Genomic DNA, 52,720 nt, shown 5'->3' with positions numbered 1-52,720 from the left:
AGAAAGGGTGGATTGGAGACCCTGGATGGTGACAGCTTAGCCTCTCGTTGCCTGGGTTTAAAAAAAAAAAAGCTTCGGTGCATGCCTTTGATCCCAGTACTTGAGAGGCAGAGGCAGGTGGTTCTCTGTGAGTTCAAGGCTAGCCTGGTCTACAAAGTGAGTCCAGGACAATCAGGATTGTTACACAAAGAAACCCTGTCTCAAAAAAAAAGTCTCTAGCAGGAGATAATGGTTTATGCCTATAACCTCAACAGGTGGGAAGTAGAAACAGTTGGCTCAAGAGTTCAAGGTCGTCCTCAGCTTCATAGAGAATTCCAGATGAAAACCAGTTTTCCATGTAGAAAGTGGAGTCAATACAGCCAGCTCTTTGAGTTTGCTGCAAAGATTAAACGTGAGAATATGAACAAACTCTACAATCTCAACACTCAGGAGGCCAGAGGCAGGAGGATGGAGAGGTAGAGGCCAGGCTAGAAAAAAAAAAAGTCCACAAAGCCGGGCACAGGTACCGGCAAAGGACACGCCCTGGAATGCCACCTTGTAAGTAATGACTGATGGATCTGTAAGTGGCTGAACGGGGAGGAGAGGAGTAGACTAACTAGGTCACTTCCCCTGCCCGTTCTGGGGTGGGAGCACAGCTAAGACAGCATCCTCTGTACAAGGGTAGACATGGCTCAGCATCCACACTTCTGCCCCACTTGATGTCCTGTACTGGTCCCGTGGGACAGGGGCAGCCCTCCATACTGAATGAGCCCCAGTTCCTGAATGACTCTCAGTGACAGGCAATTCTCCAGCTGTTCAGCCCCATATTCTAGCTGTTGAAACCTCTCCCTGCCTGGCATGTGTATAATCCAGCATCCAGAGGCCAAGGCAGGAGCATTGAGGGTCTGGGATGAGCCTGTGCTACGTGAAAAGACCCTGTCTCCAAAAAACCAGACAACCAAACAAACCAACAAGAAAACACACACACACACACACACACACACACACACACACACACACACACACACAAAACCCACAACCCTCCAGTGGGCTCATCTCTTCAAAGGAAATTTTTCTTATTTTCTCTGCTGCTTATTCCCAGACCAACAGTGATTCTCCTTGGCTGATTTCCTGTAGCATTTCTCATCTTGTATTGTGTCCTGCTCCTCCAGTTCCTATTACAACCAACTTCATTTATTCATTCAACAAATATGTATTGAGTGTCTGCTCCGTGCCAGCTACTATTGCAGATACTGGCCAGTGAGCCAGATCCAGTCACAGGGCTGAGCCATTCTGGTGTGGGAGGTACCCACTAAGCAAATACACAAAGAAGCACATGTGACGTCATGAGTGAGAAGTGCCTTGAGCAAAACACAGACCGGGGGAGCAGAGTATGGGGTGGCTCTGTGGCCAGTTTGGCTTAGGGAGCAACGGAAAAGGCAAAAACCTGTAAGCCAACAATAATTGTGACAAGGAAAATTCTCAGAAGAGCCAGAGAGGAGTGATACGGAGACATTCATTTAGAGACAAGGTCTCACTATGCAGCTTTGGCTAGCCTTGGAACTTTCTGGGTAGAGCAGGATGGCTTTGATCCGCCTGCCTCTGCCTCCTGAGTGCTGGGATTAAAAGCGTGCACCGCCACGCCCGGCCTGTACCACTTCTCTTAAATGGAATCATACAGTGTGTGGTGTTATGTAGCTGACTTTTATTATGCAATACCAAGTTTGAGGTTCTCATCCATGCATCTAGAGGCTATTTTTACTGTCATGTACTATTTTGTTATATGAATATATCAAAACTTACTTGTCCACTGACCTGTTGAAGAACACTTCTTTTGTTTTTGTTTTTTTGTTTTTCGAGATAGGGTTTCTCTATGTTATCTTGGCCATCCTGGATTTTGTAGACCAAGCTGGCCTCAAACTCACAGCGATCCACCTGCCCCTGCCTCCCTAATGCTAGGATTAAAGGCGTGCACCACCACGCCTGGCTTGAAGAACACTTCTTTTTTTGTGGATTTGTACACTCATGGTGTGTGCCTCTGTGTGTGTATGTGTGTGGTTATTATTGTTTTTGTTCTGGGATGAGTTCTTGCTCCATTGTTCAGGCTCCTATGAATTAATGATCTTCCTGCCTCAACTCTCTAGAGTGCTGGGATTATGCAGGTCTGTCCCCGTGGCCAGCTTTTTCTGTGGTATATGTGCAGATGTATGTCGGGGTGTATTAGTGCATGCACACAAATACAGAGACGAGAGGAGACTGTCAGGTGTCTTCTATCACTCTCCATCTTATTCCCTTGAGACAGGGTCTCTCACTAAACCTGAAGTTCACTGTTTCAGGTAGGCTGGCTGGCCAGCCCCTGAGAGCTGTCTGTCTCTGCTCTCCAACTCTGTGGGGCCATGTGCAGCTTTTATGTGGATCTTGGGCCTTCAAACTTAATTTTTTTTTTTTTTTTTAAGGTTTTTCAAGACAGGGCTTCTCTGTGTAACAGTCCTGGCTATCCTGGACTCACTTTTGTAAGCCAGCTGTCCTCAAACTCACAGCCATCCTCCTGCCTCTGCCTCCCAAGTGCTGGGATTAAAGGCATGCGCCACCACACCCTGCCAAGCTTAAATTCTTGTGCTTGCATAACAAGTGGTTCTAAGCACTGAGCTGTCTCCTCAGCCCCATACTCAGCTTGTTTGCTTTTCTATCTTTGTTGTTTGTTGTTGTTTTGAGATAGTTTCAGTCTCTGGCCTACACTAAAACAGCACTTCCTATGAGGCTCAGGATGGCCTCACCTTTTTGGCAAATCCTCCTATCACAATCTCCTAAATGCTCTGATAACAGGAATGTGCTACCAAACCAGGCTGTTCTTTTCCATAAGATTTCTTTATTTTTTATTTTTTGGTTTTTCGAGACAAGGTTTCTCTGTGTAGCCTTGGCTGTTCTAGACTTGATTTGTAAACCAGGCTGGCCTTGAACTCACAGCAATCCATCTGCCTCTGCCTCCCCAGTGCTAGGATTAAAGGCATGTGCCACCACCACACCTGGCTTTTTTGAAAAAATATTTTTTAAAGATTTATTTATTTATGGTGGGCTGGAGAGATGGCTCAGTGGTAGGAGCGCCACCTGCTCTTCCAGAGGTCCTGAGTTCAATTCCCAGCAACCACATGGTGGCTCACAACCACCTATAATGTAATCTGATACCCTCTTCTGCAGATAAAGCACTCATATGCAATAAATAAATCTTTTAAAAAAATATTTATTTATTATGTATACACTGCTGTGCCTTCACGTACTCCTGCATGCCAGACAAGGGCATCAGATCACATTATAGATGGTTGTGAGCCACCATGTAGTTGCTTGGAATTGAACTCAGGACCTCTGGAAGAATAGTCAGTATTCTTAACCTCTGGCCATCTCTCCAGCCCCTTCCTTACGATTTCCAATTGTAGCCTGCCTCGGTGGGGCATGCCTGTAATCCCAGAACTCAGGGAGGCAGAGAGGCAGGCTGATCGCTGTGAGTTCGAGGACAGCCTGGTCTACAAAGCGACTCCAAGACAGCCGTGGCTAACACAGAGAGACCCTGTCTCGAAAACCCAAAGAAGAAGGAGAAGGAAGGAGAAGGAGAGAGAAGGAGAAGAAGGAAAAGAAGAGGAGGAGGAGGAAGAGAAGAAGAAGAAGAAGAAGAAGAAGAAGAAGAAGAAGAAGAAGAAGAAGAAGAAGAAGAAAGAAGAAGAAACAACCACAAAACAGATTCCTGTTATATAAGTAGTCTTGGACTAATTTCTCTTGGTGTATTCTCATGAATGGAACTGTGAGGTCATGTGCTACATTATTAGTTATGTAACCTACTTTTAGTAGATATTGCCATCTTTCCAAAGTGGTAGCACCAGTTTACACTCCCATCAGCAGCATATAAGAGTTGCAGTTGTACCTAGGCATTGTGGTGCATGCCTGTAATCCCAGCACTTGGGAGGCTGAAGGATTAGCACTGAAAACTGTAGGTCTGCTGAGCTACATAGTGAGACCTTGTCTCAGGAAAAAAGTCCCACACCCTCACTGGGACTGGTGCTTCCAGTCTTCTTTATTTTAGCTATATGCCATGAAGGTTTTAGAAGCAATGTGTGGGTTGCAGTGCAGTCTTGGCTGGAAGCAAGTTAAGAGTGGGCTGGACCCAAGATGCTGTTGGACCAGCAAGAGGTTAGCCTTGTCATCCTGCAGGTAACACGGGTTCGGGCAGTCCCAGGCAATCAAGGAAAGTAACAACCCAGATATGCTGGAACTGTACCCAATGGGACTGACTAATAAAATGAATGAGGCTGGCCATGATAGTGCTCCATTTTAATCTCAGCCCTTGGGTGGCAGAGGCAGGTGGATTGCTGTGAGTGCATAATGAGCTCCTGACCATCCAGAGCTACGCAATGAGGCCCTTTCTCAAAAACAAAAAAACAAAACAAAAACAAAAAAATAGGCTGGGCATGGTAACACAGGCCTTTAATCCCAGCACTGAGGAGGCAGAGGCAGGTAGATCGCTGTGAGTTCGAATCCAGCATGGTCTAAAAACTAAAACAAACAAAACAAATAATCAAGCAAAAAGATGAGTTGAAGAGTCAAAGTAAGGGTGAGTTCTGGATATTTATTTCAGCCAAGGTCCAGCTATTTGGTTCATAGACCTCTCTCTCCTCCTGCCACCATCTCCCAAGTGCTGGGATTACAGGCAAGCACTACCACACCCAGCTAAATACTAGAGAGAGAGTGTGTGTGTGTGTGTGCTGTCTTTGCATACACATGCCATGGCAGGCATAGAGGGGCCAGAGAATAATTTGTGATGTCCTTTCTCTCCAACTTTTACACAGGCTCCAAGTGTCACACACAGATTTGCAGACACGTACTTAGCCACCTCATACATTCCTACAGTCTAGATTTCTGCCTTGAAAAGCTGGGTGGAGCAGCATGGAGAGATGGCTCAGAGGTTAAGAGCACTGGCTGCTCTTCCAGAGGTCCTAAGTTCAATTCCCAGCAACCACATGGTGGCTCACACTCACAACCATCTATAATGAGATCTGGTGCTCTCTTCTGGTGTGCAAGTATATATGTAGTCAGAACACTGTATACATGTACAGTAAATAAATAAATCTTTAAAAAAGAAAAGAAAAGCTGGGTGAAGGAAAGGATCATTTTCTGGTATCAAGATTGAGGGAAGCTCAGACAAGAATTCACATGAGGCTATTTTTGCTGTTGTTGTTTTGTTTTTTTGAGACAGGGTTTCTGTGTTAGTCTTGGTTATCCTAGAGTCACTTTGTAGACCAGGCTGGCCTCGAACTCACAGCAATCCGCCTGCCTCTGCCTTCAAGTGCTGAGACTAAAGGTATGTGCCACCAACACACGGCTCACATGAGGCTATTTAAGTGTATAGTGTTTCCTGGAGTTCAGGCTACCATGAGCCTTAACACAGGCTCAGTGTTAAACTGGTAACTGTTGCCTGCAGCAGACGGACCAGGGTTAGAGTAGCGGGCCTGCCCCATCGAGCCCTGGAATTTTGGCTTTATGCTGGGCCTGCTCAGCCTCCGCTTCATACCTTGCAGGGTTAGAAGTGTGATCACACATCAACGTGACCTAGAACAAGCAAGAACAGAAACATCTCCTGCGTTCCAGACACCAGACCCAGATCTTGTGAGGTTGGCACCTTTTCCTCCCACCCACATTTTCCAGGTCATTCTAGATAGGTCTGCTAAAGACCTTTGAATGCTGGGAGCATGTCCCTCGTTCCTTCTCTCAACCCCCAGCCCTTTGCCAGCTTCAGAGAAATGATGGAAAGAGAACATCAGGAGGTTGATTCATAGACTTCAGTGTATTTTTTTCTTTCTTTCTATCGAGCGGTTTCTGTAATGACACCTGGGCCTGTACAATACACATGGTTCACTCTGTTAAAGCTATGGGGCTGGGGTTGGGGGATGGGGGCCCCTGAGAAGCAGCAGGGCAAGCATCATGACCAGAGGGGCAAGCAGCAGCCAAGGGGTCGGGGAGGCGGTGTTTCTGGAGGACTGGGGAGCTAGAGAAACCGGATGAGGGGCTACTGAAGAGGGGGAGAAGCCTGGGCTAAAGTGGGAGCAGCCAGAAGTTACTGGGAGGCGGCAGGGTATGGGGGGGTCATGGCCACCATCACCATTATGGGCTAGGGAGAGGCATGGTCACTATTACCATTACGGGCAGGGGCGTGGCATGGTCACCATCACCATTATGGGCTGGGGAAGTGGTGTGGCTTGTCTGTGGCTATTTCGACAGGAACTGCTGTATAAAAGGGACTGTACAACATAACCTATAATACAATGTTTACATATGATACACGGTTCTTTCCCTCTTTGGGTTTTCAAAAAATAAATGTACAATTCCAGAACTTTGGGTAAAAAATATATACAGTCCCAGAGCAGGAGCTGCAGCTGATTTCACGGCTGCCTCAGCCACTGCTGCCTCTTCAGAAGGGCCAGGAAGGAGGATGAGGCTATGCCAGAAAGCCCCACCCAGTAGCTGCCAGGAGCCCCTTGCAACCCCTCACATCCCTGCAAGCCCTGGAGGCCATGATCGGAGAGGGAAGGGTAACGAGAGGGAATCAAGGCCTTGCCAGCGCTCAACTTCCTCTCTCTAGCTTCTACCATCTCTCTTCTCCCCACTCAGGGAGGGGCTGTCTGCCCTAGGTACCAAGATCCACCCTTGGCTCTATGGAAAGACAAAGGGGGATAAGACAGACAAACGGACCGACTGTGTGGTTAGTGGTAGACACAGAGGCAGAAGAAGATGACAGCTCCCTCCTTAGGAGTGAGAGACCTCCCCGCCACCTCGAAGCAGGGAGCTATGGGGAACAGCACCCCTAGCTCCTGATACCACTGCATCCCACCCACTGAGAGGCAGAGGCAGGGCTGGTTGGGGGGCGCAGGCGCATCTTAGGCTTGTGTTTCCCTGAGCATCTCTTAGCCTCTCACTGGCACATATCCCAGAGACCTTGGGGAAGCTTGGGTGGAGGATTTGCAGGGGCTGATGGGTAACTCCTGCCTACTGATATCCCCTGTTGTCTTCAGGCCCACAGTCTTCATGTGTAGGATGGTAGGTGGAGCTGGGCAGGCAGTGGTGGAGACATAGCCAACAAGGGTAGCACCAAACGAAAGGCATCCTTAAAACACTTGTGACGCTCTCCCTTACGTTATCAGATGCACTCCTGCTCCCTAAGAGGGGACACGTACAACACACACACATACACACACACACACACACACACACACACACACACACACACACACACACACTATCCTAAGGGGTGTATATCCAGGGAAACAGGTAGCAGAGAAGGCGGCTTCCAGTGCCTCCCACACCACAGTTGTGATATGGGATGCTTCCTTCCTGCTTGGGAAGTGGAGGCTAGAAACTCCATCTCTGGAACAGGCCTCCGAGGGAGGTGCTCTGTCGTCCCTTGCCCAGAGAGGCCAGGTATCAGGAGAGTAGTATGAGTGTGAAGAAACTAACGAGGCAAGAAGACCTCAGCAGGATGAACAAGCTTATGCGTTCTGGTAGGTCAACCCAATTCCTCCTTGTAGGATCAGGAATCCGGGCCCAGGGAAAAGCTGTCCGATGTGGGCTGTCGAGGGCATCATGCAAAGTGCTTGAGAGCCAGATGCCGAGGGCTGAGGTGGGGGCAGCTGGGCCCCCTCACCCTCACTGACTATTAGCCTCCAACTTGTAGGAGAGCTCAAAGAGGTGGTTTTGGTTGTCGATGACCTGGAACTGGCGCACGTAGGCCTTGGTCTGCAGGTGATGTGGGGATGCCTCCATGTCCAGGCCTGGGGTGCAGGGAGGGAGGGGTGGTCAGAGCCCCCCAGTCCTCCCCTTATCCCTTACAGGCATGCCAGACAGAGCAGGGCAAAAGAGGTATGAAAGAGGGCAGGTGTTGACAGCAGAGAATAGAGATCTGACCAAGCTAATGGTCACGTGTACGTGGGAACAGAGGCCTCCCAATCCCTTCTCTGCCACGGTTCTACGGAGCAGTGTACTAACTCCTGGGTACTCACAGAGGGGCCGGCTCCGGTATTTTCGAATTGTTCTCACTTTCTCCGCCACTGAATGCTGGGAAATGACAAGAAATTAGCCCCGAGAAGGGCACAGACACGTGCGTCCCTCTCAGCTTCATTCTCAACTGACTTAGTCCTACTACCTCCAGTCTCCAGTGATGGGGCCTCTGAATGGCCAAAAGATGGGTAACAGCAAGGTGCCAAGAGAGGGAGGTTGAACTACCCCCCCAAGCTGCCTGTCAGATTTGTCTCTTGTGGGTGGGTTGCCACAGTGATGCCAACCAGGGAGACAGTCTGGAGTCTGTGTTAGGCAAGCTGGGCACCAGGAGAAGAAGGCTGCTATTTAGGGCCAGTGACAGGAGAGAGGGGGAGGGGGACAGCCCCTGACTCAGAGGACAGGGGTTGGCAGCGCCACTCACCAACTTCTCAATGTTCACCAAACCATCCACGAGGGTCTTGCTCCCCTCATGCAGGAAGGTCAGGTCTAGGGAACAGGAAGACAGTTACATGTGAGGACAGAGCAGGAGAGGGAACCCACTCCACCCTCCATGACACATGCAGTCTCAGGGGGTGGGGGGGTGCTTCGCTGCCAGTGAGCATTCGCAGCTGAGTTGAGAGGGGACTAAGGCAGGACTAGGGGGTGGGAGGAGGGAATGTGGCTAGGGGGGGAGCACAGCCTGGGAGGGACTGACCTTTGAGGATCAGGGGCACAAATGGAATCAGAGGGGGCTTCATTTTGGAGATGACTTCTCTGTAGCTTTTATGGTTCCGGCAGGGGTCCTAGCATTCCACAGAAGGATCAGAGACCGATGGGCCCAGTGTACCCCCAAACGTGTCTCCCATTCTGGAGGGGCTAAAGGAAGCCAACTCCACTCACCGTCAAGGTCTCAAATTTGCGGAACAGGTTCTTGAATTTCCCCGGCAGCTTCTGCAGAGAGTTTGAAGAAAGAAAAGAGAAACGTCAGAGTTCCTGCTCCTTAAATTTCACAGGAGAACATGACTGGTCTTCCTCAGAGGGTTATGGGCTTGCATGGCTTGCAAGGCAGAGAAGCCAGCAGGTGAGGACATAGAATCAGCCTTCAGGGTAAATCAGGGAGCTTGAAATTGCCTTAGAAACACATTATTCTGCACAAAGTGAGACCTCTGCCTATGCAGGGGCCACGCATAACAGTGCTCCCACCTCATGCTGGCTGGGACTCAGCTGACTCTGATAGCAAGACCACTCGAGTGGAATTCTGGCTTTTTTTACTAACTTGCAAACCTCTATGTCCTGAGTTACAGAGGCCAGGAGAGGGCACCTGCTTCCCACTGCCACAAAGATGTCCGACAGAGGGGCCGGGCGTGGTGGCGCACGCCTTTAATCCCAGCACTCGGGAGGCAGAGGCAGGCGTATTGCTGTGAGTTCGAGGCCAGCCTGGTCTACAAAGTGAGTCTAGGATGGCCAAGGCTACACAGAGAAACCCTGTCTCGAAAAACCAAAAAAAAAAAAAAAAAAAGAGTAGCAGTAGCGCCAGGAGGCTGCGCTGGGGAGAGCCCCCGAGATGCACAGATCCTGAGGTGGGAACTGTGGGTAGAAAAGGCAGAGGTCGCCTCACCTCCCAGGTGAGCCGCAGGCGGCTGACAGCAGCATTGTCCAGCCCCATGACCACTGCGTAGAAGGACAGTAGATCCTGGTTCTGCTTGCAGCTGTGTGAGAGGGAGGCCGGGTGAGGGGGTATGGGGCACAGGGGGCGGTAACCGTGCCCTTCCCAGCCTCCACCAGCAGCACTTACATGGCTGCGATCTTAATGAACTTTTTAAGCAGCTGCACACGCTTGCCGGGGGCCTCGCAGAGCAGCACCTCGGTGGCCACCCAGTGGGTGACCTCGCTGCAGCGTTGCAGCAGCAGCTCCAGGTTCGCCGTCTCCCGGCGGCCACGCTCCCCATGGAACACGTAGTCCACGAACTCCAGCTGCATCCATGGGAGCAGAAGGGGAAGCCAAGGCAATAGGATGTGTGGGTGGAAAGATGGCAGCACAGAGCACATGGAGAGGGAAAGATAGCAGTAGGCAGGCAGGGAAATAGAAAAATGGAGATAGGACAAAATACAACAGAGGCAGCCAATGTTAACACTGTTCCCCGCCTAGTGGGCACCAGGCATTTGCTAAAGTCTGAGCTATTCTCCATCTGGAAGACATTTACCACTATCATCCTCACATTCTCTCTCTCTCTCTCTCCCTCTCTCTCTCTCTCCCTCTCTCTCTCTCTCTCTCTCTCTCTCTCTCTGTCCCTCCCTCTCTCTTTCTCTCTCTCTCTCCCTCACTCTGTCTCCCCTCTCTCTCCGTCTCCCTCCCCTCTCTCTGTCTCCCCCCTCTCTCTGTCTCTCCCTCTCTTCTCTTTCTCTCTCTCTTAAAGGATTTTATTTTGGCTGAGTGGTGGTGGCACATGCCTTTAATCCCACCTGCCTCTCCCTCCCAAGTGCTGGGATTAAAGGTGTGTGCCACCACACCTGGCAGATCTCCCTAGCCTCAAACTACATAGTGAGTTCCAGGTCAGGCTACATACTGAAACCCTGTTTCAAAAGCAACACCAATGACAACAAATTAAGTCCTTTACATTTGTGTGTGTGTGTGTGTGTGTGTGTGTGTGTGTGTGTGTGTGTGTGTGTATGTCTGTGTGTCTGTGTGTGTGTAGGTGCACATTCGGGCAGAGGCCAGAAGAGGGCATCAGATCCCCTGAAGCTGGAGGTACAAGTTGTTGCCAACCACTGGATATGGAGCTTGGAATCATCTGGCCCTCTGAAAGAGCAGTAGCCCTTTTAACCTCTAAGCCAACCCTCCAGCCTTCCTATTTTTTGTCTGTTTTGAGACAGGGTTTTCTGTATCCCAGGCTGGCCTCCAGCTCATCATGTAGCCCAGGATAACCTGGACCCTTCTGCCTCCACTTCCCAGGTGCTGAGACTACAGGCAGGTACCACCTGGTTCACTCAGCGACGAGGTTCCACCCAGGGTTTTTTGGATGCTATAGGCAAGCACTCACCAATTGAGCCACACCCTCGGCTTAATAGGAAACAGCCCTAGGAATCCTGACATGAATTCTTTTTCTTTGTTTGTTTTTTTGAGACAGGGTTTCTCTGTGTAGCCCTGGTCATCCTGGAACTCTCTTTGTAGACCAGGCTGGCCTCAAACTCACAGAGATCCTCTTGCCTCTGCCTCCCGAGTGCTGGGATTAAAGGAGTGCGCCACCACTCCCTGCAGACAGAGGCCTGCAGAAGTTACGGCTGGCATTGCCCACTTGTTTCCTGCAGGTGAGTCTTCTAACTAGGGCTGTCTGCCGCAAAAGCTGACTCCCACTAGCACGTTCCCTGCCACACCCCCTGGCCAGCAGGAGCACCAGCCCCACCTCATGCACACATCGGAACAGCTCCCAGTGGAAGGCAGTGAGATGGTTGGCAACATCTTCAGGCTCTACCCGGTGAATCTCTGTGTCTCCAGGGGAGACCTGGATCTCCTCAGGAAGGGGTACCTGGTAGCAGGTGGGATCAGAGGAGCTTAGCACCCTATGGTAGGGTGAGAGACTCAGCATGCCCCCCACCCCCCAGCTCCCATTACCAGCCAAGACAGGTGAAGGAGTTCTTACTAGGGCCTCATAGCTGTCCCGGGTACAGGCAAATAGGTGGCTGTTGATGCCCAGCGTGGTGAAAACACAGTCCTCTGTTGGCTGGAGGAGGACCTTCTCTGCAGAGGAACAGGATGTTCAGCTTCGGCCACCCATACCCATCACATACCTGAGCCACTCACTGTCACCGGTCCCATCCGGAAACCCACATACAACACAGTGCTGACACATCCTAGACTGGTGGGACTCACACAGTCACCAGCTTATACCATATTTATCTGAAATTTCTCAAATGACTTCTTTTGCATGTATAGACTCTACCCCATCTGTAGCTCATCTCCCATCCACTCGTTCCTATGGCATCGGACAGCCTGGGTTACTTTTTCTTTATGGAAAATAAGGCTAAGGTGAGTGTGCCGCCTGCATGCCTGAAACCCTAGCACCATGGAGGCTGAGTCAGAGGAGACTGCAAATTCTAGACCAGCCTGGGCTCTGCACTTACACATAAGATGTTACACACACACACACACACACACACACACACACACAAATGGAGCATATTAAGATGCTGGGGAGAGGTGTGTGAGGAACCAGAACACAATCTCTATGTGGGTATTAGGCAACACCCAGGCCAGAACCCAGTGGTTCTAAACCACTGTGTCCCAAATTTAATGTACACAGGAATCCCCTGGGGTGGGCAGGGAGTCTGGTCCAAATGCAGATTCTAATCCTGTAGCTTTGGGGTAGGGTCTCTCGGGCCGATGTACTCACCAAGGCTGGACCCAGGATGACACTTTTGAGTATCAGGAACCTAGAATTCAGCCTTTACCCCTGCTCACCTCCAGAGGAAGCAACAGCTACCAGGATGAGAGCATCCTCACGCTCTGCGGGCTCCTCCGAATACTGCAGCTTCTCCGTCACAGAGCCCAGAATGTCCTGCACTGAAGCTGAGAGGCGGCTGCGTATGGTCACGTAAGAGTGGTCAGGCATGTAGACGCGGCAGAAGACTGTACAGAGATAGGGAAAGACACTATGAAAGGGGCCGGGAAGACTCCACTGCGGGTGCAGAAGGCCCAGGGACCCGATCCACCTCCCTGAGACACCCCCAGAAGCTTTGCTCTTCCTAATGGCCACACTCACTCTCATCGGAGCCCCGGAATGCCACTCGGGTCTGCAGACAGGAATCTATCCGGCGGAAGTGGCGGAAGAGAGGCTTAACCTGCTTGCTGGGTGGCTGGCTCTCTTCCGGAATCCTGGCATGAACACAGCCAGGTATCAGCAAGCCCTGCCAGGCCTATGGAGGCACCAGGCAGGAACACTAAGCAGAGATGGGACAGGGACTAGCATAGGACAATTGTCCAAGTGACCCAAATCAAATGCCACCTCTTTCAGAGGCTCTTCTCTGGTCTACCCACCCATGAAAAAAGATCCCTCTCCCATCTTAAAAGATGTAAAACAACAGCCAGGCGTGGTGGCGCATGCCTTTAATCCCAGCACTCGGGAGGCAGAGGCAGGTGGATCACTGTGAGTTCGAGGCCAGCCTGGTCTACAAAGCGAGTCCAGGACAGCCAAAAGCTACACAGAGAAACCCTGTCTCGAAAAAGCTAAAAAAAAAAAAAAAAAAAAAAAGATGTAAAACAATAGAACGGGGGCTGGAGAGATGGCTCAGTGGTTAAGAGCACTGCCTGGTCTTCCAGAGGTCATGAGTTCAATTCCCAGCAACCACATCGTGGCTCACAACCATCTATAATGTGATCTGATGTCCTCCTCTGCCTGCAGATGTACATGCAGGCAGAGCACTGTATACATAATAATAAATAAATAAATCTTTAAAAAAAATAATGGGACGATACTGTTTATGTTCACGTCATCTTTTCTACCAGATTGACAGCTTTTGAGGAACGAGACTAATTTTTTTTCCCTGAGTATTTTTCATCCTTCAGGTTCTAGCACACACTTCTTCACACAGTAGCTAGTAGGACATGAGATGCCTGTCTGGATTTTGCCAACAAGGATTTCACAGTCTGGGAAGGAGACAGGCATGCATGCCGTTGCTTCTAACACCAACCAGGGAGTGTTGGTGAGATGACGAAGGTACAGGAGGGTGATGTTATGTGGTGTGGGGAGGAAGAAACTCTCTTTCTGAAAGGGGGACATCTGAGATGTTTCCATGGAAGAGATGGCATTTGACCCGGGGTCTTGGAGGATCATGGGAAGAAAAAGCAGGAATGCACAGAAGTTGCCAGGGTGATAGGTGAAGGGGGAATGTATATGAGAGGAGATGAGAAAGATCAGCAGCCGGCAGAAAGGGGAGGGTGCTGGTGCTGTGCTGTGGTATTTAGCTTGGAGACATCAGGGAACTCGGATGCTTTGGGAACAGGATGGGGAAGGCATCAAAAGTCTGGACATTTTCTTGGGTGTCAGGAGAGAGAAGGGAGAAAGAGGCAAGGTCAGAGGCTCAAGTCCTGAACTGGCTGTGGCAACGGTCCTGGTGAGAGTCAGTGAATCCTGCAGCAGCAGGAACAGAGGAGAAAACTAAGAGATGAGTAAATGTACTCCTGTTCTCACCTCAGTGAATGCGATTTGGGGGGAATTTTGCCAACTGTTTGTTTGTTTTGGCACTCCTGAGGGATTAGACCCAGGACCTCACACTAATTATTAGACAAGCAATCCACCACCGAGCTGTATTCCAAGCCCTTACTTTATTTTTATTTATTTATTATTTTTTAATCTTGAGACATGGCATCACTAAGTGGTCCAAGCTGGCCTTGAACTGTTGCGTCTTCTGCTCTAGCCCCCTGAATATCTCGGATCACGTGCTCCCATGCCCAGCTACTCACTGATACATATATTTTTTAATAATTTATTTTTATTTTATGTGCATTGGTGTTTTACCTGCATGTGTGTCTGTGTGAGGGTGTCAGATCTTGGGAGTTACAGACAGTTGTGAGCTGCCATGTGGGTGCTGGGGAATTGAACCCGGGTCCTTTAGAAAAGAAATCAGTGCTCTTAACCGCTCAGCCAGCTCTCTAGGCCCTGATACATATTTGTAAGATTTGTTTGTATTTTTTTGGTTTTTTTTGTTTTTGTTTTTGTTTTTTTTTTTTTTTTTTTTTTTGTTTTTTGGTTTTTCGAGACAGGGTTTCTCTGTGTAGCCTTGGCCATCCTGGACTCACTTTGTAGACCAGGCTGGCCTTGAACTCACAGCGATCCACCTGCCTCTGCCTCCCGAGTGCTGGGATTAAAGGCATGCGCCACCACGCCCGGCTCATGTATGGATGTTTTAAACAAGCAAGCACTAGACTTTGAATATAGTAGAGGGCATCAGATGCTTTGGAATTGGAGTTATAGATGACTGGGAGCTGTCATGTGGTGCTAAGAATCAAACCTGGGTCGTCTGGGACAGCAACAAGTGCTCTTAACCACAGAGCCATCTCTGCAGCCACTGTTAACTGAGTTGTTTTTTTTTTTTTTTTTTTTAATGGTTTATTTGTTGATTGAGTATACAGTGTTCTGGTCTACACACCAGAAGAGGGCACCAATCTCATAGATGGTGGTGAGCCATCATATGGCTGCTGGGAATTGAACTCAGGACCTTTGGAAGAGCAGCCAGTGCTCTTAACTTCTGAGCCATCTCTCTAGCCTTGTTAACTGAGTTTTAAGGGCAGCCACTAAGTATGTGTGTTCCGCTGGACGTGGTGACGCACACCTTTGATCCCAGCACTTGAGTGGCAGAGGTAGGTGGATCTCTGTGAGTATGAGGCCAGCCTGGTCTACAAAGTGAGTCCAAGAGAGCCAACACTACACAAAGAAACTCTGTCTTGAAAAACTGAAAACCAAAACAAAGAAAAGAAAAAAGAAAAAGAAAGAAAGAAAGAAAGGAAGGAAACTGTGTGTTTGTTTATACACACATTTCGTAAATTTAAGGTCAAATACATTATTATCAAAAAGACAGTATTGCCAGTTGCTGGTGGCGCACATCTTTAATTCCAGCACTTGGAAGGCAGAGGCATGTATATCTCTGTAAGTTTGAGGCCAGCCTGGACTACAGACTTAGTTCCAAGACAGTCAGGGATACACAAAGAAACTCTGTTTCAGAAATACAAAAACAAAAACAAGACAATTTCAAAGCAGGCATTATAATCCCATTTTGGGAGGCAAACGTAGAAAGACTGCTGCAAGTTTCAAGGACTCTGCCTCATAAACAAATAAATAAGAAAGCAAGCTGGGCGTGCTGGCACACACCTGTAATCCCAGCACTCGGGAGGCAGAAGCAGGTGGGTCTCTGTGAGTTCGAGGCCAGCCTAGTCTACAGAGTAAGTTCCAGGACACCAAGACAGTCAGGGCTGCTACACAGAGAAACCCTGTCTTGAAAAACCAAAAAGAAATAAAAAGTATTTAAGTTCTTTTAACTAAGTTTTAGATTGCCCATGCGACCACCTATTTATGCATATGTGACAACGTGCTGGAAATACCATGTAACTACTACTGCAGCTCTTTTCTCTCTTCCCATGACATCACGTCAGTAGCTCAAAACCAATCATGGTGAGAGAATTTACACTACGGGAATCAGAGGTATAAGCCGGGGATCTTTCTCGCAAAACACAGGTTCTTAAATATCTGCCAGAATATTACCAACTTAATAGGGCAAAGTGATGGGAAAATGGACCAAAATCTAAAAGAGCCTGGAGCTGAGCCTGGTGGCACAGGCCCACTTGGAGACAGGAAGATTTCTGGTAGAAGCCATCTTGGACCACACAGTAAGTTGAGAGTTAGCTAAAGACTGGATTAGAGACAGTATTCTGTGCTTCTGTATTAATCTCCAGTAAGGAAAAGGGGCCATATTGAAGGGCTGAAGGGGCTGCAGAGATGGCTGAGTGCTTTAAGAGTCCTGGTTGTTCTTGCAAAGGACCCAATTTCTGTTTCCAGCACCCACAGGGTAGCTCACAGCCATCTACAACTCAAGTCCCTGGGGACCCAATGCCCTCTCCTGTCCTCAGTGCACCCAAGCATGCCGGTGGCACACAGCTCTAAGTGCAGGCAATGTCAACAAAAGTAGATTAATAAACAAACATCTTTAAGAAGCAAGCAAACAAACAACTAACACGTTGAAGCCACAAGACCAGAGGCTGCCCCCCGGAAGAGAGGAACCCGCGGGGTCCCCTTTCCCCCCTCACTTTAGCTCCACTGTCTCCACCAGCTGATGCAGCCTCAGGGTATCCTCTCGAAGGTCTTGGTAAAGGGAGTCATCCTTCATAATCAGTAGATACAGCTCCTAGGGAGAGGGCAAAGCATGAGATGCCGGCAGACTTCTCATCCCAAGGACCGCTCACTTATAAGGGCCAAGGCAGGAGCCCCGTGCCTCAAGCACTCAGGGATGGCACAGGGCAAAGACCACTGGCATCTTTTGCTTCTAGGGAGCCAGCTTGAGGAGTGTGAATCCTTCAAAGGGACCCCTTGAAGAGCCAGCAGAGAGCCAGCTCACCCACGCCTTCCTCCCCAGGCCCACCTTGATGATGTGGCCGGCCCCTTCTGCATGAGGAGTGTGAATCCTTCAAAGGGACCCCTTGAAGAGCCAGCAGAGAGCCAGCTCACCCACGCCTTCCTCCCCAGGCCCACCTTGATGATGTGGCCGGCCCCTTCTGCATGAGGAGTGTGAATCCTTCAAAGGGACCCCTTGAAGAGCCAGCAGAGAGCCAGCTCACCCACGCCTTCCTCCCCAGGCCCACCTTGATGATGTGGCCGGCCCCTTCTGCATGAGGAGTGTGAAGCCTTCAAAGGGACCCCTTGAAGAGCCAGCAGAGAGCCAGCTCACCCACGCCTTCCTCCCCAGGCCCACCTTGATGATGTGGCCGGCCCCTTCTTCCTCTTGCAGCAGTCCTTGGTAGGTATCCAAGAAGTGGAGGAGCAGGGCTAGACAGGCTTGCTTCCGGCCCAGCCCCTCTGGACCCTCCACATTCCTCGACTGAACAAAGCTGACCGCTAAGTTAAGTAAAAGTTCTGGATTGCCAAGGACATTGGCAAAGGCGGACTGCCCCCAAAGATAAATATTCTGGGCCTGGGTACCAAAAGGAAAGAAGGCTTTCAGGGCCCCGGAGCCAAGACCCTCACACATACCAGCCATTTTTTTTTTTTTTTCGGAGTACAAATAGTAAAGGCTTCAATTTGACCACGTTCAGCTCAGCTCTTGCCTGTTACAGAGGTTCACTTAAGAATACTGCCAAGCCAGGCGTGGTGGCGCACGCCTTTAATCCCAGCACTCGGGAGGCAGAGGCAGGCAGATCACTCACTGTGAGTTTGAGGCCAGCCTGGTCTACAAAGCAAGTCCATGACAGCCAAGGCCCCCCTCCACACACACATACACACAGAGCAAGTCCATGACAGCCAAGGCTACACACACACACACAGAGCAAGTCCATGACAGCCAAGGCTACACACACACACACACACACACACACACGCACACACACACGCGCACACACACACACACAGCAAGTCCATGACAGCCAAGGCTACACACACACACACAGAGCAAGTCCATGACAGCCAAGGCTACACACACACACACACACACACACACACACACACACACACACACGCACGCGCACACACACACACACAGCAAGTTCATGACAGCCAAGGATACACACACACACACACACACACACAAACCCTGTCTTAAAAAAAAAAAAAAAGGACCTGGCATCCTGGCATTTACAATTAGGTTCTATGAATTCAGTTCTATGAATTCAATGAAGCCAGGCATGGCGGGTGCATTCCTGTAATCCCAGCACTCTGGGAGGCCCACCACAAGTCATTGATAGCCTGGTCTACATAAGAAGTTCCAAACCACCCAGGGTTACACAGTGAGATCTGTCTCAAAAAGCAAAAGCAAACAAAGAATCAAGCAATGTGAATGGATATTGCCAAGAGACTCAATAAATAGGCCAGCAGTAGCTCATCTCCAGCGGACCCCACTGAAACACAGCCAAGACCTAATGCTGACACCAGACCCTATGGTTTTTTTTTTTTTTTTTTTTTTTTTTGGTTGTTGTTGGTGGTGGTGGTTTTTCAAGGCAGAGTTTCTCTGTGTAACCTTGGTTGGTCTGGACTCTCTCTGTAGATCAGGCTAGCCTTGAGAACTCACAGAAATTGATGTGCCTCTGCCTCCCAAGTGTTGTGGTTAAAGGCGTGCGCCACCATGCCCGCCCCAGACCCTATGTTTAGAGCTGTCCTCAAACTCAGAGATCCACCTGTCTCTGTTTCCTGAGTGCTGGCTATGCCACCACCACCAAGCTTAGAGCAAGGATTCTCAGTGGGTCCCCTTAACAGGCCCGTAACGCCTTTCATGTGTTCACGTGGGTGACACTTCAATTAGTGCTGACAGCTTCCCCACCTAGGACCAGCCCATACCTTATGCTGTAGAGGTGTCTTCCACACCTGCAGCGAGGCTGGTCCTCACCACAGCCCAGAGCAGAGGGTCTATTTATCTCCATTTTACTGTAGAATGTCATCGGCCCAAGGTCACACAGCTGGTGAGACAAAAAGCTGGACGTGGCCTCTAAGGGAGGGTTAGGGCTGGGGTGTAGTTTATAAGGGTAGAAAGAATGGGCCCCCTCCTGGTCTGCCCTTTTATCCACTCCATAAAAGGATATTACTGATGTAATTCTTGTAGAAACTTTTCTGTTGGCAGGAAGAGGGAGTGGGTGAGGACGATGTCGTCAAGCAGGACATCTGTGGAGATCAATGGGGTGTCACAGATGTCACAGGGGGGGGTGTGCGGCTTCTAGAGCCCGACTAGAAACCCTGCACCCTCATTTCTTGCCTCTTTAGTAAGGCTGGAGCCCCTGGCCACCTGCCCCGTCATGCTCTGCACACGCGCACACACACATGTGTGAAGGTTCTGGGCAGCCGCTGCGGGGGTGGGGCTGGCAGCTGCCAAGGCAGCTGGAGGGAAAGCGGGGTGTGTGTGTGTGGGGGGGGGTGGAGGGGTGCCTTTGAAGGCCGTGCACACTTCTTTTCAGTGTGTGGGAAGTTGGTCAGAGAATACAGCATGCCCAGAGCTCTGTTTGGAAGAAAAAAGAAGCCACTGAAAAGGGGACCCTCAACAGAGAACTGGCAAATGCAGAGGTCGCAGTCAGAGGGATGTAGATGTATCCATCGTCCCCTACCACCCCTTACCTCATAGCTTTGCAAACATTTCCACAGGGCAAGTGGGGACCATCCCCATTAAAACCGGCAGAGGGGAACAGACTGCCATCTCTTTATCTCAGTCTTTAAATAGAAAACCCATGTCCTCTGGGTGCCCAGAGGTGGAAGGGTTAATGATGGAAAGGAGAGGGGAGGGGCTCCTCTCAGCACCCTTTTTCCCCTCCACACCCCTGTCTGGGCCTGGCTCAGCCAGTCAGCCAGGTACAAGGTCGCCCTGACTTGCCGCCAGCCTTGGGGTGGGGCACGGTTGCTTGGCACACACACAGATATAGGCAGGGCACAGGGAGGGAGCCAGGTGTCCTCGCCAGGACAGGTTAGGGCCAGGTCCCCAGGCACTGCTCCAGGACAAAACCAAGGCTTCTGACAACTCTTGTCATGCCCTGCTGCCACAGCCAGCCATGAGGGTGGAGGCCGAGAAGGAACACCAGATTCTCTACTTCAATGTCTCCTGCTTCACAAATGAGAAACTGAGTCCTGAGCCAGAAGGAGAACCTAGATTCCCGAGTCTTTGTTTTGTTTTTTGTTTTTTGTTTTTCCCCTCAATATAGAAGCAAGCAGGGTGTCAGGGTAGAATCTAGTAGCCACGAGGGTCTGAGGGGCTCTGCTTAGGTATGGAGAACCTTTTGTCTCTTCCCACACAGCCCTGAGAGGAAACCAAATGGCTTGGGGACAAGGCTTATATTGGAAATATTGGAGTGGCAGGTTAAGCTGGGAGGTTTCCCAAACCAGTTACTCTGGGGATTTAGCCTGCCAAGCCAGATTATATGAGTGGCAATTCAGGAGTCTTAACCCAGGGAAAACTGAACGATCTGTGGCACCGTGCCCCAGCAGAAGAGGAAAGACAGCCCCTCTTTTCCTCTCTGCCCGGGTTCTGCTGTTTCCTTGCTATGTTCTGAAAGTCAGGCAGAAGATCCCCCCACCCCCTCTGCCCAGCCCTTATGCCCAGCTCCAAGGATGAGGACTAGGCTTAAGGAGGCCTGACATCCTTCCTAGCATCTTTATCTCACTAGAGTGTGACTGTTAAAACCAGAGTAAAGGAAAAGGAGCATGGGCTGAGCGGGGGAGATGCTGATACGGGGGCTACAGTTTGGCAGCTGTTTCTTCCAAGGCAGGCTCTGGTCCAACGCACAGCCTCCCTGGGGAATGTGTCATAGAGACGCAGGGTGTGTAGTGTAGGCGGGAAGTTATGGTTAAGAGAGCTGTGTGTGTGTGTCTGATATTTTACTAATTAAATCCAAAAGGTGTCAGCTCCCCAGGGCAACTGCAGCCTAAGCTACAAGAGAGGACCCCGACCATCAGGAAAAGAAAAAAAAAAAAAAAAAAAAAAAAAAAAGGGAGAGGGTGACACCGTATTCCTAAGGCCAGGACACCTCGCACCAGATGGAGAGTAACGTGTAACACCCTCATCTTCAGAGTCTCAACTTTGGGCTCCCAAACCTAAGACCCTTCTGGGTTTAGTGGAGTGCCTAGGTAGATCTAAAGACCCCTGATGTCTTCTCCCTCAGTTCCAACTAGCAATGTGGGAGGCCTAAGTTCCTTAGAGCCCTTTAATAGGATGCTGGAGCGGGTGAAATGGCACCATCATTTAGGGAATATGGCTCTCAGGGTGTGGTTATTATTTTTTTAAAAAAGGCCTTGTGCTGAGAGGCATGACATAGGAAGGGTGGGAGCTGTGGAGGCCTAGATGCTTCTGGATGCATCCTTCTGGATGCTGCAGTCTCCTGGTAGCTTCCCTTAGAGACCTTCAAGTCCAACCCCCCAAAGAGGACACTTTCCCTAAAGGCAGCTGGGCCCTGTGCCTATCCACACTGCCCTGCCAAAAGAGCTAGCCTGTGGTCTGGGGGTGGGGGCTTCTACACAGCCAGGGAATCCTGTGAGCGTTTTCAGGCCTCAGATATGGTCTGGAGGGTAGTACATAACCTCAGCTGGGGAGAGCTTCCATCTTAGGGTGTCAGGCCCTAATTTAGGGGGATGGGAGAAAGTAAGCAGTAACAAGGGCCCATGGGAGATTGGCTTAAATGTCTCGGGCGGGGGGTGGGGGGTGGGGGGTGGGTGGGTTGGCTTAAGGAGAGAGATAGATGCCTTGGCTTCTTCCCTGAGAATGACGCTAAGGTGGATGGGCATTACCACGTTATTTTCCCTACATTACTTTGGGGTTCCCCCCAGCCCTACACTGGTGCTAAGGACAAGAAAAGAAACCGGGGGCACCCCCCCTCTCCTCTGCTCCGGGGATGGATGGGCAGGCTTACCTGAGGCGCTGCTGTCCCTGGTGGTCCCTCCAGCCAGGCGCTCTAGAACCCGGTTCAGAAGATGCTCTGGTCGCTCCGGGGCGCCCAGGGGGGCCCAGGGCGGTGAAGCCAGGGGCTCGCCAGGGGATAGCTCATCTGAGGAGTATGAGGAAGGGGAGCGCAGAGGTACCCCGCACCCCAGCGGCCCAGGCCCGGGCACCTCCTCTAGCTGCAGCCAACAGGGCCCCCCGCTGCCCAGCTCCTCAGAGACCCCTATTGGCTCTCCCCCTTCCTCCTCAGCCGGCGGCTCCAGCCCGGGCTCGGTTGGTGGCTCTCGGAGGAAAGCTGGGAGCAGCAAGCGAGACACGCTCTGACGCCTCTGCAGTGGCCGTGGTCCCCCGGCTGGACCACCGCCCCCGCCAGGACCCCCACCCCCTCCAGGCCCTCCGCAGCAACCCGGACCCCCACCGGGACCTCCCGCCACCGCTCGCCCCGCCAGCTGCGACGTCTGCTTCTTCAAAAATTTCTCCAGCGGCTTCATGCCCCCCCCGCCCCTCTCCTAGGGGCCGCCGGGGGACCCAGGTGTCCCAGGCGCGGGCGGGGGGGGCGGAGACACGATGCTCAGAGCCGGAGGAGCAGAGCCGAGGGCCGTGTCAGGCGTCGGACTATGAGCCAGAGGTGGCCGAGCCTCGCTGGCCAGAGTCCAGTGGCCAGTGGCCGGGGGAGGTGCCAGAGAGAAGAGGAGCTCGCTCTCAGCGGCCCCCCATGCTGGCTGCGGCCGAAGGGCGGGCAGGCAAAGGGGCCGGTGTGTCCCCGGCTCAGCGCTCCAAGGGCCAGGCAGAGGCGACGGAGGCAGCGGGCGGAGCGCAAGGCTGAGGACGCGGCGGCGGCTGCGCTCCTGGCCCCGGGGAAGGTGGCAGAATTGAGACCGCGCCCCCTTCTCCAGTCCCCGCCCCTCCCCTGCCTAGGCCCGCCCCCACCCGGCAGCGCGAGGCTTGAACTTAGGCGCCGGTGCTGACCACAGGGATAATTCGGACTTGGTTTCTGACAGTCGCAGAAGCTAAGGGCAAAGGCGGGGGAGAGATTTACCAAAGGAGAGGACTCCCAGCTCTCGATTACTGGGTATCTTACGATCATTTCGAATAGCCAGGGCAGATCTTTGACCTACACCTTAGCATGCCTATATGGATGTAGGCTTATAAAAGACTGCTGAACTCTTTGCGTCTTTCCCACAATTTTATTTGGTCTTTATCTTCCACCTATGAGAAGAGCTGGGACGGCGTCTTGGGTAAACTGGCATTGGCACCGGGGGCGGCACCCACATCCTTTTCTGATAGGGTAGGTGGTGCAGGGCCGCCCTTTAGGGCAGGTACTGGCAGGTAGAGAAGAGCCAGGCAGGGGCCAGCAGGTTGTGGCAGGTCTAATTGGGGTGAAAAAACATAGAAGACAGAAAGAGGAGACCCAAACCACAAGGGTATCTTAGTCCGGGTGGCAGCAAAAGGAAGCAAGATCGAAGTGATGAGTGAGTGGTAAGTCTCCAAACTGCCAACTGTTGTCACCAAACACTTAAAGTCAAGTGTATACAGCCAAGGAATGAGAGAAATATTGCCTTTGCTCCTGATGGCCATGCCAGAGCATTCTGTCCCCAAAGATACACCCCACTAGGATGGGGCTAGAGAGACAATGTGAACATATCCAGGCTAGGTATACATTGGTGAGGGAATGGCACCAGGTTCCTGGTGGGCTGGGACTCCTTGGACAAAGCCCCACCCCTGTTTACTGGGCATCAGCCAGGCATGGTCAGACAGGAATGCTAATAGCTGGGAGTGGTGAAACTGACAGGGTGTGTACTACACTTGTGTTGCTGTCTGTGCATACGCAGTTCCATGTGTGCTAGCCATGCATTCGTGTGTTCACAGAAATAAAGCTCTGCACACCCATCTGTGGGTTTGGAGAGGGAACAAAAAAAAAAAAAAAAAAAGCTCTGATTTGGCTAAGAAGCTAGGCCTGAGCATAGGTTTTTCTCTTGGAAGCTCCCCTCATCGGACACTCGGTGCTATCTCTTAAGGATGAAAGTAGAAATTACTAGAGTGCCGTGGAGCTCCCCAGGTAACCTTTGAGGAACCACATAAGAAGAGGGGAGGGCCTCTTTTCTGCACATGCCACAGTTACCAGATTAAGCTGGTTGCCTTGGTAACCTCTCTGGGCAGGATTTGGGATTGTCAGTTAGGAAGGGTAAAAAATTGAGGAGTGCAAAGGGTGTAGAGGCTGGAAAATAAATGGGACCAAAGGGTGTCCAGAAAGTAAAGGCTTGGGGAACAGGACCCCAGACCTTTCCAGTTATAGAAAGTTGGCAGTCACTAACTTCAGGACCTTGCATCAGAGGCAAAGGCAGCATTAAGCTGTGGTCCTCCGGGAGCCGCAGTGGTTTCCACTCTGGCTACAGGCTGGAACCCCATGGGAGCTTTTCAGAATTGCTAATGCCGGGGTCACACACTAGGTCAATTATGAATCCTCTGTGGCAGACCCAGGGCTTTTGATAGTTTAAAAAGCTCCCAGGTGATTCAAAGAGCCATCATTGAAAATCACTGCTCTAAGCCAGGCGTGGCTGGCACACGCCTTTAATCCAGCATTTGGGAGACAGAGGCAGGTGGATTGCCGTGAGTTCGAGGCCAGCCTGGCCTACAAAGCGAGTCCAGGACAGCCAGGGCTACACAGAGAAACCCTGTCTCACAAACCACACCACACCCCACACTCCCAAAAAAGAAAATCATTGCTCTAGGTCAACTGCAGGTGTCAAGATGATCTGCCAACTGCAAACCCTTGCTGTTACCTACAGGTAGGTCCATGCACTGACTCACAGGAGAAAGCTGATAGGACATGTGCATTACCATGAGAAAAACAAGAGAAAGGTAAGGTGGTTTCAATTACTTAACTCAGGAAATAGAGGCCAACAAGCTTAACTGAGCCTGCCCAGCCAGCCCATGGGCTTCTGCAAAGTTATTGGACCGGGCTACCTAAGGCAGTAATCTATCTGCCTGTTAAACTCCCATTATCTCTGCCCACCAAGGGGCAGGCTGGGAGGGCAGAGAGAACCTGAGGCCTTTGCTGAGCTTGAGTTTTTTCTTGCTGGGCTGATTACCAGGGCAACAAAGAGAGAGCAATGGAAACTAACTACAGGACTGAGCAAAGAGGCAGGGTCAAGAAGGAAGCCATCCCAACATTCCTTTCTCCTGCCAGTAACCCACCCACGATATAGGTCATTCTTTGTATGACCAGGGAGACCAGGTCTAGAGTTATCCATCACCTTGTGGGACAGAGGGAAGATGTCCCAAGGTAAAGGCAAGAATGTTTCCAGTTCCATAATACACAATGGTCTTTCATAGCAGGGGTGACCTTATATAATAGTTGTAAAATTCCACCCAACAAAAGTTAATTCAAAACTGGGAATTACAGCTGGGCGTGGTGGCACATGCCTTTAATCCCAGCACTCAGGAGGCAGAGGCAGGAGGATCACTGAGTTTGAGGCCAGCCTGGTCTACAAAGTGAGTCCAGACAGCAAGATAACACAGAGAGACCCTGTCTGGAAACAAAACAAAACAAAAAACAAAGGGCTAGAGAGATGGCTCGAGGTTGAGAGCACTGCTCTTCCAGAGGACCGGAGTTCAATTCCCAGCAACCACATGGTGGCTCACAACCATCAATTATATGATCTTATGCCCTCTTCTGGCTTGCAGGTGCACATGCAGAAGAGCAGTATATTCATAATAAATAAATCTTTAAAACCGCCCCCCCCCCAAAACCTGGCAATTACTGTGTGTTCCAGAGTCTTAAATAAAAGGCAGCACAAACAAGTTGGTTCTTTTACTCTCCTTATCCTACCAGTACTGACTGGTAGCTGTCCTTCAGACTACGGGCCTTGGCATTGCAGTGCTATATTTACTTCCCAAGAAAGACGGCTATCTACAGCTAGGGGTGCTGCACGTTTTTAAACCCAGCACTCGGGAGGCAGAGGCAGGGGGACCTCTGTAAGTTTCAGGACAGCCAGGGGCACACAGTGAGACAGGGCCTCAAAAAACCAAATTAAATATATAAAATAATAATTTAAAAAGCTGTCAGAAATTGTGTGTGGCAGTGCACACCTGAAGTTCTAGCACCTGGAAGTGGCAGCGAGAGGGTCAGAAAGTGAAGGGTATCCTCAGCTACCAGGTGAGTTAAGAGACCAAGCTGAGCTACATGAGCCCCCGGTCTGAAAAGCAAAAATAAACAACAAAAACGGGAAGTAGGACGAGAAACTGTTGGAGAGTACATACCAACTTTGGGCCTCATGGGGGCTCCTTACTTCTCTGCCCTTCCATTTTACCAGTCTGAGCTGGCTCAAATTACCATTGTAATTCTATAGTGAAATTTAGAGTTTCTTTCTTCCCTCCCAAATCACACATAATAACTGGCAAGAGTCAAGTCTATAGTCTAAATTTTATTATCTCCAAGTCACAATGCTGATCACAAATATGCACCCTTTAAAACAATAACAAAAACAACACACGTGGTGAAATCTTTGCAGTAAACACAGTGGACCAACAGACAACTGTCACAGTGTCTTAAGGTCTGGGAATCTGGGCACATCGCCCACAGGCTTGAGATATCTTCAGGGTTAAGGCAAAGGGAAGCCTATAAAAGGCACAACCACCAGCTACCCCTGGAAGAACCTCTTGGTTATTTCCTCCTTGGGGGTTACCCCCCACCCCGACTCTGGTTAGGCCAGCTGTAGGAGGGAAGAATAAAAACAGTGACATTACTGGGGAGAGACAGCTACCACCTTTCCCTCGGGTGCTGTAGGAACCCTGCCTGGCAGGCATCGTGCTCCACAGAGGCATGGGGATGTGGCGTGGCGCTGTGCAGAGGGCGGGCAGGGGGGAGAGCCTTTGCCCAGAAGGCGACTTGCTCCCTTAGGACTGAAGCCCAGGTACTCTCAGTTACCCTCTGTTTGCAAGCACAGGAGCAGAATTTGGGGAAAGTAATGCAGGAACATCTAAAAACACTTGCAGCAGGGAAGGCATGGAGAAGAACTGCAAAAGACACGGCAGACGGACTGCTGGATAGTACCTGTCTCTAGAGATGCATTGGTCCACAGCACCTGGGAGGGGGATGGAGGAGGAGGGCTATGAAGGAAAGGAGCAGGGCCCACTAGTTCCACTTACCTGAGGACTCACCATGCATCCCTTAATTGTGCAGAGGCCCTCACTCCATCCTCCCTCCTCACAAAAGCATCCAGTTTGTCCTCTCCCCTCCCAGCAGATACTGACTCAGTGGAGGACTGAAGTGGTCAGACTAGAGGTACTGATGGAGGCTCAGATTTATAAGACCTACACCCCAAACAAGGGCTCCTACTCGCCCACTCTGAGCTCTCTCTACAGTGGGATGCTGCGTGCAGATAGCTTCCACAGGGTTACGAGGAGTTAAGAGACTAATAAAGACCAATCACAAGGAAAAGTCCAGCTATTTTTACACTTGGTTGATATATTCTCAATTAGGTGGGATTAAGGGAGGAGTCAAAAAAGAACCCAGAAAGGCTAGTAAACTAAAATGAACTTGTTCCATGTAAAGTCAAGGGGCAGAGCAGGGAAAAGGAGAAAAAACTTAAGAATATTAATGAACATTCAAACAAACAAGCAGGAAGGAACCCCTGGGAGCAGGAGACACTTGAATTTCTGGGGAGAGAGTAAAGAACAGTGAGATGCAAGCTTCTGAATTTAGACTCTGAAGCCTGGGTTGTCCAGTTTCTGCTCCTGAGTCCAGGCAGCTCAAGCGAAGTGAAGGTGGAAGGTGCCTCCTGTGTCTTCTCTTTCTAGCAGAGAAGAGGGCCTCTCATCTTGCAGCTGTGTGCAGGCCACCCGCACCTCTGAAGCCCTCAAGTAGTAGACAGCCAGTTGTCCTTCTCTCCCAAGCGTCCACCTCGCCTGATCTACTGAGAGTTAAAAGAGAAGGTGTGTGTCAGTGGGCCTCTGAGTATGTATATAAGCCTTCTCAAGGGCCACATTTCTAAATAATACGGTTTATTTGGCACCACAGATCAAGCCTAAGACCTTGAACATGCTACACCCTAAGCTTCTAAATAAGGTGCTTTAATGACCACAAAACAAGAGCAATAAAAACACCCCAGAGTCAGGTGTGGCAGCCCACGCCTGTAATCGCAGCACTCAGGAGGTGGAGGCAGGAACATGCAAAGCTTGAGGCCGGCTTGGGCTATACAGAGAGATCTAACCTCCTAACAAAACACACACGACCCAAAGCCAGGAAGCAACCCCATAGCCACCCTCTTCTAAAACCTTTAGAACTGGCTTTTTTGGTTGTAACAAATTAAATTCAGATTTTTCCTCCTTTTCTTAATCTAGTTTAGGTTGGGTTCCTGTATTTTTATTCTGCAGTTTCCCAAATGATACTCTGAAGGTAAGGATGGTTTCTCTTCAATTCTGCCAATACATTCATAGAACAAGATCCCTGAGATATCCAATGACTATAGTGCACAGCATTAATTAGAGTTCAATTCCCAGCAACCAGATGGTGGCTCACAACCATCTATAATGAGATCTGGTATTCTCTGGTGGTGTACAGGTGTACATGTAGGCAGAACACTGTATATGTAATAAAGAAATCTTTTTTTTTTTACCCCCCTACTCCCAGGTCAGGGTCTCTCTGTGTAGCCTTGGCTATCCTAGACTCAATTTGTAAACCAGATTGGCCTCAAGCTCACGACGACCTGCCTGCCTCTGCCTCCTGAGTGCTAGGATTATAGGCATTCATCACCATACCCGGCCTAATAAATAAATCTTTAAAAAATTTCATTGTGAACTGGGTATGGTGGCGTACACCTTTAATCCCAGCACTCACCGGGAGGCAAAGGCAGGTGGATCTTTATGAGTTCAAGGCCAGCCTGGTCCAGGTGGCAAGTCCAGGACAGGCAAGGCTACATAGAGAAACACTGTCTCAAAACAAACAAACAAAGAGCATTAGGGGGCTGGAGAGATGGCTCAGCAGCTAAAAGCATTGGCTGCTCTTCCAGAGGTCCTGAGTTCAATTCCAAGCAACCACATGGTGGCTCATAACCATCTGTAATATGATCCAACGCCCTCTTCTGGTGTGCATGAAGACAGCATACTCATATACATAATAAATAAATAAATATCTAAAAAAAAAAAAAGTATTAGTTTTAGACTAAGAGTCACAGTACACTGGGGTACTTACTTTCACATGATGTTATATTTGAAATATTCAAAAATGCATATTAACTGGAACCCCTGCTTACAACCTGAAATGATAAAGTTAGAATTTGCTATCATGTCATACATAAAGATTTCCATAGAAACACACCCTAAAAGGAAGAAGAGAAACCCTCTGGAGAAAGCAAAGCCCACATGCTCAGAGTGTGGGAGTGGCCATACCTCAGGTGGAGGAGGCTTGATAGAGACTGGCTGGGGAGTCCTCCGGGGTGGGGAGGGCTTTGGCTGCACCTGCTGCTGGGCAGGGTTATAGTAGGTCACTCCTCCATACACCTGTGATGGAGCCTAGGACCCCACAACCAGGAGGAAAAAAAGTTAAGAATTAACCCAAATTATGAGCAACATTAACCAACTGCAAAAACAAAAAGCACTGAAAAACAAAAATTTTTTTAAAAAGATTTATTTATTTATTACATATAAAATATTCTGCCTGAATGTGTGCCTTGCCTGCCAGAAGAGGGCACCAGATCTCATTATATATGGTTGTGAGCCACCATGTGGTTGCTGGGAATTGAACTCAGGAACTTTGGAAGAACAGAGAGTGCTCTTAATCTCTGAGCCATCTCTCCAGCGCATGGCCCCCCCCCCAAAAAAAAGATTTCAGAACTTGCTGGGTGTGGTGGCACACACCTGGTGTTCTACATAATGACACCCTGTCTCAAAAAACCAAAAGAGAAGACAAAAAGAAAAAGAAAACAGGCTGAACAAGCTGTAAAGAGCAAACCACAGAGTAGCACTCTTTCACCTTTAATCCCAGCACTCGGGGAGGTGGAGGCAGGCGAATCTCTGAGTTCAAAGCCAGCCAGATCTACAAAGCGCGTCCAGGATAGCCAAGGCTACACAGACAAACCCCTGTCTCAACACCGCCCCCCCCAAAAAGACCAAACCAAAAAAACCCCCAAACCAGAAAAGAACCCCAAACAAACAAAATGCTTTTGGTCATACTACTGTTCTTGCTTCACAGCGAGAGTCATCTTAACAAGACAGCTAAGACAGTCTGTGTGACTGTGCGCTGGTGACCTCAGAGGCCAGTAAAAACTCCTCTCTAGCTGGAGTTACTGGCAGTTGTGAGCTGCTGGCCATGGGTGCCATCTTTGTGGTCCCTGGTTTCCTTTCTTTAAAGTCGTGTCCAGCTTTCTCCAATCCTTCCAGTAACTGACAAATGTAAGAGTTGGGCTGAATGGTGACACTTAGATGCCAGACAGTATAAAGTGCCCTCAGGACAGGGATCGACGTGTTGTCCAGGAGAACATAGTCCTTTGTACAGTTGAACAGATAACACATGGGGACACCCATGATATACCGTAAGACACTAATCCTTAAAGAAACCGAAGAGAAAGCCAAGCATGGTTTTCCCAAGTACCTGGGCATCAGAGGCTGAGGATCATATATTTCAGCCAAACAGGGCTACGGTGAGACCTACCTCAAAAGAACAAAAAACAAGACCACACTTGGTGGTGCAGGCCTTTAATCCCAGCACTCAGGAGGCACAAGCGGTGGGTCTCTGTGAATTTGAGGCCAGACTGGTGTATATAACTAGTTCCAAGCCATTGAGTGCTACACAGTGACATACTCTGTATCAAATTTTAAAAAAAGAAAAGAAAAAAAAAAAAAACACCAACAAAGAAATACCCTGAAAATCAGCAATGATAGACATTACATAAGCTGCATATCCAGTTCCTGACCACCAAGAGGCATCCTAGTGCCACAAAGGAGAATCAAAGACATTGAAATTCTCTTACAAAATTCTTTTAACGTTCCCTCCTGTGTGATTTAAAGGATGTAAACCTAGAAAAACCAGGCATCTTACCTGTGTGTTAGAATACAGATGAGGAGGCGGAGGCGGAGGCAGTGCTCCTGGAGCGTAAGGGTAATTGGGGTTACCAAAATTCATGACACCCGGAGCAGAAAAGTAAGTAGGAGCAAGCAACTGTTGGGGTGGTGGTTGTCCTGGAGACATGGACACTGGTGGTGGGTAGAGACCTGGATTGGGCAGAGGTGCTGGTGACTGATGTGGATGTAAACCTGGGCAAAAAAGGAAAGCAAAAGAAACTGTAAAGGAGTATGTGACTTATCTTAGAATGGTAAACTTGGACCACTGAGCACAACAGGCTAGACTGCAATCCTTAAAAATGGGACTTAAGATTGAGTTTATTGCATAAGCAGCCAGGGTGGTCAGCATCTGAAACCACGGCAGATCCCTGAGTACTATAAGCATAAAGAGGAGTGCAAGCTTACCTGGGTGAGGAAGGTGCATTTCTGGCTGCACAATCATGCCCTGTGGAGGCAGCGGGGCAGGGCTGTCGCCATGGGTATAGATTGGTCCCTGGAACTGCACTGTAAGACATAGAGATTCTTATAAACCTGGACCCTTCAGACCACATCAGCAACTCTGTCTGTCCTGCAGACCTTTGAGGTTCTAAGTTTTCCATACAAAGAAAACATCAACTAGAGCGTGTGGCTAAGCCGGGCGTGGTGGCACACGCCTTTAATCCCAGCACTCGGGAGGCAGAAGCAGGTGGATCGCTGTGAGTTCGAGGCCAGCCTGGTCTACAAAGCGAGTCCAGGACAGCCAAGGCTACTTAGAGAAACCCTGTCTTGAAAAACCAAAATAAATAAATAAATAAATAAATAGATAGATAGATAGATAGATAGATAGATAGTGTGGCTAACCACTGTGAGCCAGAAAGGAGACTAGAAGGTGGAAGGCTTTATGCTGACAAGAAAGGCATCCTAACAGTAAGAACAAACTCACATGGGTCATAGTAATGTCCCTCCATGATGCTGATGTGCACAGGAGGAGCAGGGGGCTCTGGCACAGGTCTCTGCCGCTGGGATGAGTAACGTTTAGCTCGACCACCCTGGACACCCTGAGATAAAGAGATTTGTTAAGAGTCTAGAACAGTGATTCTCCTGCTTTAGGTTTGTAAAACTTGGTACACAGAATTATTTAACAAATATTTGTAAGATGAACTGAAAAGTTGATGAAACACACCAACATTTGAACCTCAATGCTCTACATTTCTAAGGTCCAAATTAAAAAAATCAAACAAAATAAAACCCACGAGTGGCCAATGGAAAAACTGCTATCAAGAACTTATATTGGCTGGCATGGTGGCCTTAGCCTGTAATCTCAAAACTCTAAAATCAAAAGTAGGAGGACAATTGAGTGTGAAGCTCACTTGAGCTATATCAAAGTTCCAGGCAAGCCTGGATTAAAGGACAAGGGGACATGTCCAACAGTAAAAGGAGCTTTTTTGTTGTTGTTGTCGTCGTCCACTACCCCCTCCCCCGACTGTCCTGGACTCCCTTTGTAGACCAGGCTGGCCTTGAACTCACAGAGATCCACCTGCCTCTGCCTCCCAATGCTGGGATTAAAGGCGTGCGCCACCACTGCCCAGCCAAAAGAGCTTATTTTAACAGTGCACAAGAGCGGTGGTCTGAATGAGTGACCCACATTTGCACCCTTTGTCCTGAATTAGAACTGTCTGAGAAAGACTAGGCGGTATGGCCTTGCTGAAGGGCCTGAGTCACTCCAGTGGGTTTTGTGATTTCAAAAGCCTGGGCCATTCCAGGTGCCCTCTCTGCCTCCTACTTTTGGGTCAAGAAGTAAGCTTCCAGATGTTCCTGTTGCCATGTCTTCACTCTGCTATCTCGCCTCTAACCATCTGAAACTGCAAGCCCAATTAAATGCCTTCCTTCTTTTTATAAACCGCCTTGGTCATGGTGTTTTGCCACACTGTAACTGAGGTCTCAGGCACAGTGGTGCACATGTTTAGTACTAGCAGTTGGGAGGCAGAGACAGACAGATTTGTCTGTCTGAGTCCAAGGCCAGCCTAGTCTACATAGGCAGCTCCAGGCCAGCCACAGCTAAACAGTAAGAGTCTCTCTCAACACTCTGACAGTACTGGAAGCTGAATCAGGGCATCATGCATTCTCTGACACCAAGGCACAGAGCCCCAGCCCTCCTCCTTCCCATTTCTGTACCATTTCTTCCATCCGGTTAAACTGAGGTGGAGGTCCGGCTCCCATGTGGATGTGGTTAGGCATACCTGCAATATACAGAAAGGCCCTGGTTGAGAGCAGATAGATGTGAACAGGATTCAAAGGTGCCACAAAAAAAAAATAACAAGTGCACTTTTTTTTTTTTTTTTTTTGTAGAGACAGGGTTTCTCTGTGTAGCCTTGATTGTCCTGGACTCACTTTGTAGACCAGGCTGGCCTTGAACTCACAGCAATTCACCTGCCTCTGCCTCCCAAGTACTAGGATTAAAGGTGTGTGCCACCACCACCACCACCCGGGAATAAGTGCATTCTTTTAAACTAGCAAAATACTTTAAAACAGCTGCTTGTTTCTCTCTGGTTTTATTCAAGACAGGGTTTCTCTGAGTAGCCTTGGTTGTCCTGGATCTTACTCAGTAGACCAGGCTGGCCTTGAACTCACAGATCTGCTTGCTTCTGCCTCCTGATTGTTGGGATTAAGGGTAAGAGCCTCCACTGCCTGTCCTTAACTTGTTACTCTTGCAGATCAGTTCCCAACAACTATATCCAAGCTTACAACCATATATTTAACTCTAGTTCCGGGGGATCCAATGCCCTTAAATGTAGTATACACACATCCACTAAAGTACACACACACATTGTCAGTGCTAGCATTTGAAAATTGGCCCCTGTTGCCTAACATACCTACTCCTCCCTCTGCCCCCCATTCTCTCTTAAGATTTATTATGTACATAATGTTCTGTCTGCATATGTACCTGCCCACCAAAAGAGGGCACCAAATCTCTTATAGATGGTTATGAGCCACCATGTGGTTGCTGAGACTTAACTCAAGACTTCTGGAAGAGCAGACAGTGCTCTCAACCTCTGAGCCACCTCTCCAGCCCTGCCCAACATCTTTATTACCACACTAAAGTCCTTGAAAAAGGACTCAAAAATAAACTCAAGCTCAGCAGGGCGCTTGGTTACCACAAAACAAACTGTTAGAGAAGCCTTTAATCCCAGCACTCAGGGAGGCAGAAGCAGGTGGATCTCTGTAAATTCAAGGCCAACCTGGTTTTACAAAGCGAATCTAGGACAGCCAAACCTACACAGAGAAACCCTGTCTTGAATAGAACCAACCAACCAAACAAACAAACCCCAAAACAAAAAACCCTCAAGTTCAAAATTTTCCTAATAAATAAGGTATTTCCTATATAGAAACCTTAGGAGATTGTAATTAGCACATTATTAAACATACTATAAAGTGCTGGCCTAAATGTTACCTAAGAACACTAGATATAAGAAAGAGATTACATTCTCTTTAGATAAAAATTATTTAGAATAAAGACATGGGCTCAGTGGTTAAGAGCACTCAGAGCTCTTGCAAAGGACCCAGGTTTGATTTCCAGCACCCTCGGTGGCTCACAACCACCAGTAACTCTAATTCCAGGGACTTCTAACCCCTCTTCTGGCCTACTTAAGCACCAGACATATATGTGGTGCACAAATATACATGCAGGCAAAATATTCATCATATACATGAAGTAAATAAATCCTCCTAAATGGTGGCGCACGCCTTTAATCCCAGCACTCGGGAGGCAGAGGCAGGCGTATCGCTGTGAGTTCGAGGCCAGCCTGGTCTACAAAGTGAGTCCAGGATGGCCAAGGCTACACAGAGAAACTCTTGTCTCGAAAAACCAAAATAAACAAACAAATAAATAAACAAACAAATCCTCCTAAAATAAATTTGCTTATTTACTGTATGTACGTATGTATATGTGTACCTATGTGTGTATGTGTATCTGTGTATGTGTCCAAGGATGTATGTATGTATGTATGTTATGTTATCTGTGTATGTGCCCAAGAAGGTCTGAGAGGTATTGACTCCATAAAGCTAGACTTCTAGGCAGTTATGAGGTCCTTGATGTGAGTGCTGAAAATTGAACTCCAGTCTTTTGTAAAAACAGTATGTATCCTTAACCACTGAGCCACTTCTCCAGCCCTCAAGCAAATACATGATTTTTTGTTTGTTTTTGGTTTTGGTTTTTTGAGATAGGGTTTCTCTGTGTAACAGGGCTCTGTCCTGGACTCAATTTGTAACCTTAAACTCACAGAGATCTGCCCACCTTTGCCTCCCAAATGCTGGGATTAAAGGTGTAAACCACCTGCTAGGCGTGGTGGCACATGCCTATAATCCCAGCACTTGGGAGGCAGAAGCAGGTGGATCACTGTGAGTTCAAGGACAGCCTGGTCTACAAAGCAAGTCCAGGACAGCCAAGATAACACGAAGAAATCCTGTCTTGAAAAACTTAAAAAAAAAAAAAAAAAGGGTGGGGGTGAGGGAGGACTGGAGAGATGGCTCACTGGTTAAGAGCACTCACTGCTCTTCTAAAGGTCCTGACTTCAATTCTCAGGATGCATATGGCAGCTCACAACTGTCTGATGCAATTCACTGGGCATGGTGGCGCACGCCTTTAAAGCACTGCACTCAGGAGGCAGAGACAGGTGGATTGCTGTGAGTTTGAGACCAGCCTGGACTACAAAGAGAGTCCAGGACAGCCAGAGCTACACAGAGAGACCCTGTCTCAAAAAAATAAAAAAGAGAATCTTCTCTTGCAACAGATGGAGACCATTAGAAAAAAGCCAAACCACAACCAATCAAAATCAGTTTTGGAGCCCAGTCGCAACAGGTAAGTTCACAAAACAACTGTCACACCTACGACTCAGGGATCACAGAGGAAGAGGGGGTGGAAAGATTTTTTTAAGAGCGAAAGGATCAGGGAGTTTGCTGAGAGTGTGCTCCCTGCCTAGCAAATTGCACCCATAAATGCTCACAAATATGACCTCCCTGAACAAGAACAACAACAGATATGCCAAAGTGGATAGGGAAAAGTCTATCAGGCCTTAAACCTATACAAAGACCTACGGGCAACTAAGGAATGCCGAGAGCAGGAGAAATGGGCAAGGCACACCAACTGGTTATCCAATACCAAACAGTCAGCCCTGAAAACACACATAAAGTAACAGTATACCGGCTGAGAAGGGTGAATAATTTCATACTTACTTAGAATATAAATGTTTGCCTGGCAGTGGTGGAACAAACACACTTTTAATCCCAGCACTCAGGAGGCAGAGGCAGCGGATTGCTATGAGTTCAAGACCACCTTGGTCTACAAAGTGATTCTAGGATAGCCAAAGCTACACACAGAGAAACCCTGTCTCAAAAAAAAAAAAGGGGGGGGGGAGGAGTGCATAGATATAGGTACAGGTAAAACACACACACAAAAATAAGTAAAATCTAAAAAAAAAAAAAAAAACCAAAACCCAACAATAACAACAAGGGCTAGACTTCAAAAACTATATGATATCTGCTAGCTACATGTGCTTTTGTTTGTTTTGTTTTTTTGAGACAGTTTCTCTGTGAAGTGCCAGCCGTCCTAGAACTGACTTTGTAGACCAGGCTGGCCTTGAACTCAGAGATCTACCTGCCTTTGCCTCCCACGTGCTGAGATTAAAGGCTTGTAGCACCACCACCCTACATGTGTTTTTAAATTTAATTAACAGGGCTGGAGAGATGGCTCAGAGGTTAAGAGCACTGGCTATTCTTCAAAAGGTCCTGAGTTCAATTCCCAGCGACCACATGGTGGCTCACAACCATCTATAATGAGATCTGGTGCCCTCTTCAGGTGTGCATGTGTGCAGGCAGAACACTATATATGTAATAAATAATTTTTAAAAATTAATTAACAGTTCAAGTCTTCCTTCTAGCCTCTTTTCTAAACATACCAAAAGCACCAGTATTATATATAGTTCTAGTGAGAAGTCTGTCTCTACAAAAGAGGAGGATTTTGGAAAGGCTTTCCCTTTAGAACGAAAGATCCAGATTCAAATTCAAATATGTTTCTGCCTTCCAACATTTAACCACTGGCTCAGACAGTCGGACAGTCTGAAGATGCTATCTTCTATCACTTTTTGTGCAGAGAAGATGAAGTTAACCCTGACTGAGGAGCGAAGCACTCACAGTTAGCAATGTGCGTAAGTAGCATGACAGGCTTGGGAAACAGAGAACACCACCCTGAGGACAGGCAGACAGACTAGGAATCTACACTTTTTGCTCTGCTGAGTTAAAGGGAGCCATTAGTCAGACACTACATTCCCAGTGACCCAAGCCAGTGGCGCTCACCTCGAAGCTCCCGTGGTTGCAGGAATGAAGCCTGTCCTGGACTCCAGTTTTGTTCTGCTATATTCAGCTGTGCCACATCTTGCTCAAGTCCACCTGTGGCAGACTCTACTGGAGCCTCCCAGTTCCCAGTCTTAGCAGCTGGAGGAGGAGCAGTTTCTGGGACAGCGACTGCTGAAGTAAGCCCTTCAGATGGAGGAGGAACCTCCTCAGTGGCTTTGACTGCATCCCCAACTTTGGTCCGGGTCCTTCTTGCCCGGGAATAGGATTTCTTCTCAATGGGCCTGTCAGGAGCTGGTGGCGCAGCATCAGGAACAGCAGCTGGTGTCTCTGAGGCTGCCTCTTCTTTCTCAGGACTGCCAAGCAACGAAGCATCTGGTTCTGGAGATGGATCCCTCATAGGAGTCTGCTCCAGACGCCGTGACCGGTAATTAGCTTCATGCTTAAGAGTCTCACCAGACCGGCCACCATGCTGCCCACCAACCTCCACAGGCCTAAAACTAGTACGACCTTCCTTGAAGCCCCCAGATCGAGAATAATTCCTGGATGCAGACATGCGGCCAGTACCTGCTGCATTCCTGTTAATAAATGTCCTTGGTGGTAGGGTGCCCCCAGGACCCTGGTGGCGATGGGACTTGCTTGATCGATCACCGATCCAGTTTGGATCTCTTTGTGGGGGACTTCCATATCTGAAACAGTCAAATTATTATGAAAAACATAAGAAAAGAGACCTCCATGTTTACACAGGGAGTCGGGGAGATATTCCATACACCATACTTAGTCACTTAAAAGATTAGAAAGGCATTTAGAAAGCAGAGTTTCTTACCGAGGTTTGCGGACTCTTCGGGGTTTGATGTCATCAGGGTTGTGAGCAGACCGAATGTCATAGCCATAAAGAGCGATGAGCTCCTGTCGGGACTTTGGGGCCTGTTCGTCCTCACGGAACTTATCATGCTCCCAGCGACCCTCATCCTTCCATAACTTTCGCTGCCGTCCCTTGGGTCTGCACCAAGCCAAGCAGAGGTGTCTTGAGACAACCAGTATTTTGAAATTATCTCTCTACTAAAATGCAGTCTACCAAACCTTCCTATCTCAGAGCCAGCCACAGATTAAAGGTGGTAGAAGTGTAACGATGCCTAAGGTTCTGGAGACGATTCCCTGAATCTGGATCCCAGCTCTTTTACCACCAACAGCTACCAAATCTTTTCTTTCTTTTTTTTTTTTGGTTTTTCAAGACAGGGTTTCTCTGTGTAGCCTTGGCTGTCCTGGACTCACTTCGTAGACCAGACCAGCCTTGAACTCAAAGTGATCCGCTTGCCTCTGCCTCCTTCAGTGCTGGGCTTACAGGTGTGCGCCACCATGCCTGGAAGACAGGGTCTTCCCATGTACCTCTGGCTGGCCTCAAACCAACCTCTCTGAGATCTTTCCGTCTCTGCCTCCTAAGAGCTGGGGTTGGGGATAGATACTACCACATCCACTTTTTTGCTTTGTGAGGCAGGGGCTCACTAGATAGCCAAACTGACCTCACGCTCACAACCATCCTGCTTTAGACTCCTGAATCCTGGGACTGCAAATGTGACACCATGCCCAGGAACTAGCTACTAGGTTCTGTTTCATTTTCCTCATCTGACAGGAGTAATAATCATAATACTTGAAACATTTTGAGTGGTAAAGGAAACAATTCAGGCATAAAAGTCAGCAAAGCATCTGACACACAGTGAGCACTAAGCACAGTAGCCAGCAACCTGAAGAGCAGAAAATGGCTGTTACCGGACTTCCTCTTCCTGAGTCTGTCCTCGGAGATCATGCTCAAAGAAGAGCCCTTTCCTGGGTATATAGGCTGGATTTTTCCGATCTTCATCATCATCCAAATGCTTAGGGCCTTTTTTACCCACTTTGTTCTCCACAGGCTCTGTGCTCTCCTGGAAGATAAAGGACTCCGTACTCTTCCGAGTAGTTGAGAGGCCCTACACCAGCCCCGAGTGGAGGGCTGTGCTGTGTACTAACCTGTCCATCCCCACTTTGCCTCTCTCCAGTCACCGTGCCTTTACTCTCAGGCTTTTCTTCTCCCTTCTCCTTTGCTGAGGAATCAGCATCATCATTAGCTTCAGACTTCAGCTCCACCTTTGAGTTTTCCTCGTCACTGTATTCTTCTTCACCCTGAAAAGATGTCCTTGTTAATTATGGAGTAAGATATGAACAGAAAAATTTTATTTTCTATTATTCTGAAATCAGGCGTGCAAAGTCATCTTCACCTACATATTAAGAGAGGCCAACGTGCGATATGTGAGATCCTACCTTATAAAACAACAAAAAAAGAGAGGCCGGGGAGATAGCTAGGTTGATAAAAGGCTTGCCACAAATGCATAAAGAGCCAGGTCTAGCACCTATGAACAAAGGTAGGCATGGTGGTACACACTGGCAATCCCAGAGGTCAAGGCAGAAGACAAGAGGTTCTGGGGCTTATTGGCCAGCTGACCTGACTTCACTGACGAGCCTCTGGTCCTCATGGGAGACCCTGTCTCAAAATACAAAGTGGACAGTTCCTAAGGAACGACACAAGCATTTCAAGGGCTGGGTTATTAACGCTATGGTAGTGTATTTGCCTGGCATGAAAAGGCCTAGGGATGGCTCAATCGTTAGCAACACATATATACACCCCAATATTCTCGAGAACAGGGCACTAGATCTCTTTCTCTCTCATGCAAGCATGCATACATACATACATACACACACATATACAATATGCACACGCATGTCTTTATAGATAATTCAGAAATGCACAGGTAAGGAAATTTTTAAAAAAGATTTATTTATTTATTATGTGTACAGTGTTCTGCCTGCATGTCCACCTGCATGCCAGAAGAGGGCATCAGATCTCATTATAGATGGCTGTGAGCCACCATGTGGTTGCTGGGAATTGAACTCAGAACTTCTGGAAGGGCAGTCAGTGCTCTTAACCTCTGAGCTCTCTCGCCAGCCCCGAGGAATTTTTAATAGTGGAAGTTTGAAGACTAATTTTATAGAACGTTTCTTTCCCTTTCCACAAATCTTAAACACACAGTGTTTAATAATAATAATCTGGCTTAAGTTGAGAATTTCTAACCTCAAAATGGTTTAGGAGACCGAAATACGGCTCAGTGAGTCATTGCACTTGCTGCCAAGCCTAAGGGCTGGAGTTTGAACCACAGAACCCATACAGTACAAGGAGAGAACCTAATCCCACTCCACTACCTTCCACACACATGCGTGTACACACACACACACACACACACCATAAACAATTGTTTTCTAAAACTGGCTTAGAGTAGTAATTACCAATCATTCTTATTCTGTAGCTTTAGCAAGGTGGCAAACACCTATAATCTCAGCAACTCAGGAGCTGTGGCAAGAAGACTAAGAGTTCCATGCTAGCTCGGGTATCACATTAAGACCTTACTTTGGGCTGGAGAGATGGCTCAGAGGCTAAGGGCACTGATTGCTCTTCCAGAGGTCCTGAGTTCAATTCCCAGCAACCACATGGTGGCTCACAACCATCTATAATGTGATCTGATGTTCTCTTCTGGCCTGCAGGGGTACATGCAGATAGAATACTGTATACCAAATAATAAACAAATAAATAAATAAACCCTTAAGAAAAATGCTTTTTAAAAAATCCTGCTTCAAAGCCAGGTGTGGTGGCGCATGCCTTTAATCCCAGCACTCGGGAGGCAGAGGCAGGCGTATCGCTGTGAGTTCGAGGCCAGCCTGGTCTACAAAGTGAGTCCAGGACAGCCAAGGCTACACAGAGAAACCCTGTCTCGAAAACAAAACAAAACAAAACAAAACAAATCCTGCTTCAAGATGGGCGTGGTGGCGCACTCCTTTAATCCCAGCACTGGGCATGCAGAGGCAGAGGCAAGTGGATTGATGTGAGTTTGAGGCCAGCATGGTATACAAAGAGAGTTCAGGACAGCAAGGCTACACAGAGAAACCCTGTCTCGAAAAACAAAAAAGCAAAAAACAAACAAACAAAAATCCTACTTCAACTTAAAAGAAAAACTACTGGCTAGAGAGAGGACTCAGAGGTTAAGAGCAACAGCACACCGGCTGCTCTTCCAAAGGTCCAGAGTTCAGTTACCAGCAATCTTATGGTGGATCACAACCATCTATGATCTGATGCCCTCTTCTGGCATGCAGGCATACATGCAGGTGGAACTGTATACATTAAAAAAAACAAACCAAACCAAAACAAAAAAACCTGCAGGGCATGGTAGCATATGCCTTTTAATCCCAGCACTCGGGAGGCAGAGGCAGGCAGATCACTGAGTTTGAGGCCAGTCTGGTCTACAAAGTGAGTCCAGGAGAGCCAAGGCTACACAGAGAAATCCTGTCTCGAAAAAACAAAATCAAACAAAATAAATAAATAAATAAAATTAAGAAAAAAAAACAAAACTATGACAACAACCCCCCCTCCCTAAACAAAAAAAAAACTATATAAAACCATTTTGTTCTTTTTTTTTTTTTTTTTTTGAGACAGGGTTTCTTCTGTGTTAGCCTTGGGTGTCCTGGACTTGCTTTGTAGACCAGGCTGGCCTCAAAATCACATTGATCGGCCTGCCTCTGCCTCCCGAGTGATGGGATTAACTGAGAAAAACACAAAGGTTTTCTATGGCTCATGTGGAGGTCAGAGGACAATCTGGGAGTTAGTTCTCTCCGTCCACATGTGGTTCCAGAAATACTCTCATCTACCAAGTCACCACATCTGCCCCACACCCCTTCTTTTGGAGATAGGGACTGAACTCAGGACGTAGGGTATATTTATTCTACCACTGAGCTACAATCCGAGCCCCATGACTTACTGTGGATCAAACTAGGGGCCTCAAATAGGCAAGACAAGCACTAACCATCAAGTTATGTGCACCACAGGACCAGATCACATGGCTTTGTTGTGGTTTTGGAGACAAAGTCTCACTACATAGCCCTGGCTGGTTTGAACTTGGTTTTAGACCAGACTGGCTTAGAACACACAGAGATCTGCTTGCCTCAGCCTCCCCAAGTGCTAGAACTAAAGGCGTGCACCACCACATGCAGCTTCCAAGAATTTTTTAAAAAAGATTTATTAATTATTATGTATACAGTGCTCTGCCTACATACACACCTGCAGGCAAGACGAAGGCATCAGGTCACATTATAGATGGTTGTGAGCCACCATGTGGTGGTGGGAATTGAACTCAGGACCTCTGGGCAGTCAGTGCTCTTAACCGCTGAGCCGTCTCTCCAGCCCTAAGACTGTACTTTTTATATTATTACACATATGCTGAATTTCCTACAGCATGAGATTGCTAGAGAAAACAACACTATCCAAAGTAACATCATAAAATAAAAGATTTTTAGTTGGCTGTAGAAATGAAAGCAACCAGTGGCCTAGTTCTCTCTCTGAACCATTACCTACTTATCCCCTAACATTGTTTTCTTCTTTTTTCTTTTTTGAAAGAGTTTCTCTGTAGCCTTGCTATTCTGGACTCACTTTGTAGACCAGGCTGGCCTCAAACTCACACTGATCCACCTGCTTCTGCCTCCCATGTACTGGGAGATTAAAGGTGTGCGCCACTACAGCAGGCCCAAAACTTTTTTTTAGACAAGGTCTTGCCATGTAGTCTTGGCTGTCCTAGAACTTGCTATGTAGTCTAGGCTGGTCTCAAACCTGCCTTTGCCGCCAGCCGCTGGGATTAAATGCTAGAACTACCACACCTGGCTTTTTTTTCTTCTTTTAACACATCAAGTTTGGTTTTTGGTTTTTTTTTTGAGACAGGGTTTATCTGTGTAGCCTTGGTGGTCCCGGAACTCTCTTTGTAGACCAGGCTGGCCTTGAACTCACATAGACCTACCTGACTCTGCCTCCTGAGTGTAGGGATTACAGGTGTGCACCACCATGCCTGGTTTACACATCAAGTTTAAATGATTCAGATCCAGACAAAGAATGTTAGACCTCTCCACTTAAAAAAGAAAAAGTAGGCCTTTAATCCCAGCACTCATGAGGCAGAGGCAGCCAAATTTCTGTGTGTTTGAGGCCACCCTGCTCTACAGAGTGATTCCAGGACAGCCAAGGCTACACAGAGAAACCCTGTCTCTGAAAAAAAAAAAAAAAAAGAAACAAAGAAAGAAAAGAAGAATGTATCATTAGGACACTAAAGTGGGAAAAGAAATGAAGGTATGGCTAGCTCTACACAAGGAAAAGTGGTGGGCCATCCCTCCCCCCATTTTCTCCAGATTTGGAGCTAAGGAGACGGAACAGTGGATTACAGATGGAGATTTAAAGAGCTGGAAAGATGGCTCAGAGGTTAAGAGTATTATCTACTCTTCCAGAGGTCCTGAGTTTAATTCCCACAACCACAAGGTGGCTCATAACCATCTATACCCTCTAATGCCCTCTGCTGGTATGCAGGTGTACATGTAGATAGAGCAGATAACTATCAAATCTTATATACCTATATATAAAAAGAATGCAAAAAAAGGGGTGGGTTGGGCATGGTGGTGCAAGCCTTTAATCCCAGTACTTGGGAGGCAGAAGCTGGTGGATCTCTGTGAGTTTGAGGCCAGCCTGATCTATAGAGAGAGTCCAGGACAGCCTGGACTACGCAGAGAAACCCTGTCTCAAAAACCAAAAACAAAACAAAGAAAACAAATAGAAATGGACTGAAGAGAAGGCTAAATTGTCACCAGTGATGTGTTCCCTCTACTGCCTGCTACATGTGTGTACACTGGTCTTAGTCTCCTACCGTGTCTGGCACCTAATGTGCCCTCTCACTTCAGGACAGCCCCAGGGCTCTGGTCAGAGATACCACGGAGTCCTGGCTATGTCAGAAGCTTTCGATAGCCTGCCCTTTGTTCACGCTCAGCTCAGGCTGCCTATCTGACCTAAGCAAACAAGCCATCCATCCCACTTGCCACTCTTCCCACTTCTGTGTTTACACTCCAAAACCATTCCGTATCTGGGTATTTTGTCCTCAGCGTGTTTTGAATGAGGCTCTCAGAAAAGTGATAGAGAACTGAAGCAGCGTCATTACGCCCACACTGTGACACACTAGTCTTTATCTACATCGTATCAAGCACCCTTGATTCTTCTTATCCTGCGCAATTATATTGTCTCCCCTCTAGTTGGGGATGAAAGGATGGCAGTCATCCGGTGCTTTCCTTAATCCAGGTGATGGAGCAGATGATACAAGAACTTCCTCTGTACATGATGCTACTTCACTCTTCTCTTCTACTTACATGTTCTCTGAATTTCAACCTTGAAAGAAGAGTATATCTCTTTATTCTATGCATGTATGTGTGCACCACATGCATGCAGAAACCTATGGCTATCAGAAGGCATATGCTTCCCCTGGAACTGGAGTTACAGGTGGTTGTGAGCTGCCATGTGGGTCTGGGAACAGAAGTAGGGTCCTCTGCAAGAGCAGTAAGTACCCTTTTTTTCCCCTCCCCCATCTTTTTTTCTTTTTTGGTTTTTCCGGGACAGGGTTTCTCTGTGTAGCCCTGGATGTCCTGGACTCTTTTGTAGACCAGGCTGGCCTCGAATCACAGCAATCGGCCTGCCTCTGTCTCCTGAGTACGGATTAAAGGTGTGCACCACCACTGCCGGGCTGCAGTAAATTTTCTTAACCACTGAGCTTCCTACCCTCACCTCCATCTTTTCTTTCTTTCCCAAGGCGGGGTCTAGATATATAGCCTAGGCTGGCTTGGAACTATGTAGCTAAGGCTGGCTTTGAACCCAAGAGCTGAATTGAAAGGTGTGCTACCACGTCTAGCTAATTTAGAGATTTAAAAATAGTATTAGCATTATTAATGAAGGAACTTTGTTTTATAGAAAACATTGTCTTTAGGCTGTGATAGAATGTCAAGGAGGAAACGTGTACAATCCTAATGAGAATCTAATTTTTCTGGGTGTAATGATACACACCTTTGATCCTAGTTTAGGGAGGCAGAAGCAGACAGATATGTGAATCTGAGGCTAGACTGGTCTATACGTAGTGAGTTCCAGGCCAGCCAGGGCTTTAAAGCAAAATCCAACTTTACACAGAAACACAAAGGGGAAAAACAAAAAATAAGGTGGCCAACTGCGGTGGCACACACTTACAATCCCAGTACTCTGGGAGGCAGAGGCAGGTGGATCTCTGGAAATTCAAGGCCAGCCTGATCTACAAAGTGAGTCCAGGACAGCAAAGCTACAGAGAAACCCTGTCTCAAAAAAAAAAAAAAAAAAAAAAAAAAAAAAAAAAAAAAAAAAAAAAAAAAGAAAGAAAGAAAGAAAGAAAAAGTACGGCCAGTAGGGCTACAGTAAAGGAGATACTGCCTCAAAAATAAAATAAACAAAGTAAGTAAATCATTAAAAGCAACCTAGCATGTTCCTCTTCTACCCTCTTACCTTTGATGATCCTTAAGTAGATTTTTTTCCTTCTTGGTTCTTTTGTTGTTCTTTTTTCCCCCTTCTTTCTTTTTCTTTTTCTTTTTGGTTTTTTCGAGACAGGGTTTCTCTGTGTAGCCTTGGCCACCCTGGACTCACTTTGTAGACCAGGCTGGCCTCGAACTCACAGCGATCCGCCTGCCTCTGCCTCCCGAGCGCTGGGATTAAAGGCGTGCGCCACAACGCCCGGCCTTTTTCTTTTTTTCTGAGACAGGATTTCTGTGTAGTGCTGGCTTTCTGGGAACCACTGCCTGGCTTTCTTTCTTTCTTCTGTTTTTTCTTTTTAAAGATTTATTTATTCATTAGAGCAGCCAGTGCTCTTAATCTCTGTGCCATTTCTCTAGCCCCCTTGGCTTTCCTTCTTTCTGAGACAGGGTTTCTCTGTGCAGCTCTGGATGGCCTGACACTCTCTCTGTAGAGCAGGCTGGCCTCACACTAGTGAGAGTAAAGATGTGCACCACCACATCCAGCTTTAACCTTCTTCTCACCAATAACCTCATTCTGATTTATCCAGAAATTCTTTGCTGTGGCATCCACTAAGGACTCCAGGCCCAGTTGAGTACAACCCCTCAAAGCTTTTAGGAGGGCTCCTAGGCTGAACTGCCAGGAACACTGAACTATATTTCTTGCTGCAGGTGAAAGCTACCACATACAAGGAGATAAAAAAAGAACAGCATTCCTACAGACAGTAAAGGCATGTCATATGTATACCTTACCCAAAGTACAATTTCAACTTCAAAATAAGCTAAAAAAATATCAAGAAACCAGGTGTGAGAGGGCTCAGTCAGTGAAAGCACCAATGACCCAAGCCTGATCCCCAAGACAGGAGAGAATGGGGTGCATGCCTGTAATCCCAGCACTCATGGAGGCAGAGGCAGGTGGATCTCTGTGAATTCGAAACCAGCCTGGTCACAAATCACATCCAGGACAGTGAGGGCTCTGTTACATAGAGAAACTCTGTCTCCAAAAAAAAAAAAAAAAAAAAAAAAAGAAAGGACCTCCACAAGTTGTCCTGTCTTACATATATGTATAATATCCATTTATACACACACACACATACACAAATAAATATAAATGTTCACAATTTTTAAAAAAGAAAAGGTAACGAGGCATGGTGGTGCAAACTTTACTCCTAGCACTCATGAAGATGAGGCACAAGAATGGTTAGTCTCAAACAGTCTAAGCATAAAAAGAAAAACCTGAGGCGGGAAAAAAAGAAAAACCTGTCTGTGAAGAAAAGCGGGTGGCAAGATGGCTCAGCAGGGAGGGCACTTGTCACCAAGCCTAACAACCCCAATCAATCCCCAGGACCCATAATGGTAGAAAATGAGAACTGACTCCCACAAGTGGTCCTCTGACCAGCATAAGGATAGTGTCGCTCCTACACCCTAAACCAAGTAAACACAGATAACATTATGAGTAAAAAGCAGACAAGGGAAAAATAAAGCCATATACTGGCATGAAAGAGTACTAATCAGAATTAGAAAAGGTAAAACTGGGCAGGTGCAATAGTACCGCTCTGTAACAGATACCAGCGTTTGGAAGGCTGAAGCATGTGGACACTGAAAATCCAAGGCCAGGTTGGGCTCCATAATGAGTCCAAGACCCTATCTCCAAGAGGAGGGTGGAGGAGAAGAGAGAGAGACTGATTAGAAATCATGTATTAGGTATTAATACTTGAAAGCCCTATGGGTTCCTTTGCTCTTATGACATCTAAAACCTGGTTGGGTGTTGCTCAGTGTTAGGGCGCCAGCCTCACAGGGGCAAGGCCCTGAACTGGCTCACTAGCATGACAAAATAAATCTAAGAAGCCATCTAAAACCTAACCCACCATTGACTTTTCTGATCATGCTCTCTTTTTTAGTTATTAACTCCAATAATCAATCTAGAAACTGACTCCTTCAGAGTCCAGATTTAACGTAATGGGTGGGTTCTATTACTCCCACCCAAATAATTCTTGTTAGGATGTCTTTGTACACTGTGTAAAGACTGCTTCTGTATTATTGAAATGTGATTTCTGTGTCAGTACAGATCTGATTCAGGCTGGACACTGGCATTGTGATTGTTATGAAGCATCTCCTTGTGGGAAGGACTGTAGGCTTTGTCACAGGTGAAAGCAATCTTGGCGGGCTTTGCCCTCGGACACACCATGGATATTCCCTGAGATTAACCGTGAGATAGACTGGGTGGAGCCATCCTGGGCCTGGAATTCAGGAAGTGGACCTGCAGACTCCACCTGGACAATTGTTTTTCTAATTGAGACTGCCTTTCGCACGTGACACAGACAGGCTGAGAGGAGAGAGCAACAGCTGGTTGAGACTGGGCTTGAGCACACCTGGATAAGTGAACAGGCTGGGCCAACACACAGGCCAGAGACACCTAGGGACCCGTCCCGTGGACCGGACACCGGAAGGTTCCCTCTTTTTCCCATCTAGTGTAAGCTAGTTGGGTTGTATAATGAAGTTTAGTTGTTAAGAAACAGAGCCTACATCTCCTGTTTCAATGCTGTGTGGACATTGCTCTCCGTCGTCACCTCCTTCTCACTAGTTAACACACATGAAGGAGGAACAGCCAGGTAGAAACTCAGGTTGCAGGTAATGGGCCTGTGGCTAGGAAGAAGGCCAGGCCAGCATAGTTGGGCTAGAATAGCTCAGTATCTGCCCCGCTATAGTGCCTGAAGCTTTTAGTAAATATAATAGGTCTCCATGTCATTTTTCGGGAGCTGGGGCAGAGATAGAAAGCCCTTATTATCTTTTTAAAGATTTATTTACTTAGTATGTATACAATGCCTGCCACCAGAAGAGGGCACCAGATCTCATTATAGATGGCTACAAGCCGGAGGCAGTGCTCTTAACCTCTGAAACCATCTCTCCAGGCCAAAAGCCCTTATTTTTACCAACTCCTGAACTGGTCCACATCTTGCCAATCTCACAGTATGTCTAGAAAACTACCATCAAGTTCCTTAGACAAACCTAAGATACTGGGTTGTTTTGTTTTTTGAGACAGGGTCTCTCTGTGTAGCTTTGGCCATCCTGTTCTTGTTTTGTAGACCAGGCCAGCCTCGAACTCACAGTGATCCACCTACCTGCCTCTGCCTCCTGAGTGCTGGGATTAAAGGCGTGCAACACCACGGCCAGGCAAGATACTGTTTTTTAATTCCTTTTTGGAGACAGTATGCTACGAAGCTCAGGCTTACCTTCAACTCTTGATTCTTTTGCCTCTGCCTTCAAGCACTGGGATTATAGGTGAGTTGTATATTATGACCTCTCATCCTGAGAAACTTTTGGAGGGGGCAGTTTCGAGACAGGGTGTTTATGAATAGCCTTGGCTGTCCTAGAACTGGTTCTGCACACCAGGCTGGCCTTGAACTCAAAGACCCGCCTCCTTTGCCTCCTGAGTGCTGGGATTAAAAGCATGTGGCACCATGCCTAGCTCCAAAGAAACTTTTCCAGTATTTATAGTCTTGCCTCACCCACAGTTGATGCCGTGCATTTAAACCTTCTGTGCCATTTATTTCCTTGCTCTCAGAATTACATCCAAACTCCTTTCAGGATGATGAGATACTATAAACTTACCAACAGGGGCTAGAGGCTCAGCAGCTAAAAACACTTGCTGCTCTTACAGAGAACCTGGGTTTAGTGTTCCTACCACCTACATGGTGGCTCACAACCATCTGTACACATAAACATGGTGTAAACACACATACACATATATTTTCAGGCAAAACACATATAGGCATAAAATTTTTACAAATCTTAATCCCAACCTTCTTACAAAGTGAGTCCAGGATGGCCAAGGCTACACAGAGAAACCCTGTCTCGAAAAACCAAAAAAAAAAAAGGAACAACCTTCTTGGCCCTAACTCCTAAATACTAGAATTTGGAGAGTATCTGTGCAGAAACATGTGCATATAAACATGTGTGTGGAGCTCAGAGAATCAGGTATTCTTCCTCAGGAAAGGTGTCCATAGTAGTTTCTGAGACAGAGTCTCTCCATGGTTTGGAGCCCACCAGGAAGGCTAGACTGACTGGCCAGTGAGCGGCAGGGACCTGTCCTGCCTCCCAGCACGGGAGTTACACATGCCACCGCACTCAACTCTCTGCACTGGTTCTGGCACTGGCTTCAGACCCTCGTCACCAACTGAGCCATCTCCCCAGACCTTGTTGGAATTTGTATTCTGCTGAAGTTATTTCTGTGCCACAGCTTTTGTGTTTCCTCAGTTTTTCTAGGGTATCATTTTCTTCTGTGGAACGTTCTAAAACAGGAATTCTGAAATAATGCTCACTGCCATCTTCCAAGGTGCAATACAGTCTCAGACAGTCAAAATTCTAGGGTACTTATAGGACAGGGGCTGAGGTAGGAGGCTAAGCAGTAGAGCACTTCTCTTGCATGCACTGACCTCAGGCTCAACCCCCAGCACCACAAAACAAGTCACAAAACCTAACGAATCAAACAAATATTCCTAGACCAAATACTTGACCCAACCCACAATCAAAACTCAGGAGTCTGTTCAACAGCTCTACAACAAATAAGTCTATGATAATGTTATTCTAACAGCATCTACAGTTATTTATCCAATCAAAACAAAAAAATGTTTACAACATGTTGTCTGCCTTGGAAAATACTCCCACAGACACAAAAAAGCCCTACCTATAAAATAAGGGATGCATTTTTGCACAGACTACTCAGATCTCTGTCCTTTCAAGCATTCAAAATACAGGGGTGAGGGGCTATCTAAGTGGCGTCTTCTCCACCCGGACAAACACACTGTAAAGGATTTCAGCGTCTTATTCTCTGATTCAGAAATATTCTTTTTTTTTCCCCTTTTTTCTTTGGTTTTTTTTTTCGAGACAGGGTTTCTCTGTGTAGCCTTGGCTGTCCTGGACTTGCTGTGTAGACCAGGCTGGCCTCAAACTCATAAAGATCCTCCTGCCTCCGCCTTCCAAGTGCTGGGATTAAAGGCTTGCGCCACCATGCCCGGCTCGAAACTTACTTTCTTTAAATGAGAATAAATCAACTAACAGTGTGACTTGTAGCTTAAATAGGCGTGGCTTCAAGTTGCTGTCATCACTGGACAAGTTCCTTCTCTAACAGATTCCACCCCCCCCCCATTGTGTCGTCCTGGCTGTCCTGAAACTTGCTCTGAGGATCAGGCTGACCTCAAACTCACAGAGACCCTACTGCCTCTGCCTCCTGAGTGCTGGGATTAGAGGTGTGTCACCATCACCCAGCTTCTAACAGACTTTTAAAAGCATACATGAAGAATGTCCAGAAGAGAAAGCCAAGTGGGAATTTTTGTACTATACAGATGCAGGTTTGTAAGACATTTTCTGACTTACACCATAAGGAAAAAGAATCTATCACACTCACTTCTGAATCTTCTGCACTTTCATAGTCGGAAAGAACAGCTGAAAGGAAAACACAAATATGTGAAAGGGGGCAAAAACAATATAAATGTTTATAACTACATTTCTGACTGCTCGCTTTGGGTCAAGCTAAGTCTCATTAGTTTGGACAGCAACTTCTGAGGCAGACAAAAACTAGTTTCTACTTATAGATGGAGAAGTTTGTGACCACGCTGACCAAAACAAAACAAAACACTATGCTGTCTGTCAGCAGGTGGTGGTACCACAGTGGACTCAATCCGTCACCTTCCATAAAGGAACCAAACCAAACAACTATGCTCCTAACCACTATGACACAAAAAGCCACTCCCCGAAAACCCTTAACAAATCTGTTAGAAAGACATGGCCTCAGTTTATCTCCAAAAGATTTCATGATAAAGTAAAACCACTCACCATCTCCTTCCATGCCATCTTCACTCTCCTGCGAGGAAGAAGACGACCTGGGTCAGAGCTGTGATTTCCAGACATGGGGAAGCCCACCCACAAATAAACGTGAGGGAGGACGGAAGAATGAACGCAAACGCTTGGAATAGTGATAGGGAGAAAGGTAAATCTTTCAAAAGTCCCATCAAGAAGGCCGGTTCCCTACGCCCCCAGCCCCAGTTTCTGCGCTGCACTCCCGGAGCTGAGAAACCACCCAATCGTTTCCCCCACCCCCACCCCCGGGGCTCTGGGTGGCTGCACATTCGCAGCGGGATAACCTTTCCCTCTAACAGGAGGACCAACAGCTCGCATCACCCACACCCCGCCCCCTGCCGGGTCGCCGCCCGGCAGGCGCTCACTCACACACTCGGACTCCTCTGCGCTCTTGGCGCCCCCGCTCTCCACCCGCCGCAGATGAAGGCCCCCGCCGCGGCCGCCTCTCTGAGAAGGCAGCGAGCCACTGCCGCCGCCTCCGACGCTTCCGCTGCAGCTTCCGCCTCCCCGCGCAGGAGAGCCGCTGTCGGAACCCGAAGCGCCAGATTCTTCGTCCTCAGTGTCCTGGGAAGCGCGCTGCCGACGGCGGTCCGCCATCTTACGGAAAACGGCCACCGCTGGTCAGCTCCTTACGCACCACGCCCGTCGCAGAGGCTGCCGGGAGGCTCGAGAGCGGTCCCGGCGTGCTTCACGTCCCGGGCGGACCGCCCCTCTTTCCACGGGGTGGGGGCTGCGCCCTGCGGCACGTTTTTCGGAGAGCGAGATTACGTTTGTTGGTGATGTAAGGGGGCGTGGCTCGGCGCTTCCATTTCCTCTGGGCGGGCGGAGGGCGCGGGGATTGGGCTCCTGCAGTCTCTCGGGGTGCTTAGCTCGGCCATCTTGGGCTTGCCTTGGGGAGGTCTTCGACCTGTTACAACTCCACTGCGGCGTTGGAGCTATTGCATGGTTTTGGTTT

At 48.1% G+C, this 52,720-nt stretch overlaps 2 protein-coding genes across 2 annotated transcripts; both read right to left on the bottom strand.

Moving 5' to 3' along the window:
- Positions 1 to 7,413: 7,413 nt before the first annotated feature.
- Positions 7,414 to 22,942, bottom strand: Rapgefl1 (Rap guanine nucleotide exchange factor like 1). Its single transcript, XM_051158509.1, has 15 exons — positions 22,079 to 22,942; positions 19,277 to 19,352; positions 17,458 to 17,599; positions 16,796 to 16,893; positions 12,759 to 12,871; positions 12,458 to 12,625; positions 11,640 to 11,737; positions 11,403 to 11,525; positions 9,794 to 9,972; positions 9,617 to 9,707; positions 8,899 to 8,949; positions 8,714 to 8,801; positions 8,441 to 8,505; positions 8,022 to 8,076; positions 7,414 to 7,793 (listed from the first exon to the last, which is right to left on the bottom strand). The coding sequence occupies exons 1-15, from the start codon at positions 22,596 to 22,598 to the stop codon at positions 7,669 to 7,671; spliced, it is 1,992 nt and encodes a 663-aa protein (XP_051014466.1). The 5' UTR covers positions 22,599 to 22,942; the 3' UTR covers positions 7,414 to 7,668.
- Positions 22,943 to 27,948: 5,006 nt separating this feature from the next.
- Positions 27,949 to 52,438, bottom strand: Casc3 (CASC3 exon junction complex subunit). The gene is made up of 14 exons (XM_051158508.1): positions 52,135 to 52,438; positions 51,742 to 51,769; positions 51,314 to 51,351; positions 39,505 to 39,657; positions 39,268 to 39,419; positions 38,324 to 38,500; positions 37,501 to 38,186; positions 33,325 to 33,389; positions 32,093 to 32,207; positions 31,576 to 31,674; positions 31,148 to 31,362; positions 29,500 to 29,622; positions 29,303 to 29,366; positions 27,949 to 28,025 (listed from the first exon to the last, which is right to left on the bottom strand). Exons 1-13 carry the CDS (start codon positions 52,360 to 52,362, stop codon positions 29,343 to 29,345), a joined length of 2,103 nt encoding a protein of 700 aa, XP_051014465.1. The 5' UTR covers positions 52,363 to 52,438; the 3' UTR covers positions 27,949 to 28,025; positions 29,303 to 29,342.
- Positions 52,439 to 52,720: the final 282 nt, after the last annotated feature.

Source organism: Acomys russatus, chromosome 16, assembly GCF_903995435.1.
Source record: "Acomys russatus chromosome 16, mAcoRus1.1, whole genome shotgun sequence".
Taxonomy (NCBI): domain Eukaryota; kingdom Metazoa; phylum Chordata; class Mammalia; order Rodentia; family Muridae; genus Acomys; species Acomys russatus.
This window is presented reverse-complemented; position numbering and strand designations above follow the sequence as displayed.

What these genes read in the sequence shown, in the direction of transcription:
- Rapgefl1 (XM_051158509.1), bottom strand. Translation starts at nt 22,598, where the DNA reads ATGAAGCCGCTGGAGAAATTTTTGAAGAAGCAGACGTCGCAGCTGGCG. An exon ending in AGCTGTTGCTTCCTCTGGAG is followed by an intron (nt 11,738 to 12,457) that starts GTGAGCAGGGGT and finishes GTTCCTCTGCAG; the next exon opens with AGAAGGTCCTCCTCCAGCCA. An exon ending in TTCATTAAGATCGCAGCCAT is followed by an intron (nt 9,708 to 9,793) that starts GTAAGTGCTGCT and finishes CCTCTCACACAG; the next exon opens with CTGCAAGCAGAACCAGGATC.
- Casc3 (XM_051158508.1), bottom strand. Translation starts at nt 52,362, where the DNA reads ATGGCGGACCGCCGTCGGCAGCGCGCTTCCCAGGACACTGAGGACGAA. An exon ending in AGATGGCATGGAAGGAGATG is followed by an intron (nt 51,352 to 51,741) that starts GTGAGTGGTTTT and finishes TTTTCCTTTCAG; the next exon opens with CTGTTCTTTCCGACTATGAA. An exon ending in GCAACCACGGGAGCTTCGAG is followed by an intron (nt 33,390 to 37,500) that starts GTGAGCGCCACT and finishes TGTATATTGCAG; the next exon opens with GTATGCCTAACCACATCCAC.